Below are 72,089 nucleotides of genomic sequence, written 5' to 3'. Positions count from 1 at the left end.
GGGGATAAGAAAATTCCTAACAGATATAGCATGGGAAACAGAGCTCAGGGGAAAGACGGCCCAAGATATGATGGATTACATCACGCAGAAGTGCAAGGACGCAGCAAACAAGTTTGTCCCAGTCCAAAAGGAAAACAGAGAAATGAAGATGAGAAACCCATGGTTTAATCAGAGATGTAGGCTAGCTAAGCAGCAAAGTAAAAGGGCATGGAGAAACTATAGGAATAACAGGACACTGGAGAGCAGAGAAAGATACCAGAATGCCAGGAATGAATATGTCAGGATGAGAAGAGAGGCAGAAAGACAATACGAAAATGACATCGCAAGCAAGGCAAAGACTCAGCCTAAATTGTTGCATAGCCACATTAGGAGAAAAACAACAGTAAAGGAACAGGTTATGAGATTAAGGATAGGGGCGGAAGGATTCACTACAAATGACAAGGAAGTGTGTGAGGAATTGAATAAGAAATTCCAGGAGGTCTTCACCTTAGAGCAAGGAGAAATTCCAGAGGTAAGTGAGGGAATAGCTAACCAGGAACCACTGGAAGAGTTTGAGATTACCAGTGGGGAAGTAAAGAAGTGTTTACTAGAGTTGGACGTGAGGAAGGCTATAGGCCCAGATGGAATCTCCCCTTGGGTTCTAAGGGAAGGAGCAAGAGAACTGAGCCTACCACTCTCCATAGTGTATAACAAATCACTGGCAACAGGGGAACTGCCAGATATCTGGAAAGCAGCTAACGTAGTCCCGATATACAAGAAAGGGGATAGACAGGAGGCACTGAACTACAGGCCAGTGTCCCCTAACCTGCATACCATGCAAGCTGATGGAGAAGATTGTGCGAAAAAAACTAGTGGAGCATCTGGAGCGAAGGAACTTTGTAACACAGCATCAACATGGGTTCAGGGATGGCAGGTCCTGCCTCACAGGGTTACTTGAATTCTACGACCAGGCAACAAAAATAAGGCAAGAAAGAGAAGGGTGGGCAGACTGCATATTTTTGGATTGTCAGAAAGCCTTTGATACAGTGCCACATAAGAGGCTAGTGCGAAAGTTGGAGATGCAGGCTGGAGTGAGAGGGAAGGTACTCCGGTGGATAGAGGAGTACCTAAGCAACAGGAGACAACGAGTCTGTGTGAGGGGTGAGGTCTCAGATTGGCGAGACGTCACAAGTGGAGTCCCGCAGGGGTCAGTCCTTGGACCTATACTGTTTCTGGTATATGTAAATGATCTCCCAGAGGGTATAGATTCGTTCCTCTCAATGTTTGCCGACGATGCAAAAATTATGAGGAGGATTGAAACAGAGGATGATAGTAGGAGGCTACAAGATGACCTGGATAGACTGAGTGAATGGTCCAACAAATGGCTGTTGAAGTTCAACCCGAGTAAATACAAAGTAATGAAACTAGGCAGTGGAAACAGGAGGCCAGGCACAGGATACAGAATAGGAGATGAAGTACTTAATGAAACAGACAGAGAGAAAGATCTAGGAGTTGATATCACACCAAACCTGTCTCCTGAAGCCCACATAAAGAGAATAACGTCTGCGGCATATGCGAGGCTGGCTAACATCAGAACGGCGTTCAGGAACCTGTGTAAGGAATCATTCAGAATCTTGTACACCACATATGTAAGACCAATCCTGGAGTATGCGGCCCCAGCATGGAGCCCGTACCTTGTCAAGCACAAGACGAAGCTGGAAAAAGTCCAAAGGTATGCTACTAGACTAGTCCCAGAACTAAGAGGCATGAGTTATGAGGAAAGGCTGCGGGAAATGCACCTTACGACACTGGAAGACAGAAGAGTAAGGGGGGACATGATCACAACCTACAAAATCCTCAGGGGAATTGACCGGGTAAACAAGGATGAACTATTCAACACTGGTGGGACGCGAACAAGGGGACACAGGTGGAAGCTGAGTACCCAAATGAGCCACAGAGACGTTAGAAAGAACTTTTTCAGTGTCAGAGTAGTTAGTAAATGGAATGCATTAGGAAGTGATGTGGTGGAGGCTGACTCCATACACAGTTTCAAATGTAGATATGATAGAGCCCAATAGGCTCAGGAATCTGTACACCAGTTGATTGACGGTTGAGAGGCGGGACCAAAGAGCCAGAGCTCAACCCCCGCAAGCACAATTAGGTGAGTACAATTAGGTGAGTACACACACACACAACACACACACACACACACACACACACACACACACACTTGACCTAGTCTTCACTCTGAATGACTTCGACTATCGAAGTCGGTTTCGAGGCCCGGGTAGGAATGAGCGACCACAGTGAACTGACGTTTTAGAATCTGGTTGAAGAAGGATTAAAGAACTCGATGAGGGGAACTGAAAACAAAAGGCTGGCATTCCAAAAGGGAAAATATGAGGAGATAAGGAAAATCCTAATAGAATTAGCATGGGAAACAGAGCCTAGAGGAAAGACAGCCCAAGACATGATGGACTACATCACACAGAAGTGTAAGGAGGCAGCAGACAAGTTTGTCCCAGTCTAAAAGGAAAACAACGAAATACAGATGAGAAATCAATGGTTTAATCAGGGATGTAGGCTAGCTAAGCAGCAAAGTTAAAGGGCATGGAGAAACTATAGAAATACCAGGACACTTGAAAGCCGAGAAAGATACCAGAGTGCCAGGAATGAATATGTCAGGTTGAGAAGAGAGGCAGAAGGGCAATACGAAAATGACATCGCAAGCAAGGCAAAGACTCAGACTAAATTGCTGCACAGCCACATCAGGAGAAAAACAACAGTAAAGGTACAAGTAATGAAACTGAGGATAGGGACAGACAGATTCACTACAAACGTCAAGGAGGTGTGTGAGGAACAGAATAAGAAATTCCAGGAGGTCTTCACATAAGAGCAAGGGGAAGTTCCATAGATAAGAGATGGAATAGTTAACCAAGAACCAATAGAAGAGTTTGAGATTTTTAGTGGGGATGTAAGGAAGCTCCTGCTAGAGTTAGATGTAACAAAGGCTAGAGGTCTGAATGGAATTTCCCCATGGATACTAAAGGAAGTAGCAGAAGCACTGGGCCTGCCATTCTCCATAGTGTATAACAAATTACTGGTAACAGGGGAATTGCCAAAAATTTGGAAGACGGCTAATGCAGTTCCAATATACAAGAAGGGGGATAGACAGGAGGCACTGAGCTACAGGCCAGTGTCCCTAACTTGCATACCATCCTAGCTGATGGAGAAAATTGTGCGAAAAAAGCTAGTGGAACATCTGGAGCAAAAGAACTTTGCAACACGGCATCAACATGGTTTCAGGGATGGCAAGTTCTGCCTCACAGGATTAATTTAATTCTGCGACCAGGCAATAAAAATCAGGCAAGAAAGAGAGTTTTGGGCAGACTGCATATTTTTGGATTGCCAGAAAGTCTTTGACACAGTAACACACAAGAGACTGGTGAAAAAGCTGGAGATGCAGGCAGGAGTGAAAGGGAGTCCATTGGATAAGGGAGCAACAGAAGACAGCGAGTCACGTTGAGGGGTGAGGCCTCAGATTGGCGAGACGTCACCAGTTGAGTCCCGCAGGGTTCAGTCCTGGAACCTATACTGTTTCTGATACATGTAAATCATCTCCCAGAGGATATAGAATCGTTCCTCTCATTGTTTGCTGATGATGCAAAAATTGTGAGGTGGATTAAAACGACGAGGATGATAGTAGGAGGCTACAAGATGACCTAGACAGACTGAATGAATGGTCCAACAAATGGCTGCTTAAGTTCAACCCAAGTGAACTCAACCCTAGTTTCATGACGCAAGGTCATGAAACTAGGCGGTGGAAAAAGGAGGCCAGACACAAGATACAGAATGGGAAATGAAGTACTTCATGAAACGGACAGAGAGAAAGATCTAGGAGTTGATATCACACCAAACCTGTCTCCTGAAGCCCACATAAAAAGAATTACATCTGCGGCATATGCGAGGCTGGCTAACATTAGAACAGCGTTCAGGAACCTGTGTAAGGAATCACTCAGAACCTTGTACACCACATATGTAAGACCAATCCTGGAGTATGCGGCCCCAGCATGGAGCCCGTACCTTGCCAAGCACAAGACGAAGCTGGAAAAAGTTCAGAGGAATGCCACTAGACTAGTCCCAGAACTAAGAGGCATGAGTTACGAGGAAAGGCTGCGTAAGATGCATCTCACGACACTGGAAAACAGAAGAGCAAGGGGGGACATGATCACTACCTTTAAAATTATTTGAGGAATTGACAGGGTTGATAAGGATAATCTTTTTAACACGGTTCGTATGCGAGCCAGGGGACACAGGAGGAGACTGAGTACCCAAATGAGCAACAGAGACGTTAGAAAGAACTTTTTCTGTGTCAGAGTAGTTAACGGATGGAATGCATTAGGCAGTGATGTGGTGGAGGCTGACTCCATACACAGTTTATAATGTAGATATGATAGTGCCCAGTAGGCTCAGGAATCTGTACACCAGTTGATTGACAGTTGAGAGGTGGGACCAAAGAGCCAATGCTCATCCCCCGCAAGCACAAATAGGTGAGTACACACAAACACACACACACACACACACACACACACACACACACACACACACACACACACACATACACACACACACACATACACACACACACAAAAACACACACACACACACACACACACACACACACACACACACACACACACACACACACACACACACACACACACACACACACACACACACACTCTCTCTCTCTCTCTCTCTCTCTCTCTCTCTCACACACACACACTCATAGGGAAATCATGGAAGGGAGACGAACTCTGACTGCCAAACGCAGGACATTCACAACTGGAACAAACACAGAGGATGGGATGGAACAGGAAGCCTGGATGAAGGAAGTACTCCAGCAAATGCGGAATGAATTCAGTGAAGGACTGAGGGTAATGAGGGAGACAGTAGCCAACCTACAAGATGATTTAAGGGCAGCAAAGGAGGAGCTAAGATACCTAAAGGAGACTCTTCCACAATACCAGGCGCAAACCGTACCCCAGGGAGATGGGAATGCTACTGTGGAGGGGACCACCACAACCCAGATCTCATTTGCTGAAATGCTTAAAAAGAGCCCTGAAGCTATGTCTGCAGTTAAGGAAGTTGCCATGGAAGTGGCTTCCTCTCAGGAAGCAGCTAGATGTACTAGCCGGCTGATAGAGAGAAATAGAGCAGTAGTAGTAGCAGGCATTAAAGAACAAACAGGGACCAGACCAAAGGAGCGGAGAGACAAGGACAAAAACATGATTAAAGAGATCCTTAAAGAGGTAAGGATGGAGGGAGCTGAGCGAAATGTTGAAAAGATTTTCAGGCTTGGAAAGTACAACAAGGACAGAGACCGAATGATAAAGGTGGTTTTCATGAGCGAAATCGCGAAAGAGGAACTGTTAGCAAGGAAGTGTTGTCTAAAAGGTGTAGAGAAGTTCAAGAAAATATTCCTGCAGAGGGATATGACAAGGGAAGAGAGAATACGGACAGCAGACGCGAGGAAGGAGCGCAGGGAGAGAGAAGGAAATCAGAGTACCACAACCCAGAACCCTACAATCCCAGAGGGAAGTGGAGAACCCTCCTCAAACAGTGCAACAGCCACAGGGATTGGGGCACCACCCCCACATTCTACCCAACAGACACCCAACCTGCCCCATCCCCTGTCAGCCCCCCACTAAGTACCCACCTAGGGCACCCTTCCCCCACCCACCCCCCTCCCCCCACTCACCCCCCTCTCCCCCTCACCCCTCTCCCCAGGACCTCCCTTCTCCCCCATCCCCCATGCCCTCCCTTCTCCCACATGCCTTCCTGTCTCTCCCACCCCCATGCCCTCCCTTCCCCCCCCTCGCCCCTAAGCCCCCCACTCTCCCCCACCCCACCTAAGTCTTCCCCTCTCCCCCACTCCCCTAAACCCTCCCCTCTTCCTCACCCACCTCAGCCCTCCCTTTTCCCCCACGCCCCCCAAGCCCTCCACCCTTTTCTCTCCCCCCAAGCCCCCCCATCTCCCCTATCCCCCACAGCCTCTCCTCCCCCCATGCTTCCCCAACCCTCCCTCTCTTACCCACCCCCTGTAGCCTCCCCCTCTTATCCACCCCCTGTACCCTCCCCCTCTTATCCACCCCCTGTACCCTCCCCCTCTCCCCCACCACCCCAAGCCCTCCCTCCTCCACCAATCTCCCCATGCCAGGTCCCCCCAGCTCCCACTCACCCCAGATCCCAAAGGTCCCCCCCAGAGAAGAAGCAGAAGAGAGTCAGTTTCAGGGTGATGTACTCGAACATAGATGGGATCACAAGCAAGACAAGTGAACTAAGGGAAAGAGCACAAGAAGTTAACCCAGATGTAATCGGACTCACTGAAACAAAACTCTCTGGAATCATAACGAATGCCGTGTTTCCCCAGGAGTAGACAGTAATAAGGAAAGAGAGGGAAGGTAGGGGAGTAGGCGGAGTGGCCCTACTCATGAGAAGGGAATGGAGTTTTAAGGAGATGGCCATCCCGGGCTGTGAGGAGTTCAGAGACTACATAGCAGGCACCATAACAATGGGAGGACCAAGAATAGTAGTAGCAGTAATATACAACCCTCCACCAAATGACAGGAGACCCAGTCAAGAGTATGAAAACAACAACAAGGCAGTTAACACTATAATTGAGAGGGCAGCCTCTGCTGCCTGTAGAAATAGATCCCACCTGCTCATCATGAGGGACTTCAATCACGGAAAGATTGACTGGGAGAACAAGGAACCGCATGGAGGCGAGGATACGTGGAGAGCCAAACTATTGGAGGTGGTGACAAGCAACTTTTTAACCCAGCATGTCGGAGAACCCACAAGGATGAGAGGCAATGACGAACCAGCGAGACTCGACCTAGTCTTCACTCTGAACGACTCCGACATAAGAGAAATCGGTTTTGAGGACCCAGTAGGAATGAGGTACCACAGTGTACTGGTGTTTGAGTACTTGATTGAAGAAGGGTTATTGAACTCGAGGAGGGATACCGAAACCAAAAGGTTAGCATACCGAAAGGGAAACTATGAGGGGATAAGAAAATTCCTAACAGATATAGCATGGGAAACAGAGCTCAGGGGAAAGACGGCCCAAGATATGATGGATTACATCACGCAGAAGTGCAAGGACGCAGCAAACAAGTTTGTCCCAGTCCAAAAGGAAAACAGAGAAATGAAGATGAGAAACCCATGGTTTAATCAGAGATGTAGGCTAGCTAAGCAGCAAAGTAAAAGGGCATGGATAAACTATAGGAATAACAGGACACTGGAGAGCAGAGAAAGATACCAGAATGCCAGGAATGAATATGTCAGGATGAGAAGAGAGGCAGAAAGACAATATGAAAATGACATCGCAAGCAAGGCAAAGACTCAGCCTAAATTGTTGCATAGCCACATTAGGAGAAAAACAACAGTAAAGGAACAGGTTATGAGATTAAGGATAGGGGCGGAAGGATTCACTACAAATGACAAGGAAGTGTGTGAGGAATTGAATAAGAAATTCCAGGAGGTCTTCACCTTAGAGCAAGGAGAAATTCCAGAGGTAAGTGAGGGAATAGCTAACCAGGAACCACTGGAAGAATTTGAGATTACCAGTGGGGAAGTAAGGAAGTGTTTACTAGAGTTGGACGTGACGAAGGCTATAGGCCCAGATGGAATCTCCCCTTGGGTTCTAAAGGAAGGAGCAAGAGAACTGTGCCTACCACTCTCCATAGTGTATAACAAATCACTGGCAACAGGGGAACTGCCAGATATTTGGAAAGCAGCTAACGTAGTCCCGATATACAAGAAAGGGGATAGACAGGAGGCACTGAACTACAGGCCAGTGTCCCTAACCTGCATACCATGCAAGCTGATGGAGAAGATTGTGCGAAAAAAGCTAGTGGAGCATCTGGAGCGAAGGAACTTTGTAACACAGCATCAACATGGGTTCAGGGATGGCAGGTCCTGCCTCACAGGGTTACTTGAATTCTACGACCAGGCAACAAAAATAAGGCAAGAAAGAGAAGGGTGGGCAGACTGCATATTTTTGGATTGTCAGAAAGCCTTTGATACAGTGCCACAGAAGAGGCTAGTGCGAAAGTTGGAGATGCAGGCTGGAGTGAGTGGGAAGGTACTCCGGTGGATAGAGGAGTACCTAAACAACAGGACACAACGAGTCTGTGTGAGGGGTGAGGTCTCAGATTGGCGAGACGTCACAAGTGGAGTCCCGCAGGGGTCAGTCCTTGGACCTATACTGTTTCTGGTATATGTAAATGATCTCCCAGAGGGTAGATTCGTTCCTCTCAATGTTTGCCGACGATGCAAAAATTATGAGGAGGATTGAAACAGAGGATGATAGTAGGAGGCTACAAGATGACCTGGATAGACTGAGTGAATGGTCCAACAAATGGCTGTTGAAGTTCAACCCGAGTAAATGCAAAGTAATGAAACTAGGCAGTGGAAACAGGAGGCCAGGCACAGGATACAGAATAGGAGATGAAGTACTTAATGAAACAGACAGAGAGAAAGATCTAGGAGTTGATATCACACCAAACCTGTCTCCTTAAGCCCACATAAAGAGAATAACGTCTGCGGCATATGCGAGGCTGGCTAACATCAGAACGGCGTTCAGGAACCTGTGTAAGGAATCATTCAGAATCTTGTACACCACATATGTAAGACCAATCCTGGAGTATGCGGCCCCAGCATGGAGCCCGTACCTTGTCAAGCACAAGACGAAGCTGGAAAAAGTCCAAAGGTATGCTACTAGACTAGTCCCAGAACTAAGAGGCATGAGTTATGAGGAAAGGCTGCGGGAAATGCACCTTACTACACTGGAAGACAGAAGAGTAAGGGGGGACATGATCACAACCTACAAAATCCTCAGGGGAATCGACCGGGTAAACAAGGATGAACTATTCAACACTGGTGGGACGCGAACAAGGGGACACAGGTGGAAGCTGAGTACCCAAATGAGCCACAGAGACGTTAGAAAGAACTTTTTCAGTGTCAGAGTAGTTAGTAAATGGAATGCATTAGGAAGTGTGGAGGCTGACTCCATACACAGTTTCAAATGTAGATATGATAGAGCCCAATAGGCTCAGGAATCTGTACACCAGTTGATTGACGGTTGAGAGGCGGGACCAAAGAGCCAGAGCTCAACCCCCGCAAGCACAATTAGGTGAGCACACACACACACATCAAGGATCCAACAAGAATGAGAGGAGAGGATGAACCAGCAATGCTTGATCTGATATTTACCCTAAATGAGTGGGATATAAGGGAAGTCAAGATGGAAGCACCCTTGGGAATGAGTGATCACAGTGTATTGAACTTTGAGTACCTGGTAGAGCTAGGACTTATCTCCCCCGAAAAAGAACTAGGAAACAGAAGCCTGGCATACCGAAAGGGAAATTATGAGGAGATGAGAAGCTTCCTAAGGGAAATATCTTGAGACACAGTCCTCAGAGCTAAGTCTGTACAAGATATGATGGACTATGTCACCCAAAAGTGTCAGGAGGCAGTAAGCAGATACATCCCGGCCCAAAAGGAAAAATGGAAGCACAGAACCTGAACAAAAGGGCATGGAGTAACTTCCGGAATAACAGAACACCAGAAAGCAGAGAGAGATACCAGAGAACCAGAAATGAGAATGTCAGGGTGGGAACAGAAGTAGAGAAAAGTTATGAAAATGATATAGCAAACAAAGTCAAGACCATACCAAAGCTACTCCACAGTCACATCAGAAGGAAAACAACAGTGAAAGAACAGGTAGTGAAACTTAGAAGAGGCGAGGACAGGTATACAGAGAATGACAAAGAGGTGTGTGATGAACTCAACAAGAGGTTCCAAGAGGTCTTCACAACAGAACAAGGTGAGGTCACTGTGCTAGGAGAAAGGGACGTAAACCTGGCGGCCTTGGAAGAGTTTGAAATTACGAGAGAGGAGGTCAAGAGACACCTGCTGGATCTGGATGTTAGAAAGGCTGTTGGTCCAGACGGGATCTCGCCATGGGTACTGAAAGAGTGTGCAGAGGCCCTTTGCTTGCCACTCTCCATAGTGTATAGTAAGTCACTAGAGACGGGAAACCTACCAGAAATATGGAAGATGGCGAATGTGGTCCCAATATACAAAAAGGGCGACAGGCAAGAGGCACTGAACTACAGGCCAGTATCCTTGACTTGTATACCATGCAAGGTGATGGAGAAGATCGTGAGAAAAAACCTGGTAGCACATCTGGAGAGAAGGGACTTCGTGATAAATCGCCAACATGGGTTCAGGGAGGGTAAATCTTGCCTGACTGGCTTAATAGAATTCTATGACCAGGTGACACAGATTAAGCAAGAAAGAGAGGGCTGGGCGGACTGCATTTTCTTGGATTGTCGGAAAGCCTTTGACACAGTACCGCATAAGAGGCTGGTACAAAAGCTGGAGAGACAGACAGGTGTAGCTGGTAAGGTGCTCCAGTGGATAAGGGAGTATCTAAGCAATAGGAAGCAGAGAGTTATGGTGAGGGTGAGACCTCTGTTGGCGTGAAGTCACCAGTGGAGTCCCGCAGGGCTCTGTACTCGGTCCTATCTTGTTTCTGATATATGTAAATGATCTCCCGGAGGGTATCGATTCATTTCTCTCAATGTTTGCGGACAATGCCAAAATTATGAGAAGGATTAAGACAGAGGAGGACTTCAAGAAGACGGAGACAAACTGAAGGAATGGTCGAACAAGTGATTGTTAGAGTTCAACCCAACCAAATGTAATGTAATGAAGATAGGTGTAGGGAGCAGGAAGCCAAATACAAGGTATTATCTGGGAGAGGAAATCCTTCAGGAGTCAGAGAAAGAAAAAGACTTGGGAGTTGATATCACGCCAGACCTGTCTCCTGCAGCACATATCAAGAGGATAACATCAGCGGCATATGCCAGGCTGGCCAACATACGAACGGCATTCAGAAATTTGTGTAAAGAATCATTCAGAACTTTGTATACCACGTATGTCAGGCCAATTCTGGAGTATGCAGCCCCAGCATGGTGTCCATATCTAGTCAAGGATAAGGCTAAACTGGAAAAGGTTCAAAGATTTGCCACCAGACTAGTAACCGAGCTGAGCGGTATGAGCTACGAGGAGAGACTGCGGGAATTGAACCTCACTTCGCTGGAAGACAGAAGAGTTAGGGGGGACATGATCACTACATTCAAGATTCTCAAAGGAATTGATAGGGTAGATAAAGACAGGCTATTTAACACAAGGGGCACACGCACAAGGGGACACAGGTGGAAACTGAGCGCCCAAATGAGCCACAGAGATATTAGAAAGAACTTTTTTAGTGTCAGAGTGGTTGACAAATGGAATGCATTAGGAAGTGATGTGGTGGAGGCTGACTCCATACACAGTTTCAAGTGTAGATATGATAGAGCCCAATAGGCTCAGGAATCTGTACACCTGTTGATTGACGGTTGAGAGGCGGGACCAAAGAGCCAGAGCTCAACCCCCGCAAACACAACTAGGTGAGTACACACACACACACACACACACACACACACACACACACACACACACACATACACACACACACACACACACACACACACACACACACACACACACACACGCACGCACACAGTAATGTTTAATATACAGTGTCAGGAAGCAAAAATGGCCAGCAGGAGGGAGTGGAGGAAGTACAGAAGACAAAGGACAGAGGACAACAGGATCAGATGCAACAGAGCAGGGAACGATTACATTAACATAAGACGAACATCGGAAAGGGACTTTGAGAACGATATTGCAATCAAAGAGAAAAAACAACCTAAGTTACTACACAGTCATATAAGAAGAAAAATGTCGGTGAACGACCAAGTGACAAGACTAAGGAAGACAGAGGGGAGCATATACTGAAAGTGACAAGGAAATCTGCGAGGCACTGAATGCCAGTTTCCATGGAGTGTTCACTACCAAGACTGAGCAGCTCCCGTTGTTGGAAAGGAGTTACCCTAGATGAAAGCCTATAAGATATAGAGGTGACAGCAGAGGAGGTAATGAAACAGTTGACAACTCTAGATGCAACTAAAGCAGTTGGACCAAACAAAGTATCACCGTGGATACCAAAAGAAGCAGCGCAGGCCCTCAGCGTGCCTCTGGCAATGATCTTTAATGAGTCACTTATGTCGGGAGAATTGCCCAGTTGCTGGAAGAAGGCAAATGTAGTGCCGATCTTCAAGACAGGCGATAGGGAGGAGGCACTTAACTATAGACCTGTATCACTGACAAGCATCCCCTGTAAAATACTGGAAAGAATAATTAGGCTACGACTGGTTGCACACCTGGAGAACATTAGGTTTGTGAACAAACATCAACATGGGTTCTGGACAGGGAAATTGTGCCTAACAAACCTTCTGGAATTCTATGATAAAATAACGAGGATAAGACAGGATAGAGATGGTTGGGCAAACTGTATATTTCTGGACTGCCAAAAAGCCTTTGAGACAGTACCGCACATGAGACTGCTGTTCAAACTCGAGAGGCAGGCGAGGGTGGAGGGGAAAGGTCTTAGCATGGATAAGGAACTACCTAACAGGAAGGAGCCAAAGAGTTACGGTAAGGGGCGAGAAGTCGGACTGGCGAACTGTACAAAGTGGAGTACCACAAGGATCGGTGCTGGGACCAATTCTATTTCTTGTATATGTTAACGACATGTTTACAGGCGTAGAGTCCTACAAGTCGATGTTTGCGGATGATGCAAAGTTGATGAGAAGAGTTGTGACAGATGAGGATTGCAGGATCCTCCAAGAGAACCTGAAAAGGTTGCAGAGATGGTCAGAGAAATGGCTACTGGAATTCAACACAAATAAATGTAAAGTTATGGAAATGGGACTAGGAGATAGGAGACCAAAGGGGCAGTACACAATGAAGGGGAACAGCCTACCTGTGACCATGCGTAAAAAGAGACCCGGGTGTGAACGTAACACCTAATCTATCTCCTGAGGTACATATAAATAGGATAACGACAGCAGTGTACTCTACACTGGCAAAAGTTAGAACATCATTCAGAAACCTAAGTAAGGAGGCATTTAGGGCGCTTTACATTGCCTACGTGAGGCCAGTCTTAGAGTATGCCGCCTCATCATGGAGTCCCAATCTGAAGAAGCATATAATGAAACTGGAAAAGGTTCAGAGGTTTGCAACCAGACTCGTCCCAGAGCAACGAGGGATGGGATATGAGGAGCGCCTGAGTGAACTGTGCCTTACGACCATAGAAAGAAGAAGGGAGAGGGGGACATGATAGGAACGTGTAAAATACTCAGAGGGATTGACAGAGTGGACATAGACGAAATGTTCACACGGAATGGTAACAGAACGAGGGGACATGGATGGAAGCTGGAAACTCAGATGAGTCACAGAGATTAGCTTTGATTTCCAAAGAGCTTGGAAAGGATGGGTGTGGGAGGAAGAAGGATGGGGCGATGAAATTCTTGGAAGAGGATTTGGATGTGGAGAGAGGAGGCTTGAAAGTTCGGTGGCCCGTCCACCGTGGACCGGAGATGTTTTTTCAGTCCAAGCCTGTAGCTTGGGTTCTTCTAAGGCGGCAGGAGGCTAGTGGTGGGGCAGAGTGATGTCGTCCTGGTTCACTTGAGGTGGTCTGTCTGGCTTGGAGGAGGCGTCATCCTTATTGAGGTGGTGAGAGGTAAGTTCACTGTTACTTGGTGGTGTCTTGGCCACGAGGTATTCGCATGTACTTCCCAAATGACAGCGGTGGTATTGGTGTTCCTGTCGGGTCTTCATCATCTTCCAGGAAGGTCACTTGTCCCATCTTGAAATCGAATTTAGGGTCGATGTATTCACTCTCCAGAGCGCAGAGGTCTACATAATGTTCCACGGTCTCGTGGTGGACAAACACAGGGTAAGGAATGCAGGTCCTGAGCTGGTTGATGATCCTGTTGCATTCTAAGGCAATGACCATTCTTGTGCTTCGATTGCCGTTGAAAGTGCCACCGTGATTGAGGTAAAGTCCATAGCAGGGCACTTTCTTGCTTGATTTGCTTGGGTTTAGGTCGAAGTCTGGGGCCTCATATGTGAAGGTCTCAGCCGAGGCTTCTAGGAACTCTGGTGCTGGTTCTGGTTCTGAATCTGATTCTGATTCCACTTGCTGACTTTTTGCTCTCCTTTTCTTCCGTCTCCGGCTGGTGGGGGCAGGTGATGAGGTTGACTGGTCTGGTGTGGAGGTAGTCTGGGTGGATGCTGTTGCCTGGGTGACTTGTGCTGGGTTCGACTCCGGTGGTGGTGGTTGCGGTATGACTGCGGTTACTGTTGGTGTTGGAATTTCGTCTGTTTGGGTTGAAGCAGCGTTGTGATGTTGAAATAGGTCTGCTGGTATCAACATTGTAGGCAGGTTGTTCTGGGCGAGCAGCCTGTTCAGTACTCTCACGTATTTTGCGTTGTCTGTTCCCGCCTCTCTCTCAGCTACACTGATCAGGCATGGGATGAGAGTGGTGTTGGTCGAGGCCGCTGATTGGTTGACAGTCAAGTTGGTTAGCTGAGCTGCAGTCGCCTGTGTCCTGGGTCCCCATTGGGGGGTGGTCTGGCCTGGTGTGGACGTCTGTGTAGCAGGAGCAGAAGCGTTGGGAAGCACTGGAAACGATGTAGCTTGGATATTGAAGCTCGCCGGCTGATTGGTTGTTGGGTTGGCAGTTACTGTTTTATTTATTTCATCTAGTCGTACTTGGCAGTCCATGGAGACGGCGATGTGAGCTCCTCCACAATTGAGGCATAGTTTGGTGGTTGACCGGCAGGTTTTGAAGTGATGATCCTGGGTACAAATGCTGCATTTAACCTCTGCTTGTTGGCAGTTCTTGGTATCATGATCGTACTTGTAGCACTTAAAGCACTGGCGAATGTTGTAGTAACGTTCCTTCTTTATAGTGTCAGGTGTGATGGAAATATCCAGACATCTAAATCCATTTTCCACAGCTTGGGTCGCTGCAGCAGCTGTTGTGAAGGTGACCTTGAGAGTAGGCCTAGGGTTGTCGTTGTTCTTGATGACCTTGACTGTAGCAGCAGTCAGAGCCGGGTTTCTGGTGTTGATACTATCAAGTATGGTACCAGGGTCCTGGGTGGCGATGTAGACACTCGTGTGGCTGACGAAGATGGTTCGTTCAGCCAAGTAGCGACGGTTAGGAGTGATGATCAGGTTGGAGTTTCGTAGGGCGTCCTGGTGTTCTGGTGCAAACAGTTGCTCCAGAGCTTGCTCGCTTGAATAAAGAAGTACAGCGCCGTCAGCATCGTCACGGATGTCCAACGGGGCTGCATTCGTGATGTCGACGATTTTCCTTAGTAATTGGGGTCCGGTGTAAGTGGTTTCGTCACGAAACCGGACTTTCGCTTTGATGTCCAAAGAGCTTGGAAAGGATGAGGGAGGAAGAAGGATGGGGCGATGAAATTCTTGGAAGAGGATTTGGATGTGGAGAGAGGAGGCTTGAAAGTTCGGTGGCCCGTCCACCTTGGATTGGAGATGTTTTTTCAGTCAAAGCCTGTAGCTTAAGTTCTTCTTGGGCGGCAGGAGGCTAGTGGTGGGGCAGGGTGATGTCGTCCTGGTTCACTTGAGGTGGTCTGTCTGGCTTGGAGGAGGCGTCTTCCTTATTGAGGTGGTGAGAGGTAAGTTCACTGTTGCTTGGTGGTGTCTTGGCCAGGAGGTATTCGCATGTACTTCCCAAATGATAGCGGTGGTATTGGTGTTCCTGTCGGGTCTTCATCTTCTTCCAGGAAGGTCACTTGTCCCCTCTTGAAGTCGAATTTAGGGTCGATGTATTCACTCTCCAGAGCGCAGAGGTCTACATAATGTTCCACGGTCTCGTGGTGGACAAACACAGGGTAAGGAATGCAGGTCCTGAGCTGGTTGATGATCCTGTTGCATTCTAAGGCAATGACCATTCTTGTGCTTCGATTGCCGTTGAAAGTGCCACCGTGATTGAGGTAAAGTCCATAGCAGGGCACTTTCTTGCTTGATTTGCTTGCGTTTAGGTCGAAGTCTGGGGCCTCATATGTGAAGGTCTCAGCCGAGGCTTCTAGGAACTCTGGTGCTGGTTCTGGTTCTGAATCTGATTCTGATTCCACTTGCTGACTTTTTGCTCTCCTTTTCTTCCGTCTCCGGCTGGTGGGGGCAGGTGATGAGTTTGACTGGTCTGCTGTGGAGGTGGTCTGGGTGGATGCTGTTGCCTGGGTGACTGGTGCTGGGTTCGACTCCGATGGGAGTGGTAGCGGTATGACTGCAGTTGCTGGTGGTGTTGGAATCTGGCCTGTTTGGGTTGAAGCAGCGTTGTGATGTTGAAATAGATCTGCTGGTATCAACATTGTGGGCAGGTTGTTCTGGGCGAGCAGCCTGTTCAGTACTCTCACGTATTTGGCGTTGTCTGTTCCCGCCTCTCTCTCAGCTACACTGATCAGGCATGGGATGAGAGTGGTGTTGGTCGAGGCCGCTGATTGGTTGACAGTCAAGTTGGTTGGCTGAGCTGCAGTCGCCTGTGTCCTGGGTCCCCATTAGGGGGTGGTCTGGCCTGGTGTGGACGTCTGTGTAGCAGAAGCAGAAGCGTTGGGAAGCACTGGAAACAATGTAGCTTGGATATTGAAGCTCGCCGGCTGATTGGTTGATTGGGTTGGCAGATACTGTTTTTTTTATTTCATCTAGTCGTACTTGGCAGTCCATGGAGACGGCGATGTGAGCTCCTCCACAATTGAGGCACAGTTTGGTGGTTGACTGACAGGTTTTGAAGTGATGATCCTGGGTACAAATGCTGCATTTAACCTCTGCTTGTTGGCAGTTCTTGGTATCATGATCGTACTTGTAACACTTAAAGCACTGGCGAATGTTGTAGTAACGTTCCTTCTTTACAGTGTCAGGTGTGATGGAAATATCCAGGACATCTAAATCCATTTTCCACAGCTTGGGTCGCTGCAGCAGCTGTTGTGAAGGTGACCTTGAGAGTAGGCCTTGGGTTGTCGTCGTTCTTGATGACCTTGACTGTAGCAGCAGTCAGAGCCGGGTTTCTAGTGTTGATACTATCAAGTATGGTGCCAGGGTCCTGGGTGGCGATGTAGACACTCGTGTGGCTGACGAAGATGGTTCGTTCAGCCAAGTAGCGACGGGTAGGAGTAATGATCAGGTTGGAGTTTCGTAGGGCGTCCTGGTGCAAACAGTTGCTCCAGAGTTTGCTCGCTTGAATAGAAAAGTACAGCGCCGTCAGCATCGTCACGGATGTCCAATGGGGCTGCATTCGTGATGTCGACGATTTTCCTTAGTAATTGGGGCCCGGTGTAAGTGGTTTCGTCACGAAACCGGACCTTGATGCGGTAGATCATGGCTCTAATCGTTGCTGCCCAATGTTTACCCACCCGGCAGAGCTGGGTGCAGGAGAGCCTGATCTAGAGTTTTCTTTATGCTCGTTTATGTTTGTTGTTTATCGGTTTTGTTTATCGTCACAGAGATATTAGGAAGTTTTCTTTTAGCGTGAGAGTAGTGGGAAAATGGAATGCACTTCAGGAACAGGTTGTGGAAGCAAATACTATTCATAATTTTAAAACCAGGTATGATAGGGAAATGGGACAGGAGTCATTGCTGCAAACAACCGATGCTCGAAAGTCGGGATTCAAGAGTCAATGCTCGATCCTGCAGACACAACTAGGTGAGTACACACACACACACACCATACCCTCCCTGTCCCTCCCCCTTCACTGGATCCCCCGCCCCTCATCCCAGTATCCTCTGAGACCCTGTTATCCACCTCACAGGTCCTCACACCCATGGAACAGCCTCCCCCACCAGCAGAACACTCACCAAGGAGGCGATTTGAAAAGGGACAGAAGAAAGTGAGATTCAAAGCAATGTACACTAACATAGATGGAATTACAAATAAAGCAAATAAGCTTGGAGAACGGGTACTAGAGGAAAACCCAGACATAATAGCCCTCACAGAAACAAAGCTAACGAAAAAGATAACAAACGCAGTGTTCCCACAGGATTATTATGTTATGAGGAAAGAGAGGGAAGGAAGAGGTGGGGGTGGTGTAGCTCTGCTGGTAAGAAAAGGCTGGGATTTTGAGGAGATGGTTATTCAGGGCTGTGAAGGTTTCAGTGACTACATAGCAGGTACCATAACAACTGGAGGGAAAAAATTATAGTTGTAGTCATATGTAATCCACCACCAAATGACAGAAGACCCAGACAGGAATATGATAGAAACAACATGGCCACCATTAACATAATAGAAAGAGCAGCTTCTGTTCCTAGCAGAATGGATCTGGACTAATAATTATGGGAGACTTCAACCATGGGAAGATAGATTGGGAGAACAGAGACCCGCATGGAGGACCAGAAACATGGAGAGCTACGCTGCTGGACGTGACAATAAGAAACTTTCTAAGCCAGCACATCAAGGAACCAACAAGAATGAGAGGAGAAGATGAACCAGCAATGCTTGATTTGATATTTACCCTAAATGAGTGGGATATAAGGGAAGTTAAGATGGAAGCGCCCTTGGGAATGAGTGATCACAGTGTATTGAACTTTGAGTACCTGGTAGAGCTAGAAATCATCTCCCCCAAAAAAGAACTAGGAATCAAAAGGCTGGCATACCGAAAGGGGAATTATGAACAGATGAGAAGTTTCCTAAGGAAAATACCTTGGGACACAGACCTCAGAGATAAGTCTGTACAGGGTATGATGGACTATGTTACCCAAAAGTGTCAGGAGGCAGTAAACAGGTTCATCCCGGCCCAAAGGGAAAAATCCGAGAAGCAACAGAAGAATCCATTGTTTAATAGGGCATGTGTGGAAGCGAAGAAACTGAACAAAAGGGCATGGAGGAACTTCCGGAATAACAGAACACCAGAAAGCAGAGAGAGATACCAGAGAACCAGGAATGAGTACGTCAGGGTGAGAAGAGAAGTAGAGAAAAGTTATGAAAATGATATAGCAAACAAAGATAAGACCGAACCAAAGCTACTCCACAGTCACATCAGAAGGAAAACAACAGTGAAAGAACAGGTATTGAAACTTAGAACAGGCGAGGACAGGTATACAGAGAATGACAAAGAGGTGTGTGAAGAACTCAACAAGAGGTTCCAGGAGGTCTTCACAATAGAACAAGGTGAGGTCACTGTGCTAGGAGAAAGGGAGGTAAACCAGGCGGCCTTGGAAGAGATCGAAATTACGAGAGAGGAGGTCAAGAGACACCTGCTGGATCTGGATGTTAGAAAGGCTGTTGATCCAGACGAGATCTCACCATGGGTACTGAAAGAGTGTGCAGAGGCACTTTGCTTGCCACTTTCCATAGTGTATAGTAAGTCACTGGAGACGGGAGACCTACCAGAAATATGGAAGACGGCGAATGTGGTCCCAATATACGAAAAGGGCGACAGGCAAGAGGCACTGAACTACAGGCCAGTGTCCATGACTTGTATACCATGCAAGGTGATGGAGAAGATCGTGAGAAAAAAACTGGTAACACATCTGGAGAGAAGGGACTTCGTGACAAATCGCCAACATGGGTTCAGGGAGGGTAAATCTTGCCTGACTGGCTTAATAGAATTCTACAACCAGGTGACAAAGATTAAGCAAGAAAGAGAGGGCTGGGCGGACTGCATTTTCTTGGATTGTCGGAAAGCCTTTGACACAGTACCACATAAGAGCCTGGTACATAAGCTGGAGAGACAGGCAGGTGTAGCTGGTAAGGTGCTCCAGTGGATAAGGGAGTACCTAAGCAATAGGAAGCAGAGAGTTACGGTGAGGGGTGAGACCTCCGATTGGCGTGAAGTCACCAGTGGAGTCCCACAGGGCTCTGTACTCGGTCCTATCTTGTTTCTGATATATGTAAATGATCTCCCGGAGGGTATTGATTCATTTCTCTCAATGTTTGCGGACGATGCCAAAATTATTAGAAGGATTAAAACAGAAGAGGACTGTTTGAGGCTATAAGAAGACCTAGACAAGCTGAAGGAATGGTCGAGCAAATGGTTGTTAGAGTTTAACCCAACCAAATGAAATATAATGAAGATAGGTGTAGGGAGCAGGAGGCCAAATACAAGGTATCATCTGGGAGAGGAAATTCTTCAGGAGTCAGAGAAAGAAAAAGACTTGGGGGTTGATATCACGCCAGACCTGCCTCCTGCAGCACATATCAAGAGGATAACATCAGCGGTGTTACAGACCCGAGTCCAGCGTCGTAGCACGGAGCGGTGACGACAACGCCATCTGTGGGTCAGCTCCCGAAACCCCCTCCAAATGGACGACGCCATCTAGCGAGGGCGGGATATACCGGCCACAGGGGCTGGTTTCCCGTCTTAATCAGCTCGTAACATAGCCGCTGCTGACCTCTGGTGAGGTGGCGCTTAGACAGCAATGACATCTATGGAGTGGATAGGTGGACGTTTGTGTCTAAGCCTGTGAGTGAGGTGCCCTAGAGTGTAACCAGTACTAATGACGTGCCTGATTACAGAATTGACCTGGGACTGCTGTATTGGACGATGAGGCAGTCTACCCAAGGCAGCCATAGTCTCTACACGTGTTTGCTGCAGAAGCTGTGAGCCACCCCCGGACGAACACTGTTGAGTGTGTTAGCCTGCCTTTGACGTGGCAGTACCAGGAAGCGTCGTACCCGGGGGTTGGCTGGTGGAAGAGACTAGCCACTGTTGTGCTATAGAGAGGAGAGTGATCTGCGGGATCACACGAGGCTCCTGCTTAGGGCTCGCAACCCTAGTACCGGTCGTGGAGTGGCCTACACAGCGGAGCTGATCGGAACCTGCCAGCTACAGGCTGGATTTGTGGTTGAAGGCCTCCACGACGGTGCACCCAGTGGGACTGTGATTTGGCTGACCTGTGGCCAGGGGTAGATTTGCCGAAAGAATCAGAGGATTCATTGTGGGCCACGACGAAGAGAACCAGGGCTACTCATTGTGAGCACCGTGGAGCATCCCGTGTCTTCAGAGGAAGACGATTCTGTACATTGTGTATTTATACCCCCCGTGTGACAGTTTATATATTTATTTATGGTGGTGGTGATTATATATTTAAATTAGTGCATTTGTATCCCTTCCTCCTTAATTTACTTGCGTTACGGAACACACCCCTTGAAAGCCACTACTAACTTGTGGCCAGATACCCAAACTCTAATAACATCAGAGAAGAACCCAGTTGCGACCCAATAGGGCCGTAACATAATTGGCATCCCCAGCGGGATCCGACTCCTTGTCAAGTATGTTTGACAGGGTTGGTGAAGTAGCGCATTCCCCTGTAAATAATTCCCCCTGTGTTTAACTATTAGGACGTAATACGTCCTGTGCGGTGCTCGGTGTGATTCAGTGCAATATTGTAGAGTGCGGTGCTCGCTGTGATTAAGTGCAAAATTGTGTAGTACGGTGCCCGGCGTAATTACGTGCAATATTGGCAAGTGCGGTGTTAAAGTGCAATATTGACGTATTAAAGTGCTCGGTGCGTTAAGTGCTAAAGTGAAAGCGGTGTGTTAAGTGCTAGTGTTCCATCTAAGTGACATTGGCAGAAAAAGCGACCATCGACGATCTGGACGACGTTCAGGCCTTTCTGAACAGGGAGGACTGTCTTGCCAGATTAAAATATCTGGGAAAACAGGAACTCGTATTAGTAAGTGCCTATCTGGAGATAAAGATACGTGCCAGTGATTCCCGTGTGGAGATCTTGTCAAAGGTTCACAAACACTTGAAAGCCGAGGAGAAAAAGGAAAGCGAGGCACATAGTATAAAAGAAGGTGAGGAAATAGCTTCCACTGAAAAGGAAGGTAAGGGCAGTGATGTCGAAAGTGATGAGAGTGAACTGGATATAAGTCTACTTACTGTGAAAATGCGTGAACTAGAGATTCACCGTGAAATAGAATGGAAAAAGCTCGAAATCGCTAGAGAGAGAGAAGAGAAAGCGAGAGAGAGAGAAGATAAGAAATTAGAAATGGAAAGAGAGAGACTAGGAAAAGAATTAGAGATGAGGCGTTTAGAATTAGAACGAGAAGAAAGAAGAGAAGAGCGAGAAAGAGAAGAGAAACGAGAAAGAAAAGAGCGAGAGAGAGAAGAAAAAGAAAAAGAGAGACAACATGAGCTAGAAGTATTGCGATTAGGCAGTGGGAGGCAAACAATGGAAACCAGTAGTTTCGATCCGGTAAGGAACATCAAAATGGTCCCGAAGTTCAACGAAAAGGAAGTTTCGAAGTTCTTCGCGGCCTTCGAGAAGGTCGCAGCCTCTTTGGAATGGCCAAAGGAGAATTGGGCCATCATGATACAGTCCGTCTTGACTGGGAAGGCCCAAATCGCCTACTCCACGTTGTCCCTTGATGACTCCGGCGATTACGACCAGGTGAAGAAGGTAGTGCTCATGGCGTACCAATTGGTACCTGAGGCTTACAGGCAGAAGTTCAGGAACCTGAAAAAGACCTCGGAGCACACTTTCACCGAATTCACGACCATCAAGGAGCGGCTTTTCCAAGAATGGTGTGCCTCTCGGAAGGTGGAGACCAAAGAAGACCTCGAGCAGCTCATACTGTTAGAGGACTTCAAAGACTGTCTGTCTGGAGATCTGAAGACGTACTTAGAGGAACAGCAGGTAGAGACCTTACGTGTGGCAGCCACCATGGCTGAAGAGTACATCTTGACACATAGGTCTTCCACTAGGTATGTCCCGAAGAATTACCCTCGTCTGTATGGCAAACCTCGTCAAGATGAAGAGAGACCCGTCCCACAAAGCGCTGTGAAGACGCCCCCAAGTAGCCCTCGAAGGCCCAGTCCTAACAGCCCGAAACACCGTAGTCCAAGGAGGAATATGGTGTGCTGGACTTGTGGGCAGAAAGGGCATGTAGCTGCTATGTGCTGAGGCAGAAGAGGTAGCGGCGCACGTAGGGAGGTGATGTTGATGAGCTGTGTGACACCACCAGTAGAAAGCCAGTCTATGACTACTCAGGAAAGACCAAGATTGTTTTCCCCTCACACTTCAGGCGGGTATGTATCGAGTGATCATACTGGTAGATCAGTTGTGGTGCTCAGAGATAGTGGAGCAGCCCAGTCCCTGATCGTGAGAAACTTATTACCCGAGGGAGTGAGTGTGGATGGGAGACAAAAGGTTGCCCTGGTCGGGTTTCCTAGGACGCGGTACGTTGCCCCCTTAGTGCTGATACATCTCGACTCGCCTTACTTCAGCGGCACCTGTGCGTTGGCAGTAGTTGATACCTTGCCTATAGCTGGGATTGACGTGATACTAGCCAACGACTTGGTGACAGATTGGAGCAACAATCATCCCAAGGTTGCGGACGAGTCAGCCGGAACAGCAAGGTCCGAGGTAATAGCTGGAAATGGTAATATCCAGGTACAGACAGACACGGAATTAGATAACGTGTTTAATCCTTCCTCTCGCCTACAGATTGACAGCGTTCTAGCAGAGTCTCCTGATTCTTCTCCCGACGAGAAACATGAGGTAAAGGAGGCAGAAGCGACTGAGCAAGAAGAGAGGCCTCGTGTACAAGCACCCACGGATACCCCAGAGTCTGGAGTGAAGGCACCTGAGTACTTGCAGTATGGCAAGGTACAACGTTTATTGAACCGGCCAGAGATTCCCCAGACGTCGGAGGTATGTGAGGTATGTGCGAAAGTTCTAGGGCCCTCTTCGGTCCAAACCAGGCTAATGGATATAGCCGGCTATGGACATTACAGGCTCATGAAACTTATCCCTGAGTTAACCAAATGTTTCTTAGCGGTATTTTTTGTTCTTGTGTGTGTTCTCAGTAAGGACCAGTGGACGACCCGACAGATGATGGCTCCCATGAACATCGCGAAGAGATCCCAGGGATTAGAGACGTGCACTGTGAGTGTTACAGTCAAAGAAGGGACCTGGAAGGTGATGGTAGATACAGGAGGTGGGAGAAGTGACATTATGAGTGACTGTTTCCGACAGGCTGACACCCCCCGCGTGATTGCTGAGCCTGGATGCAGCGTTATGCGGAACGTTGGTCGACCTGACGGTGGCAGAGCAGACACCATCTGCGGTGTACAAGCAGCTATGTTGAGACTAGGTGTGGGCCTAGTAGGCGCATATGCAGTAAGTACTGACTTACCCACTATCGCTGTCACTCTAAATTATCAGACCCCTGTATTCCAGGTTCCCGTCTCCCTGAAGGACTACCGGACCGGTACCAGAAATGCCTTCTGTGACCAGCCATCATCGGTGCCACGACACAGGGAAGTGTCGATTCACCCCAGATCGCATCTATACAGATCCTTACTCGAGGCACGTGAGATTATGCCCCTGCTTGACACCTCCGTGGAGGTGTGGAAAATCACATCAGGCAGGTCATTGCCTTCCATCTGCAAGTTTCCTTTGTGTTTCCCATTAGGACAGTTCTGTGGACAAGACGTCCTCGCCATTCCAATTCTTAGAGTACGTGAGTCCGTTTGGAAATGTATCCATGTACTAATTTGGTTTGTTTTTTTTCTTTATAGAAACCCAAACCAAATTCTTTTTGGTGGGGAAGTGTTACGGACCCGAGTCCAGCGTCGTAGCACGGAGCAGTGACGACAACGCCATCTGTGGGTCAGCTCCCGAAACCCCCTCCAAATGGACGACGCCATCTAGCGAGGGCGGGATATACCGGCCACAGGGGCTGGTTTCCCGTCTTACGTAGCCGCTGCTGACCTCTGGTGAGGTGGCGCTTAGACAGCAACGCCATCTATGGAGTGGATAGGTGGACGTTTGTGTCTAAGCCTGTGAGTGAGGTGCCCTAGAGTGTAACCAGTACTAATAACGTGTCTGATTACAGAGTCGACCTGGGACTGCTGTATTGGACGATGAGGCAGTCTACCCAAGGCAGCCATAGTCTCTACACGTGTTGGCTGCAGAAGCTGTGAGCCACCCCTGGACGAACACTGTTGAGTGTGTTAGCCTGCCTGTGACGTGGCAGTACCAGGAATCGTCGTACCCGGGGGTTGGCTGGTAGAAGAGACTAGCCACTGTGGTGCTATAGAAAGGAGAGTGATCTGCGGGATCACACGAGGCTCCTGCTAGGGCTTGCAACCCTAGTACCGGTCGTGGAGTGGCCTACACAGCGGAGCTGATCGGAACCTGCCAGCTACAGGCTGGATTTGTGGTTGAAGGCCTCCACGATGGTGCACCCAGTGGGACTGTGATTTGGCTGACCTGTGGCCGGGGTAGATTCGCCGAAAGAATCAGAGGATTCATCGTGGGCCATGATGAAGAGAACCAGGGCTACTCATCGTGAGCACCGTGGAGCATCCCGTGTCTTCAGAGGAAGACGATTCTGTACATTGTGTATTTATACCCCCCGTGTGACAGTTTATATATTTATTTATGGTGGTGGTGATTATATATTTAAATTAGTGCGTTTGTATCCCTTCCCCCTTAATTTACTTGCGTTACGGAACACACCCCTTGAAAGCCACTACTAACTTGGGGCCGGATACCCAAACTCTAATAACATCAGAGAAGAACCCAGTTGCGACCCAATAGGGCCGTAACAAGCAGCATATGCCAGGCTGGCCAATATACAAACGGAATTCAGAAACTTGAGTAAAGAATCATTCAGAACTTTGTATACCACATATGGCAGGCCAATCCTGGAGTATGCAGCTCCTGCATGGAGTCCATATCTAGTCAAGGATAAGACTAAACTGGAAAGGTTCAAAGGTTTGCCACCAGACTATTACCCGAGCTGAGAGGTATGAGCTACGAGGAGAGACTACGGGAATTAAACCTCACTTCGCTGGAAGACAGAAGAGTTAGGGGGGACATGATCACCACATTCAAGATTCTGAAGGGAATTGATAGGGTAAATAAAGACAGGCTATTTAACTCAAGGGGCACACACGCAAGGGGACACAGGTGGAAACTGAGTGCCCAAATGAGCCATAGAGATTTTAGAAAGAACTTTTTTAGTGTCAGAGTGGTTGACAAATGGAATGCATTAGGAAGTGATGTGGTGGAGGCTGACTCCATACACAGAGTCAAGTGTAGATATGATAGAGCCCAATAGGCTCAGCTATCTGTTCACCGGGACCAAAGAGCCAGAGCTCAACCCCCACAAACACAACTAGGTGAGTACACACACACACACACACACACACTCACACACACAGTGGGGTAGGAAGCAGGAGACCAGATACAAGGTATCATTTGGGAGAGGAAATACTTCAGGAGTCAGAGAGAGAGAAAGACCTGGGGGTTGATATCACGCCAGTCCTGTCCCCTGAAGCTCATATCAAGAGGATAACATCAATGGCATATGCCAGATTGGCTAACATACGAACGGCATTTAGAAACTTGTATAAGGAATCTTTCAGAACATTATATACCACATATGTCAGAACAATCCTGGAGTATGCGGCTCCATCATGGAGTCCATATCTAGTCAAGCATAAGACTAAACTGGAAAAGGTTCAAAGGTTTGCCACCAGACTAGTACCCGAGCTGAGAGGTATGAGCTACGAGGAGAGACTATGGGAATTAAACCTCACTTCGTTGGAAGACAGAAGAATTAGGGGGGACATGATCACCATATTCAAGATTCTCAAGAGAATCGACAGCGTAGTAAAGACAGGTTATTTAACACAAGGGGGCACACGCACTAGGGGACACAGGTGGAAACTGAGTGCCCAAATGAGCCACAGAGATATTAGAAAGAACTTTTTTCGTGTCAGAGTGGTTTACAAATGGAATGCACTAGGAAGTGATGTGGTGGAGGCTGACTCCATACACAGTTTCAAGTGTAGATATGATAGAGCCCAGTAGGCTCAGGAACCTGTACACCTGTTGATTGACGATTGAGAGGCGGGAACAAAGAGCCAGAGCTGAACCCCCGGAAGCACAACTAGGTGAGTACACACACACACACACACACACACACACACACACAGTTGCAATAGTGGAAACTAGAATAAATGGCATGATCTCGGATGCAATCTTTCCAGAGTGATATGAAAAGAAAGGACACAGAGACAGGGAGGGGCGTGGCACTCCTAATAAAACGAAAATGGAAGTTTGATGACCTTGAAAATCCGGGTACCAATGAAAGCTCGAGCTCCATACATGGAAATCTGACAGCGGATGGGAAGAAGATTGTGATCTTGATTCACTACAATCCCCCACCAAACAGTAGAAGGCCCGTTCAGGAGTACGATGCCAGCAACAAGGCATGTATAGATGAACTGCAGAAGGCAGCAACAATAGCGCATAGAATGAGAGTAAAACTGCTGATCATGGGGGACCTAAATCACGGAGAGATAAATTGGGAACAAGGAATCCCCATGGCGGGGAGGAAACGTGGGGAGCGAAGTTAGTAGACGTTACTGACAGGAAATTTTTAACACAGTATGTGAAGGAAGAAACAAGGGAAAGAGGAGGGGATACGCCGAGCCTATTAAACTTGATTTTTTCTCATAATGTAGGAGACATCGAGAATTTGGAACGTGAAATACTGCTAGGAGCCAGTGACCATGGTGTCCTAGTCTTTGACTACATGATGGAACTCAAAATTGTGACCAAAGGACAAGAGGTCCGGGAAAGGAGAGTTGATTATAGGAAAGGGGACTACAGAAGGATAAAGGACTACCTGATACCTGGTTGATGGGGTTCTGGGAGTTCTTCTACTTCCCAAGCTCGGCCCGCGGCCAGGCTTGACTTGTGAGAGTTTGGTCCACTAGGCTGTTGCTTGGAGCGGCCCGCTGGCCCACATACCCACCACAGCCCGGTTGGTCCGGCACTCCTTGGAGGAATAAATCTAGTTTCCTCTTGAAGATGTTCACGGTTGCTCCGGCAATATTTCGTATGCTCGCTGGGAGGGTGATGAACATCCGTGGACCTCTGATGTTTATAGTGTTCTCTGATTGTGCCTATGGCACCCCTGCTCTTCACTAGTTCTATTCTGCATTTTCTTCCATATCGGTCGCTCCAGTACGTTGTTATTTTACTGTGTAGATTTGGTACTTGGCCCTCCAGTATCTTCCAGGTGTATATTATTTGATATCTCTCTCGTCTTCTTTCTAGTGAGTACATTTGGAGGGCATTCAGACGATCCCAATAATTTAGGTGCTTCTATCGCTCTATCTACCTGGGGGAAGTGCAGTAGGAAGAAGAAATTAGAGGAAAAGCAGTGCAAGATATGATTAACCAAGTCATATGGAAATGCAAGGACGTTGAAGAGAGATTTATTCCAATAGTAAAGGAAATGCACGAGGGAATATAATAACCCATGGTTATTGTTACCCATGGTTATCCTGACAGTGTCAGGAAGCAAAAATGAGAAGCAGGAGGGAGTGGAGGAAGTACAGAAGACAAAGGACAGAGGACAACTGGATTAGATGTAACAGAGCTAGGAAAGATTACATTAACATAAAACGAGTATCGAAGAGAAATTAGGAAAATGATATTACAATCAAAGCGAAAAAGCAACGTAAACTACTACATAGCCATATAAGAAGGAAGATGTCGGTAAATGACCAAGTGACAAGACTGAGGAAAACAGAAGAGGCATATACAGAAAGTGACAAGGAAATCTGCGAGGTACTGAATGCAAGTTTCCATGGAGTGTTCACTACCGAGCCTGAGAAGCTTCCATTGTTAGCAGAGATTACCCTAGACAGAAGACTATCAGATATAGAGGTGACAGCAGAGGAGGTAATGAAACAACTGACAACAATTGATGCAACTAAAGCGCTAGGATCAGACAAAATATCACCGTGGATACTCAAAGAGGCAGCACAGGCCCTCAGCGTGCCTCTGGTAATGATCTTTAATGAGTCACTTTTGTCGGGAGAATTGTCCAGTTGCTGGAAGAAGGCAAATGTAGTGCCGATTTTCAAGCAAGGAGATAGGGAGGAGGCACTTAACTACAGACCCGTATCACTGACAAGTATCCCCTGCAAAATATTTGAAAGAATAATTAGGCTAAGACTTGTTGCAAACCTGGAGGTAATTAGATTTGCAAACACCAAGATGGGTTTCTGAACAAGGAAATCATACCTAACGAACCTTTTGGAATTCTATGATAAAATAACAAGGATAAGGCAGGACAGAGAAGGCTGGGCAGACTGCATATTTCTAGACTGCCAAAAGGCCTTTGACATATTACCGCCCATGAGACTGCTACTCAAACTTGACAGGCAGGCAGGAGTAAGCGGAAAGGCTCTAGCATGGGTAAGGAACTATCTAACAGAAAGGAGTCAGAGAGTAATGGTAAGGGGGTGAAAAGTCGGGTTGGCGAACAGTAACGAGTGGAGTACCTCAAGGATCAGCGCTGGGACAAATCCTATTTCTAATTTACGTAAATGATATGTTTAAAGGAGTGGAATCCTACATGTTCGCAGATGACGCAAAATTGATGAGAAGAGTTGTGACATATGAGGATTGTAGGATCCTCCAAGAGGACATGAACAGGGTGCAGAGATGGTCAGAGGAAATGGCTACTGGAGTTCAACACGAGTGAATGTAAAGTTATGGAAATGGGATCAGGTGATAGGAGACCAAAAGGACAGTACACAATGAAGGGGAACTGCCTACCTATAAAGATTCGAGAAAGAGACCTGGGAGTGGACGTAACACCTAATCTAACTCCTGAGACACATATAAATAGGATAACGACAGCAGCGTACGCTACACTGGCGAAAGTTAGAAAGTCATTCAGAAACCTAAGTGAGGAGGCTTTTAGGGCGCTTTACACTGCCTACGTGAGACCAGTCTTAGAGTATGTCGTGCCGTCATGGAGCCCGCACCTCAAGAAACACACAAGAAGGTCTTTCTCTCTCTCTAACTCTTCCAAGAGTGAGAGAGAGAAAAAGACCTGGGGACTGATATCACGCCAGACATGTTCCTTGAAGCTCATATCAAGAGGATAACATCAGCAGCATATGCCAGGTTGGCTAGCATAAGAACGGCCTTTAGAAACTTGTGTAAGGAATCGTTCAGAACATTATATACCACATATGTCAGACCAATCCTGGCGTATGCGGCTCCAGCATGGAGTCCATATCTAGTCAAGCATAAGACTAAACTGGAAAAGTTCAAAGGTTTGCCATCAGACTAGTACCCGAGCTGAGAGGTATGAGCTACGAGGAGAGATTATGGGATTTAAACCTCACATCGTTGGAAGACAGAAGAATTAGGGGGGACATGATCACCACATTCAAGATTCTTAAGGGAATCGACAGGGTTGATAAAGACAGGCTATTTAACACAAGGGGCACACGCACTAGGGGACACAGGTGGAAACTGAGTGCCCAAATGAGCTACAGAGATATTAGAAAGAACTTTTTTAGTGTCAGAGTGGTTGACAAATGGAATGCATTAGGAAGTAATGTGGTGGAGGCTGACTCCATACACAGTTTCAAGTGTAGATATGATAGAGCCCAATAGGCTCAGGAACCTGTACACCTGTTGATTGACGGTTGAGAAGCAGGACCAAAGAGCCAGAGCTCAACCCGCACAAGCACAACTAGGTGAGTACAACAAGGTGAGTACAAGGAAACTAGGAAAAGGTTCAGAAGTTTGCGACGAGGCTTGTCCCAGAGTTACGAGGGATGAGATATGAAGAGCGCCTGAAGGAACTGAATCTTACGACACTAGTAAAAAGAAGGAAGAGGAGGGGGGGGGGGATATGATAGGAACGAAAAAAATACTTTGGAGAATTGACAAAGTGGAAATAGATGAAAGGTTCACACGTAATAATAACAGAACGAGGTGACATGGGTGGAAGCTGGAAACTCAGATGAGTCACAGAGATGTTTGGAAGCATTCTTTTTGCGTGAGAGTAGTGGAAAAATGGAATGCACTTAAGGAGCAGGCTATGGAAGTAAACTCTATTCATAATTTTAAAACTAGATTTGATAGGGAAATGGGACAGGAGTCATTGCTGTAAACAACCATTGGCTAGAAAGTCGGGATCCATGAGTCAATGCTCGATCCTGAAAGCACAAATAGGTAATGAAACTGAGGGTAGGGGGCAGACAGATTCACTACAAACGACAAAGAAGTGTGTAAGGAACTCAATATGAAATTCCAGGAAGACTTCACACTAGAGCAAGGAGCAGTTCCAGAGATAAGAGATGGAATAAATAACCATGCACCACTAGATGACTTTGAGATTACCAGTGGTGATGTAAGGAAGCTCCTGCTAGAGTTGGATGTGACTAAGGCTATAGGCCTGGGTGGAATATCACCATGGATTCTAAAGGAAGGAACAGAAGCACTGAGCCTGCCACTCTCCATAGTGTATAACAAATAACTGGTAACAGGAGAACCACCAGAAATTTGGAAGGCGGCAAACGTAGTCCCGATATACTAGAAGGGGGATAGACAGGAGGCACTGAACTACAGGCCAGTGTCCCTAACTTGCATACCATGCAAGCTAATGGAGAAAATTGTGCGTAAAAAGCTAGTCGAACATCTGGAGCGAAGGAACTTTGTGTCACAACACCAACATGGTTTCAGGGATTGCAAGTCAGGCCTCACAGGATTAATTGACTTTTACGATCAGGCAACAAAAATCAGACATGAAAGAGAGGGGTAGGCAGTCTGTATATTTTTGGATTGCCAGAAAGCCTTTGACACAGTGCCACACCAGAGACTATTGCGAAAGCTGGAGATGCAGGCAGAAGTGAAAGGGAAGGTACTCCATTGGATAAGGGAGTACCTAAGTAACAGAAAGCAGTGAGTCACTATGCGGGGTGAGGTCTCAGATTGGCGAGACGTCACCAGTGGAGTCCCGTAGGGTTTAGTCCTTGGACCCATACTATTTCTTATATATGTAAATGATCTTCCAGATGGTATATAATCATTCCTCTCATTGTTTGCTGATGATGTAAAATTTATGAGGCGGATTAAGACGGAGGAAGACAGTATGAGACTACAAGATGACCTAGACGGACTGCATGAGAGGTCCGACAAATGGCTACTAAAGTTCAACCCGAGTAAATGTAACGTAATGGAATTAGGCTTTAAAGGTTTAAAGCCAAAGTCAAGACATAAAGTTAAGTTCATAAATGGCCTCCTATTAGAGTCAAACTCAATATTTGGGGCATTCACGGAAACCCATACAAAAGATTACATGGATGGTGAAATCTGGATTCCAAATTATAATTTATATAGATGTGATAGAAAAACTAGGTCAAATGGAGGAGTTGGTCTGTATATTAAAGAAGATCTGGTATGCACAGAACTACTAAACTCAACTAATGAGGTGGTAGAGGTACTTGGAATTAAGGTAGAGAAACTAAACCTAATTATTATTCTAATATATAAACCGCCAGATACAACGGTTGAGGAATTCACAGAGCAGATGCACAAAATAGTGAACATACTTGACAACCTAGCAAACTCAGCTCCAGATATTATCTTCCTTGGAGATTTCAATTTACCGAGTCTAAGATGGAGAACGGCAAACACAAATATCATAGCAGGGAATGACCCGGGAAATAACCAACCACAGGTCAGAGAACTTTTGAGATTCTGTGACAAATTCTCGCTCAATCAACAGATTACAGAACCAACTAGGAACGAAAAAACACTAGACTTGTTATTCACAAACAATGATGAACTAATCAGAGACATTACAATCTCAGATACTTCATACTCAGACCATAAGCTCATTGAAGTGCGCACTAGCATAAATAACGGTAGTAGGTCTAAGAGACCCAACAAGCGAGAAGGAATATTCAATCAATTCAATTTCAACAATAAGAGGATTGACTGGGAAAAAATAAATGTAGACCTTGCAACCATTCAATGGGAGACGGTCTTAAGCGACAAAACTCCCACACAGGGAATGCCTCCACACCCAGCGGCCCAGCTGCTGCCTCCACACCCAGCTGCCCAGCTGCTGCCTCCACACCCAGCTGCCCAGCTGCTGCCTCCACACCCAGCGGCCCAGCTGCTGCCTCCACACCCAGCGGCCCAGCTGCTGCCTCCACACCCAGCCGCCCAGCTGCTGCCTCCACACCCAGCGGCCCAGCTGCTGCCTCCACACCCAGCGGCCCAGCTGCTGCCTCCACACCCAGCGGCCCAGCTGCTGCCTCCACACCCAGCGGCCCAGCTGCTGCCTCCACACCCAGCGGCCCAGCTGCTGCCTCCACACCCAGCGGCCCAGCTGCTGCCTCCACACCCAGCGGCCCAGCTGCTGCCTCCACACCCAGCGGCCCAGCTGCTGCCTCCACACCCAGCGGCCCAGCTGCTGCCTCCACACCCAGCTGCCCAGCTGCTGCCTCCACACCCAGCGGCCCAGCTGCTGCCTCCACACCCAGCGGCCCAGCTGCTGCCTCCACACCCAGCGGCCCAGCTGCTGCCTCCACACCCAGCGGCCCAGCTGCTGCCTCCACACCCAGCGGCCCAGCTGCTGCCTCCACACCCAGCGGCCCAGCTGCTGCCTCCACACCCAGCGGCCCAGCTGCTGCCTCCATACCCAGCGGCCCAGCTGCTGCCTCCACACCCAGCGGCCCAGCTGCTGCCTCCACACCCAGCGGCCCAGCTGCTGCCTCCACACCCAGCGGCCCAGCTGCTGCCTCCACACCCAGCGGCCCAGCTGCTGCCTCCACACCCAGCGGCCCAGTTGCTGCCTCCACACCCAGCGGCCCAGCTGCTGCCTCCACACCCAGCGGCCCAGCTGCTGCCTCCACACCCAGCGGCCCAGCTGCTGCCTCCACACCCAGCGGCCCAGTTGCTGCCTCCACACCCAGCTGCCCAGCTGCTGCCTCCACACCCAGCTGCCCAGCTGCTGCCTCCACACCCAGCGGCCCAGCTGCTGCCTCCACACCCAGCGGCCTAGCTGCTGCCTTCACACCCAGCGGCCCAGCTGCTGCCTCCACACCCAGCGGCCCAGCTGCTGCCTCCACACCTAGCGGCCCAGCTGCTGCCTCCACACCCAGCGGCCCAGCTGCTGCCTCCACACCCAGCGGCCCAGCTGCTGCCTCCACACCCAGCGGCCCAGCTGCTGCCTCCACACCCAGCGGCCCAGCTGCTGCCTCCACATCCAGCGGCCCAGCTGCTGCCTCCACACCCAGCGGCCCAGCTGCTGCCTCCACACCCAGCGGCCCAGCTGCTGCCTCCACACCCAGCGGCCCAGCTGCTGCCTCCACACCCAGCGGCCCAGCTGCTGCCTCCACACCCAGCGGCCAAGCTGCTGCCTCCACACCCAGCGGCCCAGCTGCTGCCTCCACACCCAGCGGCCCAGCTGCTGCCTCCACACCCAGCGGCCCAGCTGCTGCCTCCACACCCAGCTGCCCAGCTGCTGCCTCCACACCCAGCTGCCCAGCTGCTGCCTCCACACCCAGCGGCCCAGCTGCTGCCTCCACACCCAGCGGCCCAGCTGCTGCCTCCACACCCAGCGGCCCAGCTGCTGCCTCCACACCCAGCGGCCCAGCTGCTGCCTCCACACCCAGCGGCCCAGCTGCTGCCTCCACACCCAGCGGCCCAGCTGCTGCCTCCACACCCAGCGGCCCAGCTGCTGCCTCCACACCCAGCGGCCCAGCTGCTGCCTCCACACCCAGCGGCCCAGCTGCTGCCTCCACACCCAGCGGCCCAGCTGCTGCCTCCACACCCAGCGGCCCAGCTGCTGCCTCCACACCCAGCGGCCCAGCTGCTGCCTCCACACCCAGCGGCCCAGCTGCTGCCTCCACACCCAGCGGCCCAGCTGCTGCCTCCACACCCAGCGGCCCAGCTGCTGCCTCCACACCCAGCGGCCCAGCTGCTGCCTCCACACCCAGCGGCCCAGCTGCTGCCTCCACACCCAGCGGCCCAGTTGCTGCCTCCACACCCAGCGGCCCAGCTGCTGCCTCCACACCCAGCGGCCCAGCTGCTGCCTCCACACCCAGCGGCCCAGCTGCTGCCTCCACACCCAGCGGCCCAGTTGCTGCCTCCACACCCAGCTGCCCAGCTGCTGCCTCCACACCCAGCTGCCCAGCTGCTGCCTCCACACCCAGCGGCCCAGCTGCTGCCTCCACACCCAGCGGCCCAGCTGCTGCCTTAACACCCAGCGGCCCAGCTGCTGCCTCCACACCCAGCGGCCCAGCTGCTGCCTCCACACCTAGCGGCCCAGCTGCTGCCTCCACACCCAGCGGCCCAGCTGCTGCCTCCACACCCAGCGGCCCAGCTGCTGCCTCCACACCCAGCGGCCCAGCTGCTGCCTCCACACCCAGCTGCTGCCTCCACACCCAGCTGCTGCCTGCACACCCAGTTGCTGCCTCCACACTCAGCTGAAGTCTCCACACCCAGTTGCTGCCTCCACACCCAGCTGAAGTCTCCACACCCAGTTGCTGCCTCCACACCCAGCTGAAGTCTCTACACCCAGTTGCTGCCTCCACACCCAGTTGCTGCCTCCACACTCAGCTGAAGTCTCCACACCCAGTTGCTGCCTCCACACTCAGCTGAAGTCTCCACACCCAGTTGCTGCCTCCACACCCAGCTGCTGCCTGCACACCCAGTTGCTGCCTCCACACCCAGCTGCTGCCTCCACACCCAGCTGCTGCCTGCACACCCAGTTGCTGCCTCCACACCCAGCGGAAGTCTCCACACCCAGTTGCTGCCTCCACACCCAGCTGAAGTCTCCACACCCAGTTGCTGCCTCCACACCCAGTTGCTGCCTCCACACTCAGCTGAAGTCTCCACACCCAGTTGCTGCCTCCACACTCAGCTGAAGTCTCCACACCCAGTTGCTGCCTCCACACCCAGCTGCTGCCTGCACACCCAGTTGCTGCCTCCACACTCAGCTGAAGTCTCCACACCCAGTTGCTGCCTCCACACCCAGCTGAAGTCTCCACACCCAGTTGCTGCCTCCACACCCAGCTGAAGTCTCCACACCCAGTTGCTGCCTCCACACCCAGCTGAAGTCTCCACACCCAGTTGCTGCCTCCACACCCAGCTGCTGCCTCCACACCCAGTTGCTGCCTCCACACCCAGCTGCTGCCTCCACACCTAGTTGCTGCCTCCACACCCAGCTGCTGCCTCCACACTCAGTTGCTGCCTCCACACTCAGTTGCTGCCTCCACACTCAGCTGCTGCCTCCACACCCAGCTGAAGTCTCCACACCCAGCTGCTGCCTCCACACCTAGTTGCTGCCTCCACACCCAGCTGCTGCCTCCACACCCAGTTGCTGCCTCCACACCCAGCTGCTGCCTCCACACCCAGTTGCTGCCTCCACACCCAGCTGCTGCCTCCACACCCAGTTGCTGCCTCCACACCCAGCTGCTGCCTCCACACCTAGTTGCTGCCTCCACACCCAGCTGCTGCCTCCACACCCAGTTGCTGCCTCCACACCCAGCTGCTGCCTCCACACCTAGTTGCTGCCTCCACACCCAGCTGCTGCCTCCACACTCAGTTGCTGCCTCCACACCCAGTTGCTGCCTCCACACTCAGTTGCTGCCTCCACACTCAGTTGCTGCCTCCACACCCAGCTGCTGCCTCCACACCCAGCTGCTGCCTCCACACTCAGTTGCTGCCTCCACACACAGCTGCCCAGCTGCTGCATCCACACCCAGCTGATGCCAGTTGATTGACAGTTGAGAGGCGGGACCAAAGAGCCAAAGCTCAACCCCTGCAAGCACAAATAGGTGAGTACAAATAGGTGAGTACACATAGCAGCACATAGATAACGACAGCAGCATACTCTACACTGGCGAAAATTAGAATTTCATTCAGAAACCTAAGTGAGGAGGCTTTTAGGGCGCTTTACACTGCCTATGTGAGACCAGTCTTAGAGTATGCCGTGCTATCATAGAACCCCCACACATTAGGAAACTGGAGAAGGTTCAGAGGTTTGCGACGAGGCTTGTCCCAGAGTTACGAGGGATGGGATATGATGAGCGTCTGAGGGAACTGAACCTTACGACACTATAGAAAAGAAGGGATAGAGGAGATATGATAGGAACATATAAAATACTCAGGGGAATTGACATAGTGGAAATAGATGAAATGTTCACACGGAATAATAACAGAACGAGGGGACATGGGTGGAAACTGGAAACTCAGATGAGTCACAGAGATGTTAGGAAGTTTTCTTTTAGCGTGAGAGTAGTGGAAAAATGAAATGCACTTGGGGAACAGGTTGTGGAAGTAAACTCTATTCATACTTTTAAGATTAGGTATGATAGGGAAATGGGACAGGAGTCATTGCTGTAAACAACTGATGGCTGGAAAGGCGGGATCTAGAGTCAATGCTCGATCCTGCAAGCACAAATAGGTGAGTACATGCACACGCTCACACTCATACGCACACGCTCACATGTGTGTGAGCGTGTGCGTATGAGCCAACTTTGTCTTTTGTACCAACTGTTTATATTGAGTAAAAAATCGATGCTGATGGACGTTGAATGTAGTCGCTGATGATGACGTTGTCGATCTTGCTTCTCCCATGCATAGACATCGATACCTGGTTCTCTTGTACTCCCATTCGGTACTCTTGAATGACGACAGAGTGTATTAGAGCGGAGTGCCAAGTGACAGCTGTAGAATACTGTTACTTCGGCCATTGATCTGGCTCTCGACAGTCCACACGCCTTCATATCAATCACAGTTCACACGGCAGTCTTGATGTTAAACTTGACGGAGCAGATGACCACAGCAGAGCAGGACTGGATGTACCAACAGTGTCTCGTAACAGGAGTGGTGTCAGAAGGTCGTAGAGGCGGGTTGCTTGTTTGCAGAACAGGTGAATCTCGTCTTCCATCATTGCTCACGACATCTCAGGCGTTTCTTGATGTCACCAGGTTACTAGGCCGTAAACACCAACTGTGTATACCCTCGTACCGCCGACTTTAGGCCAAAGGAGATAATTTTGCGACCTTCTATTGGCGAGTCCCAGAACTCTGTAGGGAAACCGTGCCTTCCACCTGTGACCGCCTTACTTCCGCTTTCTTGTTGCTTCAGACGACGTAATCATTAATCTTCCGGCAAAACTCTTGAGTACTGCTACGTGCTTTCCATTTCTTGACCTCTCCTCCAACACTGCTGGAATGGCTGCAGTCTTGATGACGCAGCAGGTGGGTAGTGGTGATCTCGAGACAGCTACCCCGGCGTTGTATGGCACCTCCGGTGACTGCTAAAATGTGGACAGCTCGCTGGCCCTGACAACCTCGTTAGTGACGTGAGGCGTCGGCCGGGTGACTCTTGGATAGCCACTCATTCCCAAAGTAACTGATGTATGGGTTACTGGGTCTGGTTGGGGGAGGTCTTTGTGTAACGTGCCTCCCCCCTCGGTCTTTACAGACAAGGGTTCACGTGTGGCTGGAACAACTGGGTCGGTGTACCAATCAGACCTGGGAACAGACAGACACAACACAGCGGAAGCATAGATATACTCTGGGTTTGGTGGAGGTGGAACCCCAGAGCACGGTAAAAGCTGCTACCTGAGTTAAGTATAGTAATAGTTCATCTCATTGCTTCTACAGGAAAATCTAATGAATACTAAATTATACTAACCAAGGAAGTTACTTTACTGTACAGCGCGAGATCTCGTTACCATAGGGTGAGGAGACTGCACCTGACTACTGATGAGCGATGACAGAGGGTCATCCTCATCCTCTGACTCGTCGGTGAAGCCATGAGTCAGCACTGCTGAGTCAGGAACTAGACCCGCTGAAGGCAGTTCTAATTCCTCTCTAGCATGATAATGTTTAAAATTATTTAAATGAATTGTCCTTTCCACCTGGTCCTCGAATACTCCTTTTATAACAAGATTAACCGGCCCCGCCCTTTTAATTACTCTATAGGGTCCTCGCCACCTCGGAGCTAGTTTCCTGCTCTGATTGGCGGGCGCAGCCTCATTCACTGTCAATACGAGGCTTCCTTCCTTCAACTGAAGGGGGCGCACTTTCTTGTCATAAAAATGAGCATACCGAGTCCGTGCCTTCTTGGACGCTTCAGCTGCAATATTCCATGCATTTTTCATTTTCCCAAGGACCTCTGAAGGATAGTCCTCCCCGTATGCAACATTATGTCTGTTAAGCAGACCTGAGGGGAAATTGCATGAATTACCAGTAAACAAATGAAGGGGTTGGGTGTTAATTGACTGGTGGATGGCAGTATTCAAGGCTAATTGAACATAGGGTAGGTGTTCATCCCAAGAGTTTGCATCATGTTCAGCAAGGATTGCAAGCATATCCTTGACTGAACGATTAGTCCGTTCCGTCATACCGTTTGCTTGTGGGTGGTAGGCTGTTGTAAAAGCCGAAGTCGTCTCTAAAATCTTACAAACTTCTCTAAATATATACCCATTGAATTCTTGACCCCGGTCAGAGACTAAAACTTTAGGAGGTCCGAATACAGTAACGAACCTACGCAAGAACGCATCTGCAACCGTACGAGAATCCTTCTGAGGTAATGCAACTAGTGTAGTGTATCTAGACAAATGGTCAACTAGCACCAACACATATCTATTTCCTGAATGACTGTGATGTAAATCAATCAAATCGGCCACCACACGATCTAGAGGTTCACGAATTTCAGGAAATTCCTGAAGTGGGGCTTGTACCTTAAGGGTGCCTTTCCTCCTCTGGCAACGAGAGCACGACTTCACGAAATTGAATAGTTCAGAAAGTAACCCTGGGGAATAAAAGAGACTTTGCCTTTAAGTGGGTTTTAAAGATCCCCGGATGCCCTGCAATTTTAGAAGCATGCGCAAGCTTTAACGCTGATGACCGCAACGCGTCCGGAATAACTAGCTGAAATACTGCCCTATCATTCTGGCTATTAACGTAATACAGGACGCCCTGTTTCATCTCAAAATCATAAATAGGTAAATTCTTTTTCTGTTTCGGGTATTTTCCTCCTTCTAAATACTCAATAAGTTCTTTCCATCTAGGCTCGCTCATCTGGTATTCTCTCATTTTATCTGATGGAATGGTTTCAATATTATCATTAACTTAAACTGCCGCTATATTTCTACTTAGCGTATCTGGCACAACATGTGCTGGACAAGGCTTGTACAAAATCTGGATTGAGTGGGCTGAAAGTTCGTGAGACCAGCGTGACATTCGTGGGCATTTTGTTCGCTTTTTAAATATGTGTGTTAATGCTCGATGGTCTGTGTAAATTACAAAGTGCCGCTGAAATAGGTAAGGTTCGAAATACCTAACTGATTCTACTACTGCCGGTGCCTCCCGATCCGTAGCTGAATAGCGAACTTCAGGTCCTTTGACCTTTCTACTGAAATAGGCTACTGGATGGGGTAAATTATCCGCATCTCGCTGAATTAAGCACCCGCCAATAGCTATACCGCTGGCGTCAGAGTGCACTTCCCACTCTTTCTCAAAATCAGGAATAGCCAATACCGGTGTCGTGATTAGTTGGTCTTTCAGTTTGCGATAGGCCTCGTCATGTTCAGATTTCCACACAAACTTCGCATTTTTCTTTGTCAGATCAGTCAGGGGTGCTGAAATGCCAGCGAAACCTTCAATATGACGACGAAAATATCCGGCCGCCCCCAAAAACCTACGCACGTCCTTTGCTGTCCTTGGAGTAGGCATGTCAGCAATGGCGCGGCAAGAATCTTGGTCAGGTCGGATACCGTCTGGGCACACCTGGAACCCCAGAAATTTGAATTTCTGAGCCGCCAGGGTGCACTTCTGAACGTTAAGCTTGAAACCTGCCTGATCTAACAACGTCAAAGTCTCAGTCAAGTCCGTAGGTGTTCCTCAAACGTCCTGGAATATATCACAACATCTTCCAGGTACGCTAAAGAATGCCTACCCAGGACCGGACTAAGGATGAAGTTGATGGCCCTCTGAAACGACGAAGGCGCTGTCTTTAAACCAAATGGCATCCTACGGAATTGATAAGTGTGCCTACCATCCGAGAATGCTGTTTTTTCCCTATCCTGTTCTGCCACCGGAATCACCCAATACGCCGATTTCGCGTCAAGAGTTGAGAAATACTTAGCCGCACCAAATTGATCTATTATCTCCTGTATTCGGGGCAATGGATACACATCACCCTTAGTTATTTCGTTCACCTTCCGGTAGTCAACACAGAAACGATAACTACCGTCGGGTTTCCGAACTAGCACAACAGGAGAGAGCCACAGGGACGTTCTAGGCTCTATCACGCCCTGTCTCAACATTTTCTGGCACTCCTCCCTGATAACGTTCTTTGCCTGTTCTGGCAACCTCTACTGTTTCGTGTACACAGGCAAATGATCACCAGTTGGAATGGTGTGCTCGATCTTATCAAGGAGACCAATCTGGTCATCCTCTGTCGCAAATAATTTCGGGAATTTTCGCAAAACTCCTCTCAGTGCCTTCCTATCCGCCAATGTAACATGTTGCAAATCAAGTGCTGAAATTAATTTTTCTACTTCTTCCACATTCTGTGCAACATTTCTCATCTCATACTGTACGTTGTTCTTATGAAATGATAAAGCTACCCATTTCATTATGTATGATGTCAATTTTTTATTATTGGAGTTAAAATTAACGTGGATATATGACCAAACCTAACCAACCCTACCTAACCTAACCTAACCTATCTTTATAGGTTAGGTTAGGTTAGGTAGCCGAAGAAGTTAGGTTAGGTAGACGAAAAAACATTAATTCATGAAAACTTGGCTTATTAGGCAAATCGGGCCTTGCATAGTAGGCTGAGAAGTGCATTCTGGCTACTAGGTACGACATATATATATATATATATATATATATATATATATATATATATATATATATATATATATATATATATATATATATATATATATATATATATTTATATATATATATGTCGTACCTAGTAGCCAGAACGCACTTCTTAGCCTACTATGCAAGGCCCGATTTGCCTAATAAGCCAAGTTTTCATGAATTAATTGTTTTTCGACAACCTAACCTACCTAACCTAACCTAACCTAACTTTTTCGGCTACCTAACCTAACCTAACCTATAAAGATAGGTTAGGTTAGGTTAGGTTGGGTTGGTTAGGTTCTGTCATATATCTACGTTAATTTTAACTCCAATAAAAAAAAATTAACCACATACATAATGAAATAGGTAGCTTTATCATTTCATAAGAAAAAAATTAGAGAAAATATATTAATTCGGGAAAACATGGCTTATTAGGCAAATCGGGCCTTGCATAGTAGGCTGAGAAGTGTGTTCTGGCTACTAGGTACGACATATATATATATATATATATATATATATATATATATGTCGTACCTAGTAGCCAGAACTCACTTCTCAGCCTATTTTGCAAGGCCCGATTTGCCTAATGAGCCAAGTTTTGCTGAATTAATATATTTTCACTAATTTTTTTCTTATGAAATGATAAAGCTACCCATTTCATTATGTATGAGGTCAATTTTTTTTATTGGAGTTAAAATTAACGTAGATATATGACCGAACCTAACCAACCCTACCTAACCTAACCTAACCTATCTTATAGGTTAGGTTTGGTTAGGTAGCCCAAAAAGGTAGGTTAGGTTAGGTTAGGTAGGTTAGGTAGTCGAAAAACAATTAAGTAATGAAAACTTGGCTTATTAGGCAAATCGGGCCTTGCATAGTAGGCTGAGAAGTGCGTTCTGGCTACTAGGTACGACATATATATATATATATATATATATATATATATATATATATATATATATATATATATATATATATATATATATATATATATATATATATTACGCTAATCTCCGACAGTTCTTCACCCTCCTAACCTTTAGAACTTGACATTTTCACACAACGTTCCATTGGCATCCGAGCGGTTTTTCTATATATACTATATAGATGTCATGTCTGTGACAGGGGAAAAATATGCTTTTGTAAAAAACTGTTTTTTTCATGTGAGGGAAATCTTCGAAACCTCTTTACTAATTGCTTTGAAATTTTGACATAACATTGCATTCGAATAGGCATGTGTTTTTATATACCTACTATATACATGCCTCGCCTGTGACAGGAAAAAAAACATGATTTAACAAAAAACTGGGCAATCTGTGGGACGAAAGAGCAACACACGTTATAATCTCCAAAAGTTCTTCATCAATTGGTTGGAAATTTTGACACAACGTTCCATTCGAAATTGAATTTTCATAGATGTCGAATGATTTTCATTATGATATCATTATTTTGTGACATTGCATTGGAATTGAGCTGAGTTGTTTACCATACCGTTCATTTTGTAAATATAAGTATAGATGCCACATCTGTAACAGGTAAAAACCTTCTTCTTATTAAGAAACAGCGCCATCTGTTGCACGTAAGAGCATCATATTCAATACAAAATATATTACGATTCCATAACAATGTTTCTGATTGCATTGATAAATTGAATTTTCCTCGATTTCGATTTATTTTCATTTTGATTTAATTATTTTGTGTGATGCTGCGTTGGAATTGAGCTGTGTTGTTTACCATACCTTTCATTTTGTGAGTATAGTTTATTTTTTTTATTTTTTCATTGTTTTCATTTCGTTTTTTTAACTGTTTTTCTTATATTTCAGTGATGGGAACGTTAAATCATTTGATGTTCCCAATTTTCTGATGGAAACATCAGATCATTTGATGTTCCCAGTTTTTTTATGGGAACATCAGGTCATTTGATGTTCCCAGTTTTTTTATGGGAACATCAGGTCATTTGCGAATGCATCGGATGAGGGAGTGGGGAATGGTGGGGAGGACGAGGGGACATTGGAGTGGGGGATGTTGGGGAAGACGATGGGATGGGAGAGAGAGGAATGTTAGGGAGGACGAGGGGACAGGGGAGTGAGAAATGGTGGGGAGTACTCTCCCAACCATCTCTCTCTCTCTCTCTCTCTCTCTCTCTCTCTCTCTCTCTCTCTCTCTCTCTCTCTCTCTCTCTCTCTCTCTCTCTCTCTCTCTCTCTCTCTCTCTCTCACTTTGCTTTACCAAATGATTGGGAAATAATTTGTTGACATTATCGATGTTAGGATGAAGCTAAACACTTGTGTTTACAACCACTGATAATTTATACCTATTTTGGACACCACCGATGACTATTAATAAAATGAGAAACACCAATAATTAAGTTTTACAGTCTTCAATAAATGTTTCTAACTTAAGCCTTGTTTGTTGTCCCGATCATCAACCTCTGGACAGTTATTGAGACAACTAGAAGTGTTTACTAACCAGCCAATATGTATACCTTTGTCCTGAACATTATAGTATACTCTGAGCGTATATACAATTAGAAACGTGGTATACCTCTTGGTATATATCTCCCTGTGTTAACAGTGTTTACAAGTTAAGGCACTATGATTGTTCATCAGGAAGGTTCATTAGGCCAAAACAAATTCACATTAATTGTGTGCCTTAAATTCCTAACTTCTGGTTTTGTTGTCATAAATAACAGGAAATTTCATGAAATATTGAATACAAAGAAATAAAGAAAAGAAATCAATTGATTTTATAATGAATGTATTAACCAAGAAGCGAGCGAAACACAGTAACTGAAGAACACTGTTCTCAGCTCTGTGTTCACATCAGCACCAAATTCCTCTCACACTGACGTCCGCCACATCTGCTGTTAGTTTATGTGTTGAGTCTTTAATGTGCGCTTCTTTTCCTACAGTGATTTACAATAATACTTTTTTGGAAGTAATCGGAGTGTTGTTGTTTTTTCTTTAGAAGCAGGAGGTAATTTTTTTCTTTGTATTTGTTTTTTGAAATTTGCAGCACTGATTGTTTTCTTTGTATAAGTTTTTTTGAAATTTGCAACATTGATATTCTTCAAAAGGGGTAGAATGTATTTTATGGCTTTCTGTAGACGCCTAAGAAGAGAATGTTGTTTGTATGGTTGTCACGGATGAGGAAGATGAAGGGTCGGTCACAGGTGAACTCTCGGGGAACGGGAGGAAGACCGAAGGATAGGCTAATAGCTCCGATCAGAGCTGTTGCGGCGGCGGCCTCGGCGCCCTCCTCGTTCACCTCCACCACCGCCTTATGGATCGTCTTGCCCACCTTTACTCTCCTTGAAGGATCATACACCGAGAGATCAGCACCGTCAGTGAACAGGTCAGTACTCCCCAGACGCTCAATAGCCTGTAAGGACAATGATAGGGTCATTAACATCATTGGAACTTTTCCGTTTCTTTGGACTCTAAAACGTTTTGGCCAACCGATGTGATATTTCCAAGATTTTCTACACGAAACTACTCAGAGTTAAATTACTGGTTGAAAAAAAAGAGTAGTAAAATAAATAAATAGTTATTTCAGACAAAGCAGAGAATTAGCATAATTGAAGTTATAAGAGGTGGATGCCAGGACTGATGTATTTATACAACAGGATTGCCAGGACTGTAGAAAATACAACAGTGGTGGCACGCACCACTGACCAGAGAAGACTGTAAATACTGGAGCTATACTCATAAAAAAGACCCACCCTAAATTTACTTCGATACTTTATTTACGCTAAAATCCAGACCTCACCACAACACAAGATATCTGCATTTCTACCGCGCTTGATTGACATCTACTCTCCAGTGTTTGATTGGTATCCTTCCCCATTGTGTCCCTATTTCAACACCTATGTGTGATTGCTTCACCTTAACCACCTCATACAACTTCACCTCTTTCACATGTGTCTTTAGGATAAATTTTCACCTTGTATTTCTTACCTGAAAATATTCCAGAATGGAACGAACCGGTATATAAAATATACATTCATTAATGATCAGTTTCTTTACCATGAATTTCGGTAAATTGATAGTTTTTCATAATTCCGAGAGAAAGCAAATAGTTAGGAGAATAGAAAACTTATGAGATTAACAACGCTAGCAATGCCACCATATTTAACCAAATATGCTTAAATGAACGGCTGCTGCCCAAATACACACACACACACACACACATATATATATATATATATATATATATATATATATATATATATATATATATATATATATATATATATATATATATATATATATATATTATATATATATATATATATATATATATATATATATATATATATATATATATATATATATATATATATATATATACATATATTAGTATATTTTGGTAGCAGTCTTTCCTGTAGACATATATTATTAAATATGACCGAAAAAGTAAGATAAATAATTCTAACACGAATTTTCTCGATCTTTCGTACGTTTCTTTTCACTGTTGGTGGTAATTCAAAAATCAATTCTCCAAAATTCATTTTTATTTCTAGTCTGACGCGACACTTGAGCGCGTTTCGTAAAACTTATTACATTTTCAAAGACTTTAGTTTACACATACACAACTGAATAGAACTTACACATCTTCGATTTGTTTATATCTACATTTGAGTGAGGTGGATGGGGTGAGGTGGTATTAATAGGATATTAAATTCATAAACACAAGACAGAACACGAAACAATGGGTATTGAATGGAAGTGATTTGTAGAAAGCCTATTGATCCATATTTCTTGATGCTTCTATATTGGAGCGGAGTCTTGAGGTGGGTAGAATATAGTTGTGCATTAATTGGCTGTTGATTGCTGGTGTTGACTTCTTGATGTGTAGAGCCTCGCAGACGTCAAGCCGCCTGCTATCGCTGTATCTTTCGATGATTTCTGTGTTTGTTTACTAGGATTTCTCTGGCGATGGTTTGGTTGTGGGAAGAGATTATATGTTCCTTAATGGAGCCCTGTTGTTTGTGCATCGTTAAACGCCTAGAAAGAGATGTTGTTGTCTTGCCTATATACTGGGTTTTTTGGAGCTTACAGTCCCCAAGAGGGCATTTGAAGGCATAGACGACGTTGGTCTCTTTTAATGCGTTCTGCTTTGTGTCTGGAGAGTTTCTCATGAGTAGGCTGGCCGTTTTTCTGGTTTTATAGTAAATCGTCAGTTTAATCCTCTGATTTTTGTCTGTAGGGATAACGTTTCTATTAACAATATCTTTCAGGACCCTTTCCTCCATTTTATGAGCTGTGGAAAAGAAGTTCCTGTAAAATAGTCTAATAGGGGGTATAGTATATAAACAACACAACACCTATACCCCCTATTAGACTATTTTACAGGAACTTCTTTTCCACAGCTCATAAAACGGAGGAAAGGGTCCTGAAAGATATTGTTAATAGAAACGTTATCTCATATCTGTGAAGATATGAGTGGTTGTCGGTCTTGAGTTGCTTTCCATTTGTTGTTCTATGATTGCTTTGAGCCTCTGAGAGTCACAAGCTGATTTTTTACCTGGTAATCCTTCAATGATTATCTTTAAACTTGATTCTTCCCATGGAGGAGGCTGCCGAAAGTGTTGATATGGTCTAAATTGTCATTTATTTCTAATGGTTTGTTTCAAGTCCACTTTCTCTAGAATCCTAACCAGATTATCTTTCCATGCACTTGTTCTATATTGAAGATTTCTGTGAATCGATCTGTGTATGCTATCTTTGATTGACAGTATGGTGATGGTTCCACCAAGTTTTGTTATTATGGTGGATATTTCTTGTTTGATCCTGTTTTCTAAGGCTGGTAAGTTGGTTTCCATTCTTAGATTCTTTCTACGCATCCATAAAAGTGCACTCAGCATTGTTCTGAGGGCATCAAGTAGCAATCCACTATAAGTGTTAAAGTCATCCCAGATGATAGTAGGTGTGGTGACTTGTATTAAATGATTGCAGAGAGATCCAAATTGTGTTCTCTATGGCTCCTTTATTCATTGAAGATGGACAGCATTGAATTCCTCATGGGGGATTAATTCTCATAATTTCGACGTCCTCACGTCCTTCACGTCCTCTTCGTTCAATCACAGGTCTGTGATTGGAGTGGCATTAATATAATTTCTTACTAGTAGTGAAATGCCATTGGTGCCACCTTGTGCAACTGGGCAGTGGGAACCTTGATATCCTGGGATATTAATACTTCTTTCAGTCCTGGTAAGTGCTTCTTGACGTAAAATAATATCAAAATTGTCCTTGAGAAGCACTGCTATGAGTGTTTGAGCTTTGTTTTTAAATCCTTGAAGGTTCCATTGTATAATATTGAGATTGATGTTATTGTCCGATATTCTGTTTGAGTATCCATTGAGTCCATCGTGGTTTCTAATGGGCTGATTTCCCCGACAGCTTGTGTCTTCTTGGCTGGAGTAGAGAATGCCATTGGGTGCTGAAACAATTCATTTTCGTCACCTTCTTCGACTTCGTCAACATTTTCCGGTAGGGCTTGTAGAAGTGTGGAGGAAATAAGTTCAGTAGATTTTTTTTTAACTTTGTTGACTTTTCCTTCTTTGAATGAGGGTTGGTCTGTCGCAGTGCTTGTTTATGCTTTACCAAGCATCATGCTGATGGTCTCTGTCAATGAGTCAATAATCATTACCACAGTGGTCACTTGATACTCCTTTGGCTGCCTTTCTTTTGTCAGGTGAGGAAACTCTGGGTTGGGTCGTGGTGTCTTTGCCATCCAGCTACTGGGGCATTTGATGACGTAGAAGTCATCATTCGTGCTTGAGATATCCTCGAGGAAATAGCAGGTGTATTAATGTTTTTACCCTGATCTATGCGATAGTTTTTTGCCTTGTGTAGTAGGGCTTTGTTTTCTTCAGTTGTTCGAGGCCCTGGTGTTCAGAATGGTGCATCATGGGTGCTCAAGACTCGGAGCAGATTCGGACTTGCCGAGGAGTATTCCATTGGCTTTTAACTGAGGGTCTGGTAGTTTGCTTCGTGGATTTGTGGCTTCGGGTTGCTGGGTAGATCTAAAGGTTTGGAGAGGAGATATGATTGCTTGGTGAAGATTAAGCCACCCAGGAGGTGGCACGGGTATGAATAGCCCGTAAGTGGTAGATTTTATTTTTTATTTTTAGTGAATGTATACTGTGTGTTGAGGTCGCATTTAGATCGTCAGCCTGCTATCGCTGGGGAGGATACTGCTTGACAGTATTTATGAGCATGTGGACCTGCTAGAGACCTTTTTTGACCAGAAAAGTGGCAGGGTTGATGGTTTCAGGGTGGTTACTGCAAGATTCAGGGACTCTTAAAGCTCTTCTGAGGTCTTTGGTTGCTTGACATTCCAGGAGATAGTGAAGTAATGGCTATTCTGTGAATATTTGGCAGCAGATGCATTCTCTTTATCTGGGTTCACTAATTTCCACAGTTGCATCTGTAACCTAGACGTAGTCTATATAACCGAACTGCTATTTCCCAGTGGATTTCTTTTGGGATATTTAGCCTGTCTAGGAATGAAGGAAATCTAATATATTTGCCCGAAACGCTATACGTACTAGTGGCTTTAGGTATTATATGTACTAGCTCTTTCTTTAAATCCAACATTATGTTTGTAACTCATCTGTAATGTACGTACCTTTAGCTGAATAAATAATCTGAATCTGAATCTGATACCTCCCAGTACTAGACTGGGAGGTCAGGTACATATAAGATGAAGTGAGGAGAAAGGCGAAAGTAAAAGGGTAGAGGTAAATTGAGGAGGTCAATAGAATAAGCATACAAATATAAATCAGGTGATAGGGTAATTAGAACTCAGGTGACTGTAATTGGTTGGGTGTTTTGGGCGGTGACATCACTGTAGGAATTTTCGTGTTTCGGTCTTGCTCGTACACTCATGGTGCATAGAGTGAATAGATCTGTAATTTGGGTATTGATGGTGGGTTGTTCTTCATTTATGTGTAGAGCTTCAAGAATTTGTAACCTTCTTTCCTTTTGGGCTTTTTCTATTATGCATATGTTCTTATTCAGCATTTCTCTTGTTAGGGTGATATTATGGGCTTATCTCATGTGATTTTTAAGGGCACTTGTCTGAAGCTGACAGGCTAAACGCCTCATAAGCTTGGTCGACATCAAACCTATGTACTTAGATTGAAGATTAAATCCTACATGGAGGACAAGTGCACATATATACCACATTCTGCTGCAGCAAATGACACCCAGCTGCTTTGGGCTATTTTTAATGAGGAGATCAGTGGTCTTCATTCAATAGTATATAATGATGTTTATGTTTTGGTTATGGGTTGTACTTTTTACTTATTTACAGACTATTTCTGTCATTATTCTTTACTCATTCTTGTGCATGGCGGATTTGTAATATAATTTTAGTGGAGGTGTTGTGGTTTCTGGTTTTGGTTCAGGATTGTACCACTGGTCCAATTGGCGTCTTGTAATGGTGTTGATATCATGGTTTATTGCCATTCTTTACCAATACTTAGTTATCCTTTCAAACTTCTTACTCACTTTGCTCCTTTCAGAGCAGTGGGTGAGGGCTGGACGACTATATGCTTTGAAAAAAAGACGGCTTTATATCTTTGGGGGCACTCCCACCCTTCAGGCATAATCCTATGTTTGTAGGCTTGGTATATATGCTGGTACTTAGAGATGCTTCTATGTTTGTTATGAACACATCCAGGAACAGCAGACTGTAATTGTTACTATTCTCATGGGTGAAACAAAGTCCTGACATTCTCTCTAGAGTACTTTTTTGATCAATTAGTTCTTCTCGGTCTTTTACTATTACAAATATGTCATCGACATAACGGCAATAAGGAGCAACGGTTTGTGTCTCATATTGAAAACTCTGTCCTCGATGGTGCCCATGTACAAGTTAGCAAAAGGCACTGATGGGGAGGAGCCCATTGCTACTGTTTCCTTGCTGGCTGATGATAGGAGCTCCGTTGTGCATGTTTCGAGTAGATTCATCTGGTGTGACTCCAGTATGTCTAATTTGGGGGTGCTCTCGTCTCTGTATACTCTGTCCAGTATCATTTCTATGGTGGTGTCGACCGGGTCGTTGGTAAATAGAGATTCGACGTCCATTGAAGCAATAATTCCTTCGGGTTGTGTAGTCCTGGTTATCTATTGGAAATCTGCTAATGATTGAAGTCTACAGTTGCGTGGAGAGTATGGAGTTAGGAGTTCGTTTAGTCGTTAGAAAAGGTGGAAGGTTGGAGGTGGTATCAACCCCAACCTTACCAGCACTATACTACCTCCAGGCCGTCCCGACCACACTCCTAGTACTGTCAGCAAAAGATGCCGATACCGGCCAAGGAACATAATGGGACATCGGAGGAGACGTGACAGCGAACATAATGAGGCAACGAAGGGGGAAGGACGTGACAGGGAACCTAATGAGACAATGGAGCAGCCTTGACGGGGAACATAATGGAACATAATGAGACAATAGAGGGGGGGGGGTGACAGACAACATAATGAGACAATGGAGGGGAGGGTGACAGGGAACATAATGAGACAATGGAGGGGGGGGGGGTGACAGGGAACATAATGAGACAATGGAGCAGCCTTGACGGGGAACATAATGGAACATAATGAGACAATGGAGCAGCCTTGACGGGGAACATAATGGAACATAATGAGACAATGGATCGTGACAGGGAACATAATGAGACAAAGGAGGAGCCTTGACGGGAACATAATGAGACAATGGAGGGGGGGGGGTGACAGGGAACATAATGAGACAACAGAGGGGGGGGGCGTGACAGGGAACATAATGAGACAATGGAAGGGAGGGGACATAACAGGAAACATATTGAGACAACGAAGGGGAAGTGACGAGGAACATAATGAGACACCGGAGGGGACGTGATAGGGAAAATAATAAGACAACGGGGGGGGAGGACGTGACAGGAAACATAATGAGACAACGGAGGGGACGTGACAGGAAATATATTGAGACAACGGAGGACGTGACAGGGAACATATTGAGACAGCGGAGGGGACGTGACAGGGAACATAGTGAGACAAGGGAGGGGACGTGACAGGGAACATATTGAGACAACGGAGGGGACGTGACAGGGAACATAGTGAGACAGCGGAGGGGACGTGACAGGGAACATAGTGAGACAGCGGAGGGGACATGACAGGGAACATAGTGAGACAGCGGAGGGGACGTGACAGAGAACATAGTGAGACAGCGGAGGGGACATGACAGGGAACATAGTGAGACAACGGAGGGGACGTGACAGGGAACATATTGAGACAACGGAGGGGACATGACAGGGAACATATTGAGACAACGGAGGGGACATGACAGAGAACATATTGAGACAACGGAGGGGACATGACAGGGAAACATAGTGAGACAGCGGAGGGGACGTGACAGGGAACATATTGAGTACAGCGGAGGGGACGTGACAGGGAACATATTGAGACAGCGGAGGGGACGTGACAGGGAACATATTGAGACAGCGGAGGGGACGTGACAGGGAACATATTGAGACAGCGGAGGGGACGTGACAGGGAACATAGTGAGACAGCGGAGGGGACGTGACAGGGAACATATTGAGACAGCGGAGGGGACGTGACAGGGAACATAGTGAGACAGCGGAGGGGACGTGACAGGGAACATAGTGAGACAACGGAGGGGACGTGACAGGGAACATAGTGAGACAACGGAGGGGACGTGACAGGGAACTGTTATGACCACACACATATGTATAATGTGTTCAAACCATATAGTAAAATAATAGTGTTATTTCTTATATCTGTATTCTTATATTTTTATATCTGTACTCTCATGTTGATATTACGCTAGCAGAAGCTAAATAATAATTGTGTATATATACAGTAGTATGAAGAATTAGATATACCTGAGGTATGACTAGGGATATACGGTAATGTAAGTGGTGAACACCGGTCGACCAGATAACTACTGGTAATCCTCCTAATTCCCCCCCCCCCCCCCCCCCTTGGCGAGACGTCGAAGACCAGTGTTACCATATGTAAGAGAATAGACTTCCTTACGTTATTGTATATAAACTATGTTATATTCTAATGTACCTTGAGTTTACTGTATATTCTCCTGTGGAGATTATTGTATATTATAATACGCACTTAGTAATGTGCGACGTAGAAGTTACAATTGGGTTTTTGAGCTTGTGTTATGTGAGAGGGGTGACTTGCCATGTTGGCAGCACAGTCGTTCTCGGCCGGCTCAGCTCTTGGTAAGTCATTACTCACCTGATTTCCTAGATAGGAGGACGTGTAGACGTCCAGCTGTAAGTTGTGTTATATACTGTTGTTGTTTTTTATTACCCAGGTATAGATAGGAGTAATGATTTTTGTGTAAATGGATCAGACTACCGCAGTCTACCGAGATATATCAGTTGTGCTAGGTGGTAGATGTTTTAGTGTTGAGATGGATATTGGAGGATCGTAGAGGCTTGTTATTGTGTTATAGTATTTTACTGAATACTCACCCACTACTTATTTATGTATAACACCTCCAACCTGTTACTTGGGTTAGTGTACCACTGCGCCGGGTTGGAGCCTGGTGTTAGCTAGTCCTAAGTATTAGCCGTTACAGATTTTGATTGCTGTGTTTTAAGTTCTTGAAGTTCATTTATGTGAATAATTGAGCTGTGTGCTAAAGTTCCTTGTTCTGATTACAGTATTAGTTGTATACTAATGTATATCAGTTGTATATAGAAAATATTAGTTCTTAGTATTTTACGGTGACCAGTTTATATGTCCCAGTAAACTGGCGTTGTTTTAACCAGCCTTTTACACTTACCTCTAGACACTTATTGAAAATTGGCCAGGCTTTGGTTGGCCAGCGATGCTGTGGATCATGAGATCATGACAGAAACACAGAGACAACGGAGGGGACGTGACAGGGGTACACAATGAGACAACGGAGGGGACGTGACAGGGTTACACAATGAGACAACGGAGGGGACGTGACAGGGTTACACAATGAGACAACGGAGGGGACGTGACAGGGTTACACAATGAGACAACGGAGGGGACGTGACAGGGTTACACAATGAGACAACGGAGGGGACGTGACAGGGGTACACAATGAGACAACGGAGGGGACGTGACAGGGTTACACAATGAGACAACGGAGGGGACGTGACAGGGGTACACGATGAGACAACGGAGGGGACGTGAAGGGGGTACACAATGAGACAACGGAGGGGACGGGAAGGGGGTACACAATGAGACAACGGAGGGGACGTGAAGGGGGTACACAATGAGACAACGGAGGGGGAGGACGTGACAGTCAACATTAGGAACAGTGGAGTAATAATAAGGAGCATGTTGTAGAACATATGTGTTCGCGCTGAGCCCCAAATGTTGAACAAGACACACAGCATGTACAGCTTACCAGCACTACACCACCTCCGGGTCGTCCCAACGACTCTCCTGGTGGTGTCAGCTTAAGATGGTATCAAGAAACTAATTCAACTTTAACAGACATTTGACTCACCAGCTTCAGTTCTTCCTTGATTGTTTGCTCGAATTTAAACTTTGGAAGTTTAAGGACGACTTTCTGTGTTCTGAGTTTGGTGAGAGCATCCGTGAAAGTGTTGTGTGAGAGGCGTCGCAACATGGCGTCCAGGGGAGTAGTGGCGTCGTCGCCTGCCGTGGTGTAAGGCAGGAACACCAACATGGACGCCGCCTTCCCCTTGTACGGCATCTCCAGCACCGTCGCTCCCAGCTGACTCGAGTCTCCTGCGTCAAACAAACAACTGGTGTTCAGACTGTCCGCCACATCGTGCTAGCATCACGCTGGCATTATCTTCACAAATGATTAGGAAACAAAGTAAATATTTAACATTAAATAACAGGAAGGTCTGTCAGAAACAGAACTGCTTTCAGGTCTTCACACAACAAGATGGGGTACCAAGTGTGCAAAATAAATACTGGTTGGCATGGTAAGCATTGCAGATGAGGAAAAGATAAAGCCAGAGGGAAACAGATGCGACAAAAAACTATCAGAAACCCGCAGAAGAATTTTGTTATCAGCTAACTAAATTTTTCAAAAAGATTACATGAGACAAGAGATCTCACAACAATCTGGAAAGAGACAAAAGATGTGTATAAATGGAAATAGGCGAGAAACGTCATGTTATAGACATTAGGAATCATTAGTCCATATAAGATCCAACTCATTCATTCAACCTGACCCCTTAAAAAGAACGTCGCATTTGGCCGTTTGCCCGTATGGCCGAATATGGACGTAATTTGAAAATAAAAAAAAATTGCAAATAAATTTGGGATTTTTTTTTCAACAACAGTAAGTTAAGGGTCCTCTGATAGGTTAGGTGGGCAGGAAATTCTCATAAAGTTTCAAAACGTTATGAAAAACGTTAATGGAAAGTTACCTCTTCTAAGCTTGCCGAGTACGCCGGACGATTCAGAAAGAAAACGGAACAGTACTTCACTTTTGTGAGTCGATTTCATATCAAATTACGTCCAAATTTGGCCATAGCGCGCATACGAGCCAAAAGCGACGTTATTTTTAATGAGGACGGGTTACACACACCACCTATATTGGCCCCTGGCTTTAACTGATATATATTAGTAGAGCACATATAGGTAGGTTGCAACGGATATAAGAATATATCATTCATTTTCTTGCCCTTTAAAGTTGGAAGATGGCGAGGAATCCTTTGGATAAAAGTGACCTCCCTCATGTGTCTCATCAGGTGACTGGTGTGTGTGATGTATCAACACCCACATGTGTCTCATCAGGTGACTGATGTGTGTGGTGTATCAGTTCCCTTATGTGTCTCACCAGGTGACTGGTGTGTGTGGTGTATCAACTCCCTCAAGTGTCGCATCAGGCGACAGGTGTGTGTGGTGTATCGACTCCCTCATGTGTCTCACCAGGTGACTGGTGTGTGTGGTGTATCAACTCCCTCAAGTGTCGCATCAGGTGACAGGTGTGTGTGGTGTATCGACTCCCTCATGTGTCTCACCAGGTGACTGGTGTGTGTGGTGTATCAACTCCCTCAAGTGTCGCATCAGGTGACAGGTGTATGGTGTATCGACTCCCTCATGTGTCTCACCAGGTGACTGGTGTGTGTGATGTATCAACTCCCTCATGTGTCTCATCAGGTGACTGGTGTGTGTGGTGTATCAACTCGTTTGTCTCATCAGGTGACTGGTGTGTGTGTCGCGTATACACTCCCGCATGTGTCTCATCAGGTGACTGGTGTGAGTGATGTATTAACTTCATGTGTCTCATCAGGTGACTGGTGTGAGTGTGGTGTCATCTCCCTTATGTGTCTCATCATGTGACTCGTGCGTGTGGTGTATCAACTCCTTTATGTGTCTCATCAGGTGACTGGTGTGTGTGATGTATCAACACCCACATGTGTCTCATCAGGTGACTGATGTGTGTGGTGTATCAACTCCCGCATGTGTCTCATCAGGTGACTGGTGTGTGTGATGTATTAACTTCCTCATGTGTCTCATCAGGTGACTGGTGTGTGGTGGTGTATCATCCCTTATGTGTCTCATCATGTGACTGGTGCGTGTGGTGTATCAACTCCTTTATGTGTCTCATCAGGTGACTGGTGTGTGTGATGTATCAACTCCCTCATGTGTCTCATCAGGTGACTGATGTGTGTGGTGTATCAACTCCCGCATGTGTCTCATCAGGTGACTGGTATGTGTGGTGTATCAACTCGTGTGTCTCATCAGGTGACTGGTGTGTGTGGTGTATCAACTCCCTCATGTGTCTCACTAGGTGACTTGTGTATGTGATGTATCAACTCTCTCATGTATCTCATCAGGTGACTGGAGTGTGTGGTGTATACACTCCCTCATGTGTCTCATGAGGTGACTGGTGCTGTGGTGTATCAACTCTCTCGTGTGTCTCATCAGGAGACTGGTGTGTTGTGTATCCACTCCCTCATGTGTCTCATTAGGTGACTGGTGTGGGGTGTATACTCGCTCATGTGTCTCATGAGGTGAAAGGAGTGTGTGGTGTGTATCAACTCCCTCGTGTGTCTCATCAGGTGACTGGTGTGTGTTGTGTATCAACTCTCTCATGTGTCTCATCAGGTGACTGGTGTGTATGGCGTACCAACTCCCTCATGTGTCTCATCAGGTGACTGGTGTGTGTGTGTGTGTGTGTGTGTGGTGTGTGTGTGTGTGTGTGTGTGTGTGTGTGTGCTGTATCAACTCCCTCATGTGCTTCATCATGATGGTTGTGTGTGGTATATCAATTCCCACATGTTTCTCATCAGGTGAACGGTGTGTGGTGAATCACCTCCCTTATGTGTCTCATTAGGTGACTGTGTGTGTGTATACTCGCTCATGTGTCTCATGAGGTGAGGGTGTGTGTGGCGTATCTACTCCCTCATGTGTCTCATCAGGTGACTGGTGTGTGTTGTGTATCAACTCTCTCATGTGTCTCATCAGGTGACTGGTGTGTATGGTGTATCTCACCCTCATGTGTCTCACCAGGTGACTGGTGTGTGTGGTGTATAACTCCCTCATGTGTCTCATCAGGTGACTGGTGTGTATGGTGTATACTCCCTCATGTGTCTCATCAGATGACTGGTGTATGTGGCGTATCTACCCTCATGTGTCTCATCAGGTGACTGGTGTGTGGTTATCTACTCTCATGTGTTCATCAGGTGACTGGTGTGTGTGTATAAACTCCCGCATGTGTCTCATCCGGTGACTGGTGTGTGTGGTGTATAAAGTCCCTCATGTGTCTCATCAGGTGACTGGTATGTATGGCGTATAAACTCCCTCATGTGTCTCATCAGGTGACTGGTGTGCGGTGTATCCATTCATCCATCCACCAACACACACAGGATGAAAAGGATGTATTATTAGGGAAGGCAAGGATGGTTTATTTAACACGGGTGGTACACCCATAAGGAGAGGCATGTGGTGGCTGTGTCCCCTTGTGTCCTCACCCAAATGACTTACAGAGACGTTAAAAGGAACTTTTTCAGCGTCAGAGTAGTTAGTAAATTGAATGCACTAGGAAGTGATGTGGTGGATTCTAACTCCATTCACAATTTCAAATGTAGATATGATGAAGCTCGAGAAGCTCAGGAATCTGTACATCAGAAGATTGACGGTTGAGACGCGTGACCAAAGAGGCAAAGCTCAATTCCTTCAACAAAATTAGGTGAGTACAACAAGGTGACAACTAGATGAGTACACACACACACGCATACACACGCACGCACACACACACACACACAGAGTGTGTGTGTGTGTATGTGCAGAGCAAGGAAGCAGAGAGTTATAGTGAGGGGTGAGACCTCAGAATGGCGGGAAGTCACCAGTGGAGTCCCACAGGGCTTTGTGCTTGGATCCTGTTTCTGATATACGTAAATGATCTCCCAGAGGGTATAGACTCATTCCTCTCAATGTTTGCTGACGACGCCAAAATTATGAGAAGAATTAAGACAGAGGAAGACAGCTTGAGACTTCAAGAAGACCTGGACAAGCTGCAGGAATGGTCGAATAAATGGCTGTTAAAGTTTAACCCAAGCAAATGTAATGTAATGAAGATAGGAGTGGGAAGCAGAAGACCAGATACAAGGTATCACTTGGGAGATGAAATACTTCAAGAGTCAGAGAGAGAGAAAGACCTGGGGGTTGATATCACGCCAGACCTGTCCCCTGAAGCTCATATCAAGAGAATAACATCAGCAGCATATGCCAGGTTGGCTAACATAAGAACGGCCTTTAGAAACTTGTGTAAGGAATCTTTCAGAACATGATATACCACATATGTCAGATCAATCCTGGAGTATGCGGCTCCAGCATAGAGTCCATATCTAGTCAAGCATAAGACTAAACTGGAAAAGGTTCAAAGGTTTGCCACCAGACTAGTACCCGAGCTGAGAGGTATGAGCTACAAGGAGAGACTACGGGAATTGAACCTCAAACCGTTGGAAGACAGAAGAGTTAGGGGGAACATGATCACCACATTCAAGATTCTCAAGGGAATCGACAGGGTTGATAAAGATAGGCTATTTAACACAAGGGGCACACGCACTAGGGGACACAGGTGGAAACTGAGTGCCCAAATGAGCCACAGAGATATTAGAAAGAACTTTTTTAGTGTCAGAGTGGTTGACAAATGGAATGCATTAGGAAGTGATGTGGTGGAGGCTGACTCCATACACAGTTTCAAGTGTAGATATGATAGAGCCCAATAGGCTCAGGAACCTGTACACCTGTTGATTGACGGTTGAGAGGCGGGACCAAAGAGCCAGAGCTCAACCCCCGCAAGCACAACTAGGTGAGTACACACACACACAAAGACACACACATAGCTGTCCTGTAGGTTGGGCTGTGATAGCTGAGGAGACAGCTCTCTGGATCCATAATTCTAGGGTTCGAGCTCTATTCCCGGTGATGGCAGAAACAACTGGGCAGAGTTTCTTTCACCCTGATGCTCCTGTTACATAGCAGCAAATAGGTACCTGGGAGTTAGATAGCTGATACGGGCTGCTTCCTGGGTGTTTGTGTGCGGGGAAGGGGGGGGGGGAACAGTTGATTGATTGACAGTTGAGAGGCGGGTAGAAAAAGAGCAAAGCTTAACCCCCCGCAAGCTAGGTGAATACAAGTAGGTGAATACACATACACACACACACACACAAAACATGACAGAAACAATATGGCAGTTAACACTATAATTGAGAGGGAAACATCTGCTGCCTGTAGAAATCGATCCCCTCTGCTCTTCATGGGGAAACTTCAATCACGGAAAGATAGACTGGGAGAGCAAGGAAACATCATGGAGGGAAAGAAATAAGAACTAAATTATTGGACGACGATGAACTAGCGAGATTCGAACTAGTCTTCACTCTGAACGACTCCGACATAAGGGAAATCGGCTTAGAGACCCCTGTAGGAATAAGCGATCACAGTGTACTGACGTTTGAGTATCTGGTCGAAGAACGGTTAATGTGCTCAAGGAGGAGACCAGAAAACAAGAGGCCGGAATTCCGAGAGGGAAACTCTGCGGAGATTAGAAAATCCCTAACTGATTTAACGTGGGAAACAGAGTTCAGAGGAATGGCTGCCCAAGACATGATAGACTACATCAGGCAGAAGTATAAGGAGGGAGCAGACAAGTTTGTCCCAGTTTGTTTGTCTAACTCTTTGTTTCCTTTGGTATAGCCATGCACTACTCCAACTTATTATAGCACCCCCAATACCATGATCCCCTATCTTTTTAATCAGTCATTCATGTGGCACTGTATCAAAAGCTTTGCTAAAGTCAAGGTAACAACATCACAACCCTTACCATTATGTGGATGGGGAAGAGAATAGGTTGACTAGTGTGAACACATCCTAAATATATAAAAAAAAGTTTCTAAAACTGTTGGCATTCTTTCTAAGAACAGATATTATGTCCCTACCCTGATGACGCTCTATTACTCTCTCATCTATCCTTATCTCAATTGTGGTATTTGTTCTTGGGTTTCTACTACACAAAATCATTTACGTCCTCTAATTATTCAACACAAAGCTGCTATTAGAATACTATCTAATTCTGGCCCAAGACAGCACTCGGTACCCTACTCAAATCTTTGAATATGTTAGATATTAAGTCACTGCACATCCTCTCATGCGTAATCTATATATTTAAAACTCTGAACTGCAATGTCAATCCTGACCTTAGAAGCTTCCTAGAAGGTTGTAACACAACTCATGGGCATCACACCGGAAACAAATACCTATTTGATATTCCAAGAGTGCGACTTAATCAAACTAGAAATGCTCTACAAATCAAGGGACCCAGAATGTGGAATGGTCTCCCCAATCATGTCAAAGGCTGTACCTCTCCCAACCAGTTTAAGAGTAAAACCAAGTGCTACTTAATTAACTCCATGTAACCTACCTTACCCCCTAAATGTCAACCCATGTCTTGCTTTTGTTCAACAATGCTCTTTGTTCACCAATTTGTACAATTGCTTATTTCTGCCATGTTTCCCCCATTTTTACCTTTATTCCTTTTTTCAACACAATTTATACCTAATCCCAATTACTATTAAGTTTTAGTCTAAGTGTTGTTTTTCCCTACACCCTGCCCGAAACGCTATGCGTATTAGTGGCTTTAGGTATTGTATGTACTAGCTCTATCCAACATTATGTTTGTAAATCAACTATGTATATACTTTTCCTGAATAAAAATTTAATTTATTATTTATTGCTATCAACTGCCTTAACTATGCTGGAATAAAATAATAGCAATTTTTTTTAATTAACGGCTATTTGTAAAACCAAGTTTTGAATTATTTATTAATTAACTTTTTCAAGATGACGACGAATGGTATTTGCAATTATCGATTCAAGTAACTTTCCCACAATAGACGTAAGGCTAATTGGCCGATAGTTTGACGCAAATGATCTGTCTCCTTTTTTTTAAATTGGTACTGCATTAGCAACCTTTCACGACACTGCCCCCTCCCCGCTCAGCTCGTTGATGCAGGAGGGCTTAGTGGGCTGCTGCTGGAGTGTGATGCTCCTTGGGACAGTCCTCTGTCATTTTATAGCCTTGTGCTCCTGCTGCCGTCCTCTCCAATTGTGCTGAGCACCTTTTCCTTTTCCTTCTGTTTCGTTTTTCTGCCCCCTCTTCTCCTATCTGCTTGCCGTTTCCTGGCGACCTTTTGCTTGTTTTGGTTCTTCCTTTGGACTTCTTCTATTTCGACGCCCGGGTGCATGGGGAAGCATACTCTTGGACCCGTAGAACTGTAGTACCCAACGTCGAGAGCGAGGGGAACCTTTTAGTGTCAATCCCCCTTTCGTCACTGAACCCGATCTCGACGGACTGTCGGTTCTTAAGATGGCGTTTGTGGGGCGTATACTCACGACGCACCCCTAGGAGGCCCCAGCATGATCGGCGATAGCTTCTTGTGGGGTGTCCTGCCTCTAATTGTGGCTCCATGGTGGGTGTGGGGGCACATTCGTGAATGAATGTTTCTTTTTCGTAACAACGATATCTACTGTTTCTGTTGTTTCTCCTTTACCTTCTCAGACTCGTGGGGTGGGCGACCAAGCAACCGAGTCAGTTTGTGTTGGAAGACCGGGCTCTGTAGCCTCCACTGCATTGGGCCCCGACCTTACTCCTCCTTTGGCCTCTCTGACTCCTCCCCTCGGCTCCCCTCCCTCCTCTGTGGTTGGGTCGAGCCCCAAGCCCCCAGTGGTGACTACCTCGACCCCTGCCACGGCTCCATCTCTAATTGTAACTACTGCGCCTTTTAATCCCTCTCTCTGGGGGTTCTCAACGCCGTCCTCATCACGGCCGCCATCGCTCGATTCCTTCCCGTTCTGATACCTATCAAGCTTTGTTTGGTCCCACTTTGTGGACCAAATATTTTGATCTCCTCCCTCTTGATTCTTCGCCTCCTGACGATTTCTCCCTCCATCGACATCTCGTTGATTCCGTGGATGCCTCTGTTACCTTCAACCCCACTCGTCTCAGTACACGTGTCGATGCTGCTCCTTCTCAGGATGCTGCTTCCGCTTGGCTTCCTTATCCTGCCTTGGCGAGACCCATGTTCGGGTCTCAAAGAACGCTCAGTTGAATGCCAGTGTTGGCACTATTCTCCTCCCACCCCATGTTGCGACCGGTGTTCGGGACCTGCGCGACTGCCACGACGATATTGGACATATCCTTGCTGCCCAGGGCCATTCTATTCTCCAGGTGGACACGTTTACTCGTCCCCCTCGTGGTAGTCGCCGTCAACCCCTTTGGGTTGTGAAGATTACCTTTGATGGTCGGACCCTTCCACCCTCTTTCATTCTTGCTGGTGCCAGGTGCTCTGTCCAGGAGTACATTCCTTCTCCTAGGCTCTGTAACAAGTGCTGGAGGTTTGGGCATGGTGCCCTCCGCTGCTCTGTAACTGTCTCTCTCTGTCTTTTGTGTGGTGGCGAAGGTCACTCTAAGTCGGAGTGCACTTCTCCCTGGGCTCGTTGCCTCAACTGCGGTGAGGCCCACCCTACCTTCTCTCGTGCATGTGTCCATTATAAGCTTGAGGCAGCCGTCCTCAACTTGAAGCACTGGGAGCGTTTATCTTTTCCTGAGGCAAGGCGCCACGTTCGCCGGCGCCTGCCTTATGCTAATATCTCTTATGCTCGCGTGTTGCACTCTTCCTCTCCTCATCCTTCCCACCTTCCTCAGACTCACAACCGTTTCCGGGCCTTGGACCCTGATACGCCCACTGCCCCCCTCCTCTGTTCCTTTGAGTTCTGTCCGAAAGGATCCACCTCCTGGTCCTCTGTCTGGGTTCCCTCCTTTCTACCCGGTCTGTCTTGTCTCCTGTGTCTTCTTCCTCGTCTCCCTCCGTTCCTCCTTCCCATCCTTCCCCTCCGTCTCTTGACTCTCCCCACCGCCTGTCGGTGCGGGCTGATGTCCATTGCTCTCCAAATGGCAGTCGTGTGTGCTCTCGTTCAGCGCTGTTGGGATGCTAGAATCCGTTGCCCGGTACGTTGTTGCTGGGACACCTGTCTCTTTACGTCAGAAGCGTAAGCCTGGCTCCTCTCCTTCCTCCTCCCCGGCGGTAAGAAGGTTTCGCTTTCTTCCTCGGCCCCTACTTCTGCCTCTATCGCTCCTTCCCACTCCCATTTCGGTGGTTGCGCCCCCTGGTCCTGCTATGGAGGTTTCTTTGGCCCCCGCTTCCTTCTCGGTTGCTGCCCTTGCTGAGGTGCGCCCACCTGTTTCTACTTCCCCTCTTCCTGCTGCTGTCTTTGACTGCTCCTCTCGGTTGTCTCCTCCTCTTCCTCCTCGTCCTCCGGAAACCGCCCTTCCACCTCTGGTCTGTTCTCCCACTTCCTTCCCTCCGTCTTTGCTCAGTTTACCCATGCCCCCTAACCCTGACTTTGCTGACCCTGATCTTCTTTAACGTGCTGTGTTGCTCTTTCGCCTTTGTTTCTTCCTTGTTCTCTGTCGTTGTCCTTTCTCTTCTCGTCCGATGTCTATTCTTCATGGAACGTTCAAGGTTATTACGCCAATTTCCTCGAACTCCAACTTCTGATTCTCGCAGTTTTCACCCCTTTGTGTCTGTCTCCAGGAGCCGATGCTTGGTGCTCGTCCTGGTCGTTTTCGTGGCTATTCCTTTCTCTCCCCCCCCCCCCCTCCAGCTGTTGCTGGGGCTCCTAATTCTTCTGCTCTCTTGATTCGTGCTGATGTTCCCTTTGTTCCTTTACTTTTTCCTTTGCCTCTCCATTGTTCTGCTGCTCGTATCTTTATGGGGAAATGGTACACAGTTTGTTCATTTATCTCCCCCGAGTGTCCCACTTTCTCTTCCTGATCTGAAACACCTCCTAGACTCCTTGCCGGGGCCTGTGCTCCTGCTGGATGATTTCAATTGTCGTCATTCTCTTTGGGGTGATGTTCTAACGAATACCCGAGGTCGTCGTCTTGAACCGTTTATTCCTCTCTTCTTCCCTGTCTCTTCTGAATTCTGGTGAGCCCACTCATTTGGACTCTCGGACTCCCACCCTTTCCTGTCTTGATCTTTCTCTTTACTCTTCTTCTCTTTACTTAGATTTCACGTGGCAGGTTCTTGATGACCTCCATGGCAGTTACCATTTCCCCATCCTTGTTTCCTTTTTCTCTTTTCGTCCTTCCTCTCCTTCCCTAGGTGGCAGTTTGCTAAAGTGAACTGGAACCTCTTTACCCTCAGTGCTGCTCTCTCTGACCTCTCCCTTCTGCCTCTCCCTCGCGCTCTCTTCCTTTTTCATGACACTGTCTTCGACGCTGCCTTCCTCTCTATTCCTCGCTCTTCCTCTCACGGTCCGCGGAAGTGCGTTCCCTGGTGGAATGCAGACTGTGCTCGTGCTGTCCGCTGTAAGCGTGCAGCCTGGAAGAGGCACCGCCGTCGGCAGACGGCCGATTCTTTTCTTTCGGAAAGCGAGTGCGGTGGCCGGTAGGGCCATCCGAACGGCTAAACGTGATTGTTGGGCATCTTATGTCTCCACAATTACGTCCGAAATTCCCCTGCTACAGATCTGGAAGCGTATCCGCAAGATAGCGGGTAAGTTCGTTCCCGATGTTTCACCGGTCCTTCACCTCCGTGGTACTCTTGTGGCGGACCCGTTGCAGGTTGCTACCGAACCAGGTTCCCACTTTTCTTCTGTTAGCTCTGGTCTTAATCTTCCCCAATCTTTCCTTCTTCGTAAACCTGTCCTTGAGTCTCGTCCTTTAGATTTCTGCACTCGTCTTCGACTTTCCTATAACGATCCCTTCTCTCTCTCTGAACTTCGTTCTGCCCTGGCCCTCTGCGGTTCTACGGCGGCCGGCTCCGATGGTATTCATTATGAGATGCTTCGCCATCTCCCTCCGTGCACGTCTCAGTATTTACTGAGTCTGTATAATCTGGGAGTCTTCGTCAGTCCCTGAGGACTGGCTCGATGCCGTTGTCCTCCCTGTTCGCAAACCAGGGTCTCTGGGAACTTCCCCTAAGGACTTTCGCCCTATTGCCTTCACAAGTTGTGTCTGCAAACTCTTTGAACGTATGGTTAACGTTCGTCTGATGTGGTTCCTGGAACACCACCTCCTCTCCCCTTCTCAATTTGGTTTCCGCAAGTGCCGCAGCACGACAGATGTCCTGGTGAACTTGGAGGTCTATATTCGTACTGCTTTTGCTGCGAGGACCTCCGTTGTTGCCGTCCTTTTTGACCTGGAAAAGGCTTACGACACCACTTGGCGATATCATATTCTATCCCAGCTTCATTCTTTTGGCCTTCGTGGTCATCTCCCTCTCTTTCTCTGCAGCTTCCTCTCTCGTCGTTCCTTTCGGGTGTGCCTTGGTACCGCTCTCTCTGCCTCTTATCAGCAATACGAAGGTGTGCCCCAGGGTAGTGTTCTGAGCACTACTCTTTTTCTGGTTGCCCTCAATGGTCTTCTTTCCTCTCTTCCTTCAGGTGTCTTCTCCACTCTCTAATGTCGATGATCTTACCCTTTGCTGTCAGGGTGATGATTCGCCTCTCCTTCAGCGTCGGCTTCAACTTGCGATTGATGCCGTGTCGTCTTGGGCCACCGATCATGGTTTCAATTTCTCTACTTCTAAGACTTGTGCCATGTCTTTTACTCGGAAACGGGTCGTTCTTCGTCCCTCTTTGTCACACTATGGTCATCCCCTTGAGTACAAAGATTCCGTGAAGCTTTTGGTTCCGGTTCATCCAGTAGTTGTCGAGATCCAGCACTGGCTGTTTTTTGTTCACAGTAAATTTAAGTCGGTTGAGTTTTGTTGGGTTCCCAGCCATATTGGCGTGTCTTTAAATGAGCGTGCGGATGCTGCCACCAAGGAAGCTGTCCGCTCTTGTCCCATCTCTCGTAAAGGTATTCCATATTCCGAATATTACCCGGTTATCCATTCCTCCATCCTTACCCGTTGGCAGGCTTCTTGGTCATCTGTTACTGGTAACAAACTACGTACTCTTAAATGTTGTGTCTCCTCGTGCTCGTCCTCCTACCACCGTAACCGGCGATGGGAAACAGCTCTGGCGAGGTTGTGTATTGGCCATACTCGCTTAACCCATGGTCACTTGATGGAGCACCGCCCTGCTCCTTTTTGTCCTAATTGCATTGTTCCTCTTACAGTCGTGCATATCCTTCTTGAATGTCCTGACTTCCAGGACGAGCGTGTGTCTTGCTTTCCGACCGCCCCTCGCGGTCGCCTGTCCCTCAATAGAATTCTTGGTGACTCGGATACTTTTGATATCGTTCGCCTTATACGTTTTTGTTCTCGTATTGGCAATCTTGGTGATATTTAGCGCCCTCTGATTATTCCGCACATTTGATGGTGCTACATAGCCTTCTCGGTTTGGTGCCTTCTTTTGATAATTACTTACTTTCACGACACTGTCACTCTGCCTGACTAATGATTTGTTAAATATGGTACACAAAGGCCTCAAAGCTCCTCTTTGCATTCTTTAAGCACCCTGGCAAACACTTCGTCTGGCACTGGGAATTTGTTTGGCTTGAGTTTCACTATTTGTTTAATAACATCCTCATTGGCAACTCAAATTGCTAAACTAGTCAACCTATTCTCTTCCCCATCCACATAGACTTGTTTGGCTGAAGGCATAATGTTAAGTTCCTCCTTAGTATATACAGAGATAAAATATTTATTAAAAATACTACTCATCTCTTCGTCATTATCAGTTATATGACCTGTCTCAGTTGTAAATGTATCGTTTCCCTAATCTTTGTTTCATATAACTGAAAAAAAACTTTAGGATTTATCTTTGCTAAACCGAACTGAGCCTGACGACATTAGAAAAAAGGAGGGAGTGGGGATATATGATAACAGTATACAAAATACTTAGGGGGTTGACAGAGTGGAAACAGACGAACTGTTCACACGGAATACCAACAGAACAAGGGGACAAGGATGGAAGCTGGAAACTCAGATGAGTCAGAGATGTCAGAAAGTTTTCTTTTACCGTGAGAGTAGTGGGGAAATGGAATGAACTAAAGGAGCACATTGTGGAAGCAAACACTATTCATAGCTTTAAAACTAGGTATGCTAGAGAAGTAGGACAAGAGTCATTGCTTTAAACAACCGAAGGCTAGAAAGGCGTGATCCAAGAGCCAACGCTAGAATCTGCAGGCTCAAAGAGGTGAGTACACACACACACACACACACACACACACACACACACACACACACACACACACACACACACACACACACAAACATTATAATGTTCACTAAAGCACTGGACATCGACTAATAAACCAAAACAAATTATTACATATTTTTTAATCTTTTAACTTATTAGTTGAGGACGCTGCAGTTAACTCACCGATTCTGAAGTCAGCAGTTTGCGTCATCATGTCAACGAGAGTGTGCTGGTCCGGGGTGGTGAAAAACATCCTTTTTGATGTATCTTGTTTCTTGAAGGCGGTCAGCCAAAGGCCCTTGAAGTAGGCTGCGTTCACCAGCACCATCGGCACATCTCTGACGTCGGCGGCGGTCACCAGGACTGGGATCTTGCCCCGCGTTGTCTTGCTAACGAACTGGTTGATTGTTTCAGCTGATGCAGCCGCCTGTCAACATAAGCTCGCAGTTGACTATACACAGGAAGGTAAAGTTTATCTCACACCAATGAGGGATAATTTGGACTAATTGGCAAGTAGAAAAATAACTTTCTGAACACATAATATTAAAGAAATTACCAAAATGCAGGTTCTTCCATTTTGAATTAAAAGTGTTGGACAGTAGATGATGCTACGGAACAAGAATGGTATTCCTAGTTGCACTACCTCTGTGGACAGTAGTTGTTGTTACAGAACAACACTGGTAGTCCTGGCTGTACTATTTCTTTGGACAGTAGTTGATGTTACAGAACAACACTGATCGTCCTAGCTTTACTGTCTCTGAAGACAGTAGTTGTTACAGAACAACACTTGTAGTCCTAGCTGTAATGTCTAAGTTATAAATTTTAAATTATGGCAGAAAGATCGATAGATTTTGTCATTATGAAGTTATTAAATGTCATCGGATCGAGCGCTGTCACTTTAAATGTTGACAGCAAGGAGGTCAGTAAGAGGTCACAGGTCATGAGTTGGAGGATTGAGGACTAGAACCGGACGCGGGATCCCGTGCAATATATGTTGCACATGATGTAGCACAGCTCTTGTCTATGTTGCATGATGATGATAATGATAATGATGATGCAAAAATGAAGAATGATGTAATGTTTCAGTATTGAAATAAAAAAAATATATATATCTTCAGAGCATTTGTTATTTAGATAGGGTATGAAAAAAATGACCTAAGATGAATGAAGTAGTGTGTAGAACTTAGGTAAAACTTTAAATGTGTGAAGATGAATTTGAAATTATGCTTGCTAAAGAAAAAATCATTGATTACCATCCTTTGAGGACTTAGAATCTTATATATTTTCTCTCTATGTATATTTGACTGTCAGACTGAGAGAGTGAATAACTATCGAACTCTTAATAAACATCACCTAATGATTCGCTGTTAAACATTATTTCACCGTTGAGACTAGCATTATCTGCCATCCTGCCCATATATATATATATATATATATATATATATATATATATATATATATATATATATATATATATATATATATGTATATAATATAATATGACAATATGACAGTGTCAGACCACGGAGGAAAATTGAAACAGGAATTTCCTTAAGTACTTTCGTATATTAATACATCCTCACAAGGAGTAACTCCTTCTGAAGATGTATTAATATACGAAAGTACTTACGAAAATTCTTGTTTCAATTTTCCTCTATATATATATATATATATATATATATATATATATATATATATATATATATATATATATATATATATATATATATATATATATATATAACAAGTTTGAATGGCCTCCAGGCATATATGCAACTGAAAACTCCACACCACAGAAGTGACTCGAACCCACCAGTTGCATAGTTGCAGGAGCACTATGCAACTGGTGTACATGGTATCTTAACCACTCGACCATCAATTACCATACAATAGACGATGGTAGCCAAGGCTATTTCCCCACCGCCCCAACGGCACTTTTATGGTAATCTTGGGCATATATATATATATATATATATATATATATATATATATATGCAGAATAACCACATATGAAAAATAGAAAATGCTTAACGCGTTTTCGGCTAATTCGCCTTCATCAGAGCAAAGTAGAATGAAGATAAGTTTGCTGATCAGACCTTTATATCCGCCTGGGCAGATCACCTGACCACCAAAAATAAGTGGAGGAAAGGAATTATAAGAAAGAAGGTAACTGCAGAAGGCCTATTGGCCCATACAAGGCAGCTCCTTTTAATATCTCCAAGTGCCATACGTGTTTAAATGATTGCTATATTGTTTTGACGTGCTATATTGAGGCTTAAATAGGGATCCAACTTGTACATACCGGGGCTCACATTAAGGCTGTTGTTACAATGTTTGATCAGAGCAGACTCGATCACGTTTCGTTCAACAAAATCCTTACTTTTAACAATACATTTTGCCCCTGTGAAGTCGATAGAATGATTACATAAACTGGAATGTAAATACAATGCACTGGATTGCTGGGCTGTACGAATAGCATATGAATGCTGTTTTAAACGCGAGGAAAGAGATTTACCAGTCTGGCCGATGTAAACACATGCACACTCATTACAAGGGATGGAATACACACAACCTGCTACAGACGAGGGCGAGTTCTTAATTAACATGGACTTAACTGTATTATCATTTTTGAACACTAGATTAATATTAAGGTTCTTCAGGGCTGGGGCAAGATTTACTAGACCCTCAGAATATGGTAATACCAACGAATTTTTCAGTTCTGGTTTCGACTTAGTAGTCTGTTTGTAGAAAGTCCTTTTTGCTTGACCAAACGCAAGATCCAAGATCGATTTTGGGTATTTTAACTTCTTCCCAATTTCAAATATATTTGCTATTTCTTCATCGAAAAATTCCGGACTACAAACTCTCAGTGCTCTGAGAAACATACCAGAAAAAACTGCCCGCTTGACCTGAACATGATGATTTGAATAGAAATGTACATACGAGCACACATTGGTAGGTTTCCTATACACATTGAATTTGAAACTCTACCAATTCTATGAATCATGATGTCTAAAAAAGGCAGAACACCATTCACTTCGTACTCAATTGTGAATTTAATTGACGGAACCAGCGAATTGATTTGATTGAGAAAATCAGTTTCGTCACGATTAACCGGCCACAGGCACAAAATATCGTCAACGTACCTGTACCAAAGCAAATTTGAGGGTAAAATCCTGGGAAGGATATTTATTTCGAAACATTCCATGTACAGATTGCTCAAAACAGGGGAGAGGGGATTACCCATCGCCATGCCAAATGTTTGTTTATAAAATGAATCATTAAAGCTGAAATAATTATCTTTAATGCACAATTTTATAAGTTCAATAATGGTGTTAGTAGGCAAAGTTAAATTATACCTTGGGAGTAGATCCCGTAAGAATGACAACAGATCATCAACAGGAACCCTAGTGAACAGAGCCGTCACATCAAAACTCACAAGTTTAAAATCATAATTTAATTTCAAACTAGACACCTTGTTAACCAAGTCCAAGTTGTTTGTTATGTGTGAGTTGGAAATGGAACCTACTACTGGAGACAAGACTTGGACAAGCCATTTGGAAAGTCTATATGCCACAGATCCAACAGAACTAATAATAGGTCTTGCAGGATTATTCGGTTTGTGTGTTTTAATAAGCCCATATAGATATGGGAGAGAAGGGGAACGACTTAAAAACTTAGGAATCAACTCCTTATCTTTCTTGAGCACGGTTTTAAGAGTTTTGTTGAAATGAGCAATAACTCTTTCAATAGGGTCACTATTAACAGGTAAGTAAGTGTCTCTGTCCTCCAATAACTGGTTCATTTTTTGGACATAGTCTTCTTTGTCCATGATGACAACAGCATTGGATTTATCAGCTTTAGTGATATGTAGAGAGTTATCTTTTTTGAGGGTTTTGAACGCTCGCATAAACCTCTCTGGACAATTAGGCACAGTACCCTTAAGTAAAGAACCGTACACCATTCCCTTGCAAATATTGATGTCGTCAGATGAAATCTCACTAGATTTCTCCAAATTGCAAAAACTTTTGGCAATATTTGCATAATTCACATCTCTATTTGATATGGAGTAACTCAGACCGTAACCAAGAGCAGTCATCGTATCATTATCAAGTTGTTTACTAGAGAGATTAATAACAAAGTCAGTGTTGGCATGTTTATTCCAATCACTTTGTTGAATGAGCCTATTTAATTTTGAATCAAGCTTCGTACTTACATTCGTGCAGGCAGATCTCATAGCGGTGTAACAATAATCCATCATCGGGCGATTCCATTCCAAGGGTACAGCTTGAGAAAATGAATACTTACGGCTGTTCAACACCTTAAAACATTCCCGTACTTCTAATTTAAGCAAATCAATATTTTTACCAAGCACTAAGCGGGAAATTTCATCAAACGGTCGGTCAGCTAATTTCAGCACACTGTTGGAGGATAGGGAACGGGGAAGCACTTGTTCACTGAGACATTTTCTAAGAAAATGAAGACGGATTTTTAACGTATAGGATTTCACTAAAGCAGAACGAAAATTAGAAACAAAAGGTTTAAGAGCAGGGTAGAGAGAGGAGAAGTGAAGAAATTGGCGCGTGGTATCCATGTATGCAACAATCCATGTATGATTCTACTTTGCTCTGATGAAGGCGAATTAGCCGAAAACGCGTTAAGCATTTTCTATTTTTCATATGTGGTTATTCTGCATATATATATATATATATATATATATATATATATATATATATATATATATAAACTGAAAACTCACACCCCAGAAGTGACTCGAACCCATACTCCCAGGAGCAACGC

General features: G+C 46.1%; 1 protein-coding gene across 1 annotated transcript; it reads right to left on the bottom strand.

Annotated features, from left to right (window-relative positions):
• Nucleotides 1-44,389: 44,389 nt before the first annotated feature.
• On the bottom strand, nucleotides 44,390-67,744 carry LOC138360217 (serpin B3-like). Its single transcript, XM_069320154.1, has 3 exons — nucleotides 67,473-67,744; nucleotides 54,157-54,401; nucleotides 44,390-45,030 (listed from the first exon to the last, which is right to left on the bottom strand). Exons 1-3 carry the CDS (start codon nucleotides 67,615-67,617, stop codon nucleotides 44,740-44,742), a joined length of 681 nt encoding a protein of 226 aa, XP_069176255.1. The 5' UTR covers nucleotides 67,618-67,744; the 3' UTR covers nucleotides 44,390-44,739.
• Nucleotides 67,745-72,089: the final 4,345 nt, after the last annotated feature.

The sequence above is a fragment of the Procambarus clarkii genome, unplaced genomic scaffold, assembly GCF_040958095.1.
Source record: "Procambarus clarkii isolate CNS0578487 unplaced genomic scaffold, FALCON_Pclarkii_2.0 HiC_scaffold_102, whole genome shotgun sequence".
Taxonomy (NCBI): Eukaryota; Metazoa; Arthropoda; class Malacostraca; order Decapoda; family Cambaridae; genus Procambarus; species Procambarus clarkii.
This window is presented reverse-complemented; position numbering and strand designations above follow the sequence as displayed.

Coding starts and splice junctions, on each gene's coding strand:
- LOC138360217 (XM_069320154.1), bottom strand. CDS start 67,617: ATGGTGCTGGTGAACGCAGCCTACTTCAAGGGCCTTTGGCTGACCGCC. Junction 54,402..67,472: donor AACTGCTGACTTCAGAATCG/GTGAGTTAACTG, acceptor TGTTTGACGCAG/GAGACTCGAGTCAGCTGGGA. Junction 45,031..54,156: donor TCAAGGAAGAACTGAAGCTG/GTGAGTCAAATG, acceptor TTGTCCTTACAG/GCTATTGAGCGTCTGGGGAG.